This window comes from Electrona antarctica (genome assembly GCF_951216825.1).
Source record: "Electrona antarctica genome assembly, chromosome: 6".
NCBI classification, from domain to species: Eukaryota; Metazoa; Chordata; class Actinopteri; order Myctophiformes; family Myctophidae; genus Electrona; species Electrona antarctica.
Genome location: NC_136811.1, coordinates 15,316,236 through 15,388,324, shown reverse-complemented (window position 1 = coordinate 15,388,324; position 72,089 = coordinate 15,316,236). Strand labels below are relative to the sequence as shown.

The 72,089-nt window shown below is 43.7% G+C and overlaps 3 protein-coding genes across 4 annotated transcripts; 1 reads left to right on the top strand and 2 right to left on the bottom strand.

Annotated features, from left to right (window-relative positions):
- Positions 1-3,207: 3,207 nt before the first annotated feature.
- dedd1 (death effector domain-containing 1) lies at positions 3,208-18,165 on the bottom strand. Its single transcript, XM_079504576.1, has 7 exons — positions 18,126-18,165; positions 17,517-17,628; positions 15,237-15,771; positions 14,827-14,943; positions 7,475-7,583; positions 6,670-6,957; positions 3,208-4,687 (listed from the first exon to the last, which is right to left on the bottom strand). Exons 3-6 carry the CDS (start codon positions 15,703-15,705, stop codon positions 6,672-6,674), a joined length of 981 nt encoding a protein of 326 aa, XP_079360702.1. The 5' UTR covers positions 15,706-15,771; positions 17,517-17,628; positions 18,126-18,165; the 3' UTR covers positions 3,208-4,687; positions 6,670-6,671.
- An 896-nt stretch (positions 18,166-19,061) lies between these two features.
- rabac1 (Rab acceptor 1 (prenylated)) lies at positions 19,062-25,006 on the top strand. The gene is made up of 6 exons (XM_079504577.1): positions 19,062-19,122; positions 20,685-20,840; positions 21,282-21,491; positions 22,433-22,530; positions 23,157-23,258; positions 24,061-25,006. Exons 2-6 carry the CDS (start codon positions 20,707-20,709, stop codon positions 24,150-24,152), a joined length of 636 nt encoding a protein of 211 aa, XP_079360703.1. The 5' UTR covers positions 19,062-19,122; positions 20,685-20,706; the 3' UTR covers positions 24,153-25,006.
- A 3,315-nt stretch (positions 25,007-28,321) lies between these two features.
- atp1a3b (ATPase Na+/K+ transporting subunit alpha 3b) lies at positions 28,322-63,750 on the bottom strand. 2 transcript variants are annotated; one of them, XM_079504574.1, is made up of 23 exons: positions 63,526-63,750; positions 63,317-63,412; positions 47,172-47,246; positions 46,063-46,122; positions 44,349-44,552; positions 43,409-43,522; positions 42,603-42,737; positions 42,346-42,463; positions 41,258-41,526; positions 40,360-40,558; positions 39,889-40,133; positions 37,875-38,067; positions 37,073-37,248; positions 36,775-36,911; positions 36,496-36,646; positions 35,916-36,084; positions 35,375-35,529; positions 34,758-34,881; positions 33,944-34,089; positions 32,596-32,726; positions 31,444-31,545; positions 30,874-30,965; positions 28,322-30,440 (listed from the first exon to the last, which is right to left on the bottom strand). In XM_079504574.1, exons 2-23 carry the CDS (start codon positions 63,320-63,322, stop codon positions 30,412-30,414), a joined length of 3,030 nt encoding a protein of 1,009 aa, XP_079360700.1. In that variant the 5' UTR covers positions 63,323-63,412; positions 63,526-63,750; the 3' UTR covers positions 28,322-30,411. The 2 variants fall into 2 exon arrangements, with proteins under 2 accessions (XP_079360700.1, XP_079360699.1); XM_079504573.1 differs by having other exon boundaries at positions 47,172-47,285; positions 63,317-63,750.
- Between the last annotated feature and the right edge of the window lie 8,339 nt (positions 63,751-72,089).

Here is a 72,089-nt window from a genome sequence, read left to right as displayed (position 1 = left end):
ACTCAAGTGACCAGCAGACAATGGAAGTCACACTGTCCCCGGTGAGCTGGTAAAGGACACGCCCTGAGGCCAGTGAATAATTCAACGAGAAACATGTTAAAATTACACACTCTATCATGTGTTCCAAGAAATAATTGCAATTCCCGGCTATACACACTGTAGCAAAGTGATATTTGTCCTTCTCTTTTCCCCTCAGCATTAAAATACGACTGTTATTAGACTCTAGGCCAGGGGTGGGCAACTTTGACGATGGCGAGGGCCAATATATTTCCACACTCACTCCAGAGGGGCCACAGTGCATGTTACTGTCGTAGAAAAAATAGCCGATCTACAAGCTCAAAACGCGTCGCAGCGCGACGCGTTTTGAGCTTGTAGATCGGCTATTTTATATTTGAATTGAAATCCTGAATAATCTTTTGCTATTTTTTAAATGGAATCCTGAAAAGTAACATTTTTCTTTAATTTCAAATGCATTTAGTTATAGTTATATTAACTTTATGGACTAAATACAAATATTCATTGGACATAAAAAAGACCCTAACATTTTAATATACTATAGTAATTAGCTGAAATCAATAATATGTCAATGTTTAATCTGAGGGCCACATTACATGATGGTGGGGGCCGCCAGTTGCCCATGTATGCTCTAGGCCTATCGTTGGAACCATTCATTTACAAGGCATTTCTGGTCTCTATACTATATTCGTATGCCGCAGAAAACACCCTGCACTTTTACCCATTTATGTTTCGAATCAGCTTGAGATTATTTTACTCTTGCCCTTACTTAATTGCTCCAGATAGCCTCCACTGCAGTATGCGTCAGCTTGTACGTGCCTAAAATGCAAAATCATTGTGTTTCTGATGTATCTTTATAGACACAATAGATAATTTGACAACCGTGGTCTCATTCACATTATGATCATTCATAAATTCAAATGCACTACATGTAGGTGTAAAGCAAATTGAGAATTTCCCAAACAAATGAGAAAAATAGGGGGATGGCGGTACCTTTGTTGTAATATTACTGTAGTCTCTCAAGACAGGCGCCGTTTCTCCTTTATTTGCCGACGGGTTCTCAGATTGATATTACTGTAACTGTAACTATAGAGGTCCACGTGTTCTATCCCTATTACAGTGATGGGTCCTTTATCATGACAATAAACCCAGAGTACCAGTACTGTAAAATGCTGAGTGTTATATGCATTAAAGGTGTTGTAATATAATTGTTTTGTGGGTGAAAAAAACAACAAAACAGTGGTTTCTCCACTCCTCCAGCTCTTTAGTAAACAGAAAAGACATTTTCAGGTCTGTATACCAATTATATCCAAACAGGAGAAACAACCCCACAAAAAAAATCATTTATCAGCTTCAATTTGATTGTGTTCCAGTTCCAATTTTGTCTGCTCATTTCTTTGTTTCATCAGTTCCAATTTCACTTGTTTATCCCGTATCCTGTGTGAGTTCTCTCTCTTGATTGGATAATATTGGTATCCCGACCAGAACATTTATCTTCCGTTTATGTACGTGTGGAGTCCCCTGTTACTGAACACTCATTGCCACCAAAATATAGCTATTTCACACTTATTACAACAAAGGAATATCTCATACACACCCTTTAATTAAATTAACTTTGTGTTGTGATTCATGCTTGGTTATTTGTCATTGGACACATAAGGTGTATATTGGATGCTGTTTTTTGCACACATATTAGGTTTAGTTGGAATATTTACACGTTATCACTACTGAGAACATTGTATGATGTATTATGTTAACACTGTTAGCGTCTGGTGGAGTGTGCAACGCCAACATTTAACTGCATGTACATGGAAGGGCAATTAATAAAATCTTTGAACGTTGACAGTCACATGGCTGATGCTGTGACTAGAACACAGAAGGGGCACAACATTGGCTGTGGTCTCATATACATGGTTTTGATCAGGCGTCCAAGAGTGTGTGTGTGTGTGTGTGTGTGTGAGAGATTTATGTACATCCCATTTAAATAAATACTTCCTCTTTAAGTCTTTGAATGAAACTGAAAGCAAACGTTAAATGTTTTTGCCATGCTTTTAATCTTTGTAGCACTTTGAGATTTGCAAGAATGTAAAGCGCTTTATAAATAAAATGCATTATTATTATTATTAACGTTAAATGTTGGAATGAACAGCAATGGACCGTTTAAAACCAGTTTTTTCACCTTCAGAATGACAAGTTTTTTTCATCACACTGACAGCTCAGAGTATGGTGGAACTATTTGGGATGTGATCCAGTCTGACCTACATCTGACAGATCTCTTCAGGCCACTCCGGGGCAGAGAACACAGTCCCAGTAAACAGAAACAGAGGTTGGAGGACAAATAGAAGAGCTGCTATGGGATATAGAGAATTGTTTAAGTCAGCAAGATGAAGAAAGTACAAAAATGGACAGCTACTACAAATTAGAATGAGATTCAACAAAATAATTAGCTCAAGGCAGATATGGTTTCTGCAAAAAAATAAAAATAAGTATACTGATAAATTGGAAGTCTCCAACTTCTCCATGTTTCAAGAGATGGCTCAACGAGATGATCTCCATTACTAAGCTGGAACAAATCCATCATGACGGACGGAATACACAAGCTAAGTTCCAAATATTGTGGATGCCATTCCTGGCAATGCTTGACAATAGTTCACTATATGTTCTGTCTGGCTGCTATGATGCATAATTATCCCCGCTTTCCCACTCCTATAGACAGTAATGTGTGTCCCTGGGTCTGAGCACGGAAATAGCATATTTTCTTCACCACCAAGTGTCACTGTTGTGCATCCTAACACACAGACACACACAGAGGCGAGGGAGGAGAGCTTGTGCAGTACAGTACAGTACAGTACAGTACAGTGTGTCCCCTTGTTTTTTCTTTGTGTGTCTCTTATATGTAGTGTTAAACTTACTTTTCTGTCATTTGATGTATGATGTATTGTCTTGCCTGCTTGTCAAAGTGTCCCTGAGCAAGACACTTTCTGTGCGATAAGCACTTTGATATCGTCGACATTACGGTTGATGTACTACTGTATTCAATCACTTGTATGATGATACAGTTTGTTTTATTCATACAATATTAACATTATTCAGTATGAATAGGAATCTCTTTAAGTGCAGCTTTACGTTTGGTCCAAATAATTCATTCATACGGATTTGCCCATTAAAAAAAAGAAACACCCAAACCTTGAATACAGAATAATTATTTTTTTAATCAGAAAGTATTCCTAAGGTATTAAAATTAACACAACAAAAAGACATGCCATGCAAAAGAAAATTAAATGTCCAGCTTTTTAAACTTAAGTCTACCCCCTACACACGGCAATGACATTTCCACAGCTTTTTTCCCCCCTATGAACAGTACAGATATAATTGTCATTAATGGACATACAGAAAGGTAAATGCAGTACAGAGATATATTAATAATTTCATTAATGCACATACAGAAAGGTAATAATTGCAACAAGTCCCCCCCCCCCCCCCCTCTCTTCCTGTGCTCGTCTCTTGCCTTGGTCCCATGGATGGAGCACATGTCTCTCTTCAGTCGGTGCAGCGAGCAGTCTGTCTTAAGTCGCGCTTGTATGAGGGGACTTAGAGCGAGAGGGCCGTTATTGATCGTCCTCTATGAGTGAAGTCCAGGCATTAGTTCCAGCAGGGTGGCTAGACAGCTGTCCGTGAGCCACTCCAACGGCCCTTACACGGCAGGGCTGAGTGGAGCCAGGGATGTGCACTTTTGATTCAGATCTACCCTCACTAGCGCCGTCCTCCCCCCCACGCAACATCGCTTCTATTGACCGACGGCCATCCTGTGCTTTCACTTTACTAAGGGAAGCTCTCGCCGAGTGCCGGGACCTAAGCTGGGAGCCTCGGAAGCGAACCCCACCCCCCTCCCCATCCCACCCCTCCTTGCGTTATATCCCTTCTCGTGTGTTGACAAGCTCGCGATGATGAATCTTCCATGGTCGGCTGAAGACCGCTCCTAATCACTGCTGTCATCTGCTGGCACCTGCCATGTTCACTGACCACAGCAATCACAGCCAAGTTGGGTTATCGCAGCCCCGCAGTGATGGAGAGCACCAGTGTTTTGTTATCAGAGTGGAAACTACTGTAGGCACACCAGCACCAAAGCTAGTGCAAATTCTAGACAAACAATCCATTACTCCCTCGCCATCAATGTATGGTAAAACGAAAATTCCCTCATAGATAAAGAAAAAACGATGCTCACGTTTGTACTTTTAATGCGATGATTTTCCTCTGAGAGGACTAAGAGCTTTTGTCAAAACCTGGTTCCTTCCATCTTAGTCCTACATTTTCCAGTCTCAAGTCGAAGCTTGCCTTGCAAGGTTGCAGTTCACATGGCTGGTCAAAGGGTATTCATGACAGTCTTTGGTTGGCATGTGGATACACATCGAAACTACACAACAGTCTCCAAGCTTGAATAAATTATGGACATGGCACTTGACAAGTGTGTGTGTGTATGTGTGCTTCAGAAGCTAGTGCAACCTGTATGTCTCAAAAGAACAGAGTGGTTTGTGACGTCGAACAGTCAGACAGAGTGTCTGTCCTTTTATTCAAGCTTGGCACTGTCTGCAGGGGCTTTCCTGTGGTAGGGCTGGTGCAGGCTTGCTCGTTTCCTGTTCTTCGACTGACACCGTTTCCTATGGAGCAGCACCTGTATAACAAACCACAAAAGGAAAGCAGTTTTTCCCCCCTCCTCCAATACCAGTGGTGTCATGGTGTTTTTTTTTACTGGTACCACAGCGTCTTAAAGACGTCACGTGCATGTGCTCATCGCGGCATGCACACAGAACAGCTGATATTGCCTAAGCCTATTAAATAGTGTATGAGAGTTTTAGACACAAACACAAAAGTAGACTTAAAATAGTCAGACAAACATCTTTACTGCACACTAGCGAAACTAAAAAGTTTGCTTTGGACGAATTAATCCGTTCTTTGATGGAGGAGGAGGCATTCTTGTGTGCAGAACACCTCACAGCAGCAGTAGTAGCCTACTGGGGCCATAGCCTACTACTGTAAGTGTGCATGCTTACCATATAGGCTACATGCACTCAGGTATAAAGTAAACCTAGACCACTGGGTAGTCTTGGAAAGTCTGGTGACGCGAGGTCGATTAGGTGCGTCTTCTCTTGAATAGGGGGGACGCGTTCTAGCGTGCACGCACATGCGCCGTTCCGTCCCTGTGCGTGCACGTCAAAAATAATCACTGGTACCACGGTTTGGTACTGCGTTCTACAAGCATGACACCGCTGTCTAATACCTCTATGCTTCACTTTCATTTGCAAACAATGAGAACGATAAAACCTAAAAGCCTAGATTTCAGTCTTGTGAGGTTTGCTGTGCTCAATAACAAGCCATGGCAGGGTCTGCCATCTAGTGGCCATTAAATATATTACATGACTAGAAATAAAATGGGGAAGGGGGGTGCTTAAAAATAATTACCCAAAAAGAAAAGAAAGACCTGAAACCAATTGTCAGAGCCTAATTTGACCATATCAGCAACATTTACAATTATCAATATTTTGTTCCAAGTTAAATGTGACTTAAATTGTTATTCAATAAATCCATCATTCATTTTTCAAAGTAATCAATATAATATTTGTCTGGCAAAATGTTTTAAAAATAGATCAAATAACTGTGAGCTTGTAGATCAGCTATTTTTGTGAGACACTATAGTAAGAGGTCTTTTTCTATATTAGGGAAATTGCTTTTTACGTCAATTCATTGATGCAAATGCAACTCGATTCTCGATTACTGGAATTGCGTTAGTGTAATCCCTTTCCCTATTTCAATATATATATATATATATATATATCTTATATATTATCTTAATTTCACACTCGGCCAGTTTGGACTGGACCAATAACGAGCTATATCTACAAATCATCCTGTGTAGTGGTAATGGTTTTTGTTGATGTGCCATTACACAAAATGTACTTTGTTACAACCAACTACTTTGGATGACTGTTTTACTTACCAATATATCTATTGAATGGTTTTAGAACACCACAACCAGGTTGTAACCTGTATATACTGTATATCCATACCATATCCTATATCGCATACTATCACATGACCTCCACACCCAAGACTCAGATAACTCTTATCTAGTACAATAAATATGGCCTCACATAGCCAGGCTTAATCTTGTGAGCAGAGTTTTCACTTCAAGATATTAGTCTGGAAAAACATCCACTGAGAAATCAGCTCAGATAATGAGCAGCTCTAAATGTGTTTTATAAAAAGGTTATATCTTTATTTGATAGTGGAGAGTCAGGAAAGGAGTGAGAGGGGAAGATATGCAGTGAAAAGCCTTGGGATGGATACAAACCCAGGCCAGCAACAGTAATGACCATAGCCATACCAGGTGAGTGACTGGGCACCCCGCAGTTCAGAAGTTCAATAAGAATAATTGTGGAACTTTAAGAGGTCAGACGAGAGTTGGCTCTACTGGTTCGACATCATGCCTATTTGTGAACCTGACTGGCAGATCCAACTATTGGCAATATTTCTTTCACTGACTATGCCAAAAAGTTAAACCCAAGCAAATGCTGAAGCCAAGTTTGTCGGCTTGACCATTGACAACACGAGCTGAAATACATACAACACAGTACGTGTGTGTGTGTTGGTTTTTACCATTAACAGGTGTTTGGCATCGTCCTGTTGTTATTTTGACATCTTCCTGCCATTAGCACCAGGCGTCCCTCCTCATAATCATCCTGGTCCACACTGATGAGCAGGCGCACGCCGTCGGGCCCCGCCTCCGACCTCATCCAGTCGGTGATGAAGACTCCCTTGAGGGCCTCCAGCAGGGCGCCACGAAGGTAGTCGCTCCAGAAGGCCTCCAGGTTATCCAGCTCTGTGAACTTGATGTCGCACACCACAGAGCCCACCTCCAGCTCCCGCAGCAGTGAGCTGGCACGGCTGAGACAGGGAAGCAGTCACAATCAATTAGATTTAACATACTTTTTAGGTTTCTCTCAATAAATCATATATATCCTGACCTATAATATATATATATATACACACACACACACACACACACACATACATACATACCTATAGATACATATACATATATATTCTATTTGATATAACAAATTAAGCCAATCTATAAGTAAAATCATGCCAAAATAAAAATAAATAAAACTAGACTAATGGACTAAGAGTTTGGTAGTCGACTAAACTCGACTAATCGAGGTCAGGCCTAATGTGCACCGAGATTCAATCAAGGTGATTATTAAATTTAATTGTGATTTCCATGTAAAATTATGCTTAGTTCAAGTTAGTTTAGTTAATTTGAACAGCCTAACAAATACTGCAAGAGCACGTTTAAAAACAATGAAGACAGACGTACACAGACGCTGTGTAAATTATACTACTGTACACTCAAACAAAGCATGCATATATATATAGCATATGTCCAAAAGGTTAGCAGTACCTGAACAACTCAAACTGGCGCTCCAGAGGCTGCTGCTTGTCTGAAATGACTCCGTTGCGAAGCGCTGACTCCTGCTGCAGGTACTCAGCCCGCACGCGCAGGCGCACATCTGAGGGTTGGTGGTGGTTGGGTGGAGTGGTATAGGAAAAAGAGGGGGTGAGGGGGAGGCGGGAGTGGGAGATAATGGTACAGATGAGAGGTAGAAGAGAGAAAACAAATTATATGAGCACGCAGGGAAGGCACAGGAATGGGGGTTGCGTACATAAATGAAACGAGTCAAGGTGAAGAGGATGGTCACATGAACGTTAAAAGGGGAGAGGCGAGGAGAGGTCACATTGGGGCCACAGACAAAACGACAGGGGAGATAAAAATGGTCGTGAAGCCAGACAAGATGGGGACAGAACAGGAAGGGGGGGGGGGGGGGGGGGGGACCAGGGAGGGGGGGGGGGTCATGGGGTCCAAATAAGGGAAAGAAACATGGGACACATATGACATCATTAAAGTCAGTTGGTTTAAGCTCATCTACATTTGGTGCAACAGACCAAGGATTATGGACTTTGGAGTAGCAGATGGGGGACTTTGACAAGAATAAAAAAGGTACCGACTTGACTAGAGGTACAGTTGTTCACTGGCATAACATGTAACAAAATTAAGGATGCAATTCCATTTCATATTCTTAAAGCAGTGTATAGCGGTGCAGTGGGGCAGAGCAAAACAGCCAAAAGTACGGGAGTGGAGCTGTACCAATCACATTCTTTTAAACAGGCTACTACTGGCATGACTCACAAATGGACTGGTGATGTTGAGAATTAAGATGTTCTTATACACAGTAACCAGCAGTGTGTCCTGTAGATTAGGCCCCACCTCGTAGCTTATCCCCAAATTTCTGTGGTCTCATATTTAACCTCAACTAATAAATGTAATCTTTGAGGGCAGCTGAACAGCTGTGGACTGAACATCATCAGAACAGATCAATGGAATGGAAAATTGATATGTGGCATCCTGTTCGTCGTCTACTTCCAGTTTCTTTGTCAAATCACCATTCAATTAGGGAGGCGAAGGATTGCAGTTGGGTGTATATTTTTAAAAACCTGACAGCGCCACAGGAAAATATACAAATAGCATGTCGTGGACTATACAAAGGCGCAAGTTTCTAAAGTTGGCATTTCATTGTTGGCAAGTCTGCTGAAGTCTTTTTCAATTATCTTTGTTTGTTTCAAGCACCATATTCTAACTGATTAACTCAATCCATGATGGGATCCACTGTGGAAAAGGATTTGCGATCATGCAGCACAGCGAGAAGGTTCAGAATGATACATACTGTACTGAGCAAGAGCACCGTTGTGATCGTCCTCTCATGTCATTCATGTCAGAGCTCGGAAGAGTGGAAATCATTGGCGGACGACTTTCGCTGAAACAAAAATCCAGCCCTCCCCTCACTCCCACCCACCATCAACCCCCACCACCCCAAATTCTTCCTGCAATGATAGTTAGCATTTTCTAACAACATTGTCAATTCAAAATTATATAGCAGCTTTTCTAGATTTTCCTCTTCGATGCCCAGCCTGACTCTCCCCTACTGAGACTTCTAAAATACAGTCCATATATAGATATCAAAAACTAAAGCAGAAATGAAGATATGGCTTTGGTTCATTTAAAAAGGTTCAACTACATCAGCAGCAAAGGTTGAGGATTAAACAAGAATACACTCTTTTTACATTAGGGGCACTGAATGAATACCTATGTTAACTAATCGGGATGTCAAAGCCATATGAACGTATATTGAATACATATACCCGTGAAGGTTGGTGAAGACAACGAACCAGGTTTCAGTTTAGACACAGGAGGTGACTTATCTTCAAACGAGAGCACAAAGAGGATGGACCAATAGTAAATTATCATACGATCAAGAGCTTTAAAGTCAGCTGGACAGCTGTGTGATCCCACTGGCCGTGTTCAATGGAATTGGCTCATTCCATTTCCCCTACGGGAAAGTGGAATGAGAGTCAGAAGAGGCCCAGCTTTGGAGGCCACCATCGGAAATGCAAATGTTGAGTTAGGGCATCGATTATGCATGTCTTGACATTTTGAAGGAGAGTGAAAACCAAACACTGGTTCCCTGTTGAACTTCACAGGGCTCTAATGAGGATGCTTTTCATATAGACAGGACTGGATCAAAGGGGGAGATTAAAAACAAAGTTATCCCCAGGGTTTGACAACAGGCTTACAAGTATTTAAAAAAGGTTGGAAGTGAACTAGATTCAATCAATATTTCACTTGTGGAAGAATAGCATTAAATTCAAGTTATTTACAGTCGCACACACAAGAAAACTCACACTAGGAGAATTGATTGAATAGGTTCTTTTGTGGTTCATGACAGCAAAGTTACAGTACAATAACTCAAAATATGTTGTTTGCATTGACACAGAACTCTACTCTTATGGCAAAATGACATGAGTGAGATCCTATGTTGACATAATGTTATTTAAGCCCTTCTGTTACAACATCTAACAGATTGCATTGAATCTAGAGATGCATTTCTGCAAGTAAACTCCATGGACAAAAAGAGATACAGCATTTTGACATGTTTAGAGGCACCTCATCATAACACACATCATGGCTGCTCTTGAAGGCTATAGTTATCCATTCCTGCCAGCTCTGTGTCAAATCGACAAATGACAGAATGTGCTTAGTGAGCACATTCTCTGCTCAGGGGAGGGGGGTTAACTGAATGCCAAACAGGAGTGACTATTGAACACGGCAGCAAAACTTTCTTTTAACAGACATTTCTTTTTAACAGTGGGACTGTTACGGCATCTAAGGTTGGGCACGTGGCTGTGATAACCACCTGCAATCATGCAATTACTATATTTAGAGATTATAGATTGCCTTTTATTCCCGGCTACTGCCCCATTTCCGAATGGGCAAGATGGAATTTGAGACAGTGGTGAAGTGGAGAGGGCCGTAAAAAAAAAAAAGAGCCATTTTGTTAGGGTTACAAAGAGCTTCATGCTTCATCAGACACAGAGGGATCCACTTAGACAGGACATTAGGAGACACAGCTTTCATTTTCTCACTTGAAAAACACACTGTACAGAACCCGTTTGGCTTCTTCAATCTCACCCCGACCCAAACGAGAAAAAAAAAAAAAAAAAGTTTAAGTACCCATTTACGAGGAGTCACTTGGTTGCGGAGAGCTTCAACTCTTTATCGATCCGTTTTTCTGCTGAACGACTGACCGAGTGGAGTTAGGGGAGGTATCAAGAGACAGTCCACACAGACCCCTCTCTCTTAAGACAGAAAAACTAATCGCTCTCTGTACCAGTTTGCATGGTTTGAGCGATTACAGTCCGTTCTCTCCCCCTCATTGTGAATGAGGAGGGTTTTCCTGACACTCTCAGGCTGGCCTGTTTAGAACTGTGAACATAGAGAAAAAAAAGGAGAGAAGAGACAAGCACAGGTGGGTTGGATTCAGGACATCTGTCGAATGGGTGGTTTTCTTAAGAACAAACATGGCATGGCACAGCACTCATTTCTATTAGTTGTAATGAGGTCTAAATTCAGCGATATAGTGGTTAGCTCAGACGTGCTTCATCTCCATGGTAGTATGCATGTAAACAGGATGCTTGGGAGTAACCTCGACTGACCTAGCCATTAATGTAAACCCTGAACTTAATGACGAGGACGACATTTAATTTCACATCCTTAGGGCTAATTTATCCTTTGCCCAAGTGTTACTTGGCTAGACAAAATTACATTTGTAATAATCTTTTTTCAAGCAAAGTGGTTACAAATCTACCTTTAGAATGAAGGAGCAGGTAGAGATTAGTCTTTCTCAAGGACAATTCAGTAGGATGCACGATGGGTTTGAATCCATGGCCTTCCAACTACAACACGGCCTAATCATGTGGACTCACTAGACGGTCTTGTGATGTTAAAATCACCCTACTGTACCTTCAGTGAGGTTCATTGACCTTGGCCTTCACAAGCATCCCATTTAGATTGCATGAAAGAGGTTCCTCTTAGCTGCCAGTTACAACACTTTGTGGGCACTTGTAAGAGCAGCTTTCAACTGGCACGGTGTAAATGAGACACTTCACAGAAAATGCTCTGAGAGATGAGTTGCAACAGTGAGTACACAGAGTGGTAGCAGAGGTAGGGCCTGAATGCTGTAAGCCAACATCGGACTGACGGGCCCTATCTATCTCTGTACCCTGTGACCATACACACACACTCACACATACACTCATAGGGCACAGAGATTAGATCAAGCAAGGGGTTTCTCTCAGCAAAGCACCACTTTGCAGATTTTTCTTCAGAACTGTGCGAGTAACGCGATTGTACAGGTTTGGGCCCGAGAAAACAGCAACCATGACACACGTTTAGCATTGTTGATCAACAGAGACCACATAGGTGGTAGAGTTGACAGTGGAGGTGAATGTGCATAATGAATTGTATATCCTTTAGCAGACTACTTGAAATACATTGAAGATGATTTATCTCATCATATATAGTGTGCCGGTTTCATTTGGGTTCGTTCAAGTCGTATGATTGACATTTTTGACAAGAGGAGCTGATATTTGTATGAATGAACCAATGGCCTCAACACATTTGCCATAGAAGAAACAGTTGACTCCAAAGTCCCAGTTAAAAGTACTTTTGGGTTCAATATTAATGATATTCTCTAAACTTTGTGCAATACATGTATAGGCATATCGAGATTTGATGAATTGATAATAAAAAAAGAAATTTGATGATGGACCAATATCAATGAACTATGTTCTTCATCAATCAAATGTAGTAGTAGTACGAGTTACATTTATTTCAATTCACACTAGCATCGAGATAAATAATTATTTTTAAATGTTTCGAAGTGAGCACTTCATCGGTTCTGTGAAACAGTGAGAGATCAAAAGCCCTCATCAAAAAAGCAAAAACAAATTACGTATAAAGAACTTAAAATAAAAAAGTAACAAAGGCCATCTCAGCCACAGCGTATGACACTAAATGTTGCAAGGACGGTTTGTTGAGAGCAAACTTGCTTTGTTTTGTTTTTCTGAAGGGCATAAGGAAGGAGGACAGCTATAATGTAATACACAGGCATTGAATACAGATCATAGAGACAGCCTCAAATCCCCATTGTGAGGAGGGAGGCCTCTTTTACCTTAGGCATCGGACCAGACTTGTGAGACAGCGAACCACTGAGCTGATCATCACACACACTGCTGAACGTATGGACAGTGGTGCAACAAACTTGTTTTTTGTTTTGTTCCCCAGCCTCACTGTCTTTCTCTTTCTCCATGTTCCTAGGGTTACTCGTCAAGTCCTGAGCCAACCTGGTGGAATTAAATGCGGAGTCAAGACAGCAACATGGTCACAGTTCACAGGCAACGTTACATCACTCTTACAGCAGCTTAGCTTGGAGGGGCTGTCTTCATTTGAAGATGGCTTGGTTATGTCTATCTGAATCAACAGGCCTTTGTTCGGGGGGGGAAAAAATGATGTTTTGATCAACACACGATGGAAGGCATTCGCAAGGTGTCGCTTTTGAGAGGGGCAGCATGAATGGCCAAATAATTTCAAACAGAGGGGCAGATCCATGTATGGAGAGTGTAAGTTCAAGCTTTTTGCGGTAACAGGAACTAGCATCGGTCATGAATAAAAAGGCAGAAATAACAGAACATTGAGGATTTCGCTATACAGCTTTCCAATGTCAAGTGGGAAACTTCAGCTAGATGAATGGTTTCAAATATTATTATTTTTCTGGCATTGTTAGGGAATGTGAGCTGTGATGGTTGGCACTTTAGTGTGACTTGGACTCAAGCTAAAAGAACGGAGAACAAATGCCTGAATCTAGTGGTGGGCAAGTCTTATCACAGCAAATGAGAACAGATCACCTACCAGAATGAGCTCGTAACAGCAGCTGAAAACAATTTGTTGTTTGAGAGGTAGAAAATGTGATGAGGGAAGAGAAAGGGCTACTGAATTGCCAAAGAGAAATGGAAGTAAAAGGTAGAATCTCCCAGCAGTTGCATTATGGTTTATGGAGATGCTAGAACAATGAGATGAGTAACATGGACGGGAAAGTAGGAGTCAGTCTAGTTTCTTCACATCATTTCAGCTGGAACTTAACTACCTAGGAAAATAACAGGGCTTTTAATGTAAGAATTGTGTTTTCATTCATGCATGCCAAAATGATTAAGAAACAGGGCGAATGTAGAAGCCTCCTCCCCACATTTTCTTGCCAATATTTTTCCCAAAACAATAGCACAGTAAAGCACACCAGTGGTGTTCTGTTACAATTCTGTGGAGTTCAATGGGCTTTTATATGAAAAAGGGACTTTTGGCAGCACAAGCATGCAGACATTCTGCAGGCCATTCCTCATCATGGTTGTATGTCCATGTCATGACACAAAGGGCATGGTGTATAATTTCAACCCCCGCCCCCCACCCTGCAACAGGAATTGCAGAAATTATAATTGGTCTGTTAATTTGAGACATGTTTGTTTTATAAAGACTACGTAGACAAAGGCCACAAATCACATAATCTTATCTGGCACACAAGGAATCCTCAGAATGTTTAAGTAATACTTAAAACTAGGTAAGCACTCAGTTAGTCGTGCCATGAGTTCTGTCATGATCCAAGAAATCCAAGGATTTTTTTTTAAATTTAATTGTACGACCAAGTTTCACAAGTGAACCCTGAGGCCGACTCTACAAATGCCTTCAAAATCCTAATGGTTTTCTGAACCAACGCCCTGGTATTGTTCCACCATGAGGCCAATTTGGGGTGGAGTGTCTTCCATGGCCTCCTGGGAGTGTGCAATGCTGTGCATGCAAAGTTTCACATCGTTAGGTCTAATGGTGTCTGAGATTAGCTGCTCACAGGCACAAGGATGGATGGACATAGACAGGGGTGAGAACATACAGTAGTCTTTGCCTGCCGGCCTGTCTAAGACGATTAAGGACAGTGGAGCCACATAGCCATTATATAGTCAGACAGAGCATAGCAGGATTCCTTCCAGGTCTAACATTAGTTGAGGGTTGAACAAAGCAAAGCATAAGGAAGAGAACAGGGAACAATCAAAAGTGCACAGATAATGTACAATTCCTCTATTCAAATCCTCAACTTAATGCCCAAATGAGTGAAACTATCGGTTGATAGTACACTAGGTTAAAAAGCCATGTTCCATGTGGGGGTCTGGTGGAAATTACTGGAATTAAGTCAAGACTGAGAGGAGGTTGGATGAATGAAGACGGGTATGAGTGAGAGCAACACAAAGAGGAGTGTTGATGCGATGTTGGAAAGCTAATGAAGAGAAAGGATGACAAGATATGGAGGCAGATCTTACCGCAGGAGGCTTTCTCTGGTGGTGGCGGAGCAGTTTTGTGGCCCTTGATACTTGTCCAGGGGAGACGTTTCCGCTTCCTCTTCTTCTTAGCAGGTTCAGGCGTGGGAGGGGAGAAGTCTGGAAGACATTTACTATTTGTGTAAGATCACAGACCCAGATATCAGAACCAGAGGAGAAGATAAATAAACAGTCTACCACTCGTCCAGGAGGCATCAGATCACTATGGCTTTTAATGTTGCCGTTAAATTTCAATGCACCAAATTCTGTCTTACACTGCTGGTAGTTTCCAGTTATTCAGTGTTATACTGTTGGAAAGGGCATGTCTTTACATTATATACAGCCCTCACTTCCATAGTCTCTCCAAAAGACACTGGGCATGTGATGATATACAGTACATTACGTGTCCTCACCTGTTCTCCTTTTCTTCCGTGACACCAAGTGTAGCAGGTCGTGTCGCGTGAGAACTCTCAGCAGCTGCAGTAGTGGCTCCACACTCTCCTCGCTGAGGTAGCCTCTCTTCTCCAGCTCCAGAAGTAGCTCCGTGCCAGTCTTTGGCCTGTGTCTTGCTGCAATGGGGCAGACAGAGCCTCTGGGCTCGATCCGCCTCCAGGCATTCAGCAGGGCAGGAGCAGGACCTGGTGGATCACCCGCATTGGCGTCCTCCGGGCCGAGCTCGGCCTGCCATCCTGCCGGGTCGAGCGGATGTCGCCCGGGAAAGGTTTCATCCAGGAGGAAAGACAGGACGTCGATATCTGTCTCCGTCAACTGAGAACCAACAATTTCAAAGATTTCATGGAGAGAGAGCATGCCATAGTAATTGAGGCATTCGGTCTCGTCCCAGTAGAGCGAGTGTCTGAGCCTGTTGTACTGTCGAAACATTTTGGCCAGTGGTCTGAAAAACAGCCTCTTCTCTCCAGCCTCTCCAACCTGGTCAACACTGGTTAGCTATAAAGACATTTAATGGACACACACGGACACACACACACACACACACACACACACACACACACACACACACACACACACACACACACACACACACACACAAATACACACGTCAGGCGGTGAGAGACAACAGTTCATGTGGATTAATGCTGTCATGGATGGATGTAATATTGTTCTCTCCTAAAGCAGGTGTTTAACGAGTGACCTTGTTAACTGCCGAATCTATCTTGTCGCAGTTATGACAGCTGGAAGAGAATATGTAAAGTAGCTGACTAGCTGTCATCATGAATGCTTCTTCACATACCTATATGATTTGTCTTTGGAGTGTTGGAATGGAATGGAATGTTGACAACAGTGTGTCTAAGTCAAATACATTTTCTAACATAATTGATCTACATCAATTAAACTTTGAATCTCATAGAACTACTACTACTTAGTCTTTGACTCATTTTTATACATAAAAACGAAAAGATTACAAAACATTTTTTTTTTTACGAGATTCAAACTCATACCATAGTGGGAAACATAAATGAAAGCCAGACTATTCCAGTGCTTCATTATCACCACATTATGCTGCAGGCTTATAACTTTTGATCACGGTCCATGCACTTGGGACCATTTTGGTGGTAACCAAGTAATTTTACTAATTTCATACTAATAAAGTATTCAATAAATAGGGGATGTAACAAGTAGCCAGGCTATGTCAGAGCCATAGAGTAAGACAGAGTTACGACAACTCTGTTCACTTCATGGGGCCAGTCCAATCACCAATGGCAGCTCTTCTACATAGACTTCTATTGGTGAATGGTGACAAAGGCCTGAACCGGACGTTTACGGAATGCAGTCTATAGGCGTTACAGTGACAAACGAGTTACATGAACCCTTTGACCGGGCTGTTTTCTGCCCCTGTCTTACTCTATGGCTCTGGGCTATGTTATAGGATACTTAATTAATGTCTCTTTTAGAGAGATGGTTCGCTGTACTGTACTCTAAGCTGTATATGAGTTGTTTTATTCTATACATCTGTTGATAATGGAGCACTTGATGGAATAGACCTGGTCGTTGCTAGCCTAGGGAGCTTGCATGGGTGGGTCCAAGTTTATTCCTGTCAGCAGATATACAGAGAACACAAGCACAGCAACAGGAAGTAAACTTCTATCTAGTTACAACGTTTATGTTGTGTGAAAAATGGTCTTAAGTGCTGATATGTTTATGTGCTTATGTTTGTTGTGGGGGAAAAAGGTCCCTACTTTCAAAGACTACATACATACGCAATCTTTTATAGTTGTACAATGTGAGACATTCACAGGAAGAAGGTAACATGACAATAGTTGACAATAGTAGTTGGCAAGTGTCAATTACGTGACATTTCGTCAAACAAAACTAATCAAATATTTTATTTTTAATACATTGTGATGGAAAAGATATAAAAAAAAATTAAAAAAAGAGAACCAGTCGAGAAAGAAAGATGACATCTGTTCTGTGTTCTGTCGTAACTATACAACAACCAGACCACCACCGATGCATTTAACCAATATATAAAAGCCCTGGGCAGTAAGCAGTTAGGTTGTAGGACGAACTAGCGGAAACAGCCGATCTACATCTACAAGCTCACCACTCGTTGCCTGGCAATACGTGGTGGGCTTTTATATGTGCTATTTTCACAGCTTAAACCGAAACACCTGCGGTGCAGTGGGTTTGGCGTCAAGTCGACGGCAAGTTTTTTACTAAACAAGGACACATACCTGTGTGTCTGCTGCTTAGAGTCTGCTGTCGGAGGCTCGTTGTGTGTCAGCTGGTGAGCTGGACGTGGTGTAAAGGGCGTTGTGTTGTTGTGTGGTGTCGTGCTTTTCTGTCCTGTACACGCACACATACACACGACACAAACAGCGAGCTGTTAAGATACGACACGCCTAGTACACGTGACGATTACGTAACCTCACGTTTCACTGGAAAAAAACAAAACAGCCGAGAATCCGTCAGTTCTCGTACTTTCCATCATCAATATCACAAGAAATGGCTAACATTTATTCCACGTTTCTAACAAATAATTATAAACAGCCGAGTCGGTCGCTCTTTCTATTAATAATTCAAATTAAATTGGAATACAAATGTATAGAGTGCCTTAAATTAACATAAACAGCTGATGTCAACACTGCAGAAATAATGGTCATAACGTTAAAGACCAAACTGACTTTTATAATTCGACGGTCATTTCGTAACGCTTACGTTAAGGCCCACGCCCGACTGTGTTGCTCAACGGGGGACAATAGTTGGTTTGTAAAATCAGTGTAAAACGTTGTATTTCTTGTTATTGGAGTTTTAATGTAAGCAGAGAATCCGATGAGACTCACCCGTGTTCGCAGCTGACCTGTCAACAACAAGCTGTGTGTGCCTAGGGTAGTTATTGCCTTCATTATCTGTATGAGCCATTTGTGGCTTGTCTAACACATGAAATAATTTGACATATTTAATTTACGCTATTATGTACTTACGATACACGAATAATAACGGTTTTTTAAATATTTTAGAAAGATCTTACAGTAATGATCACAAGTGGATGTTAAATTGAATTAAGGTTACATTCAATTGAAGGCAAATATTTACCTTTTGCGCTTTTGCATACATGTGACGTGGACAGGGACGTGGTGCATTAGAACCAGAGTAATCTACTAGGAGAGTGGCGACACTAGCGTTGATTCCCATTGCAACAATGGAATGCGGAAGTGCTCATTCTATCTCAATGGGATAGTTCCAATGTTTGGAACTATATACCATAGAAGCACCCCGCTTTGCGGCGAGATCAATGCGTGTCGCCACTCTTTTACTAGATTACTCTGATTAGAATTTAATATATACTCTAAGGATTAGAACCATAGATTAGAACCCCCAGATTAGAACGCATGATACCAGTGTGGCACACATGTTATAATTTATATACGTCTGCAACCTTACGTCCAGAGCTATCTGCAAACATTTATGAACCACTTTTAATTTGACTAGCCTATACTTGTTTTCACGAGAATATTTTCATGAGAAAATGAGATACGTGCTAAATACAATATTGTCTTATTATTGTTTTAAGACTCTCTCTCTCTCTCTCTCTCTCTCTCTCAGTCTTGACGATGGGTTCTCAGATTGCTCTCTCTACACTACTGTTACTGTATGCCTATGGTTATGTTATGTATCTACTACAGTATAATAACTGGTTATTACTACCAGTAGGTGGCGCTATTCCCCCCATGTTTATGACAACAGGAAGTTTAGTAGAACATAATCTTCCAGTGGCTCTCCACATCATCACATCCGCCGCTAGCGAAGAACAGAGGGAGAACAGAGCAACTTTCTGCTGTGAGTGTTTACATTTATACATGTCTGTCTCTGATTTTATTTTTGCTCTCTGGTGTATACGAAACAACCCGAAGCGAAGCGACGTCCTTGGATATAACTGAAAAAATAATATACTCTATATTGGATTAGTGCGGCTAGGTATTCGTATCAGTGATGCTAGTTATGCTGCCGCTGATCAACAACAAACGAGTAACAAAGGTGTTTTATTACTGCGATATAATATGTGTGGTGGATAGTCATATCCACACCCTGTTCTGAGTTACTGTAACGTTATAAGAAGTGTACTGTCTTGAGCTGATGTGGCAGACTGGCAGTGACTTCACTAAACCCATGCAGTGGTGACCAACATTTTCCATTGCCATTTTCTACTGCCTGTATGTAATTAACAGAACACACTGCAGTCTAAATCCTATAACTGGACTCAGGCTCTGAGTCCAGTTAGTATGTTGTAACATAGCCTATCAATTACAAAACTTACTTAGAAACAATACAAAAACAAAGAGTGTTGTATTGTTACAATTAACATAGGATGAAGCATTAGTGTTTTTCTGTTCTTTTTTTTTTTTACAAGAAAGATAGTGTTGTAGTTGTCTACCTCGCTCAACCAATGAAACTGGAATTACAAGAATTGCCGCTGTCTTGACCAAAAGGCACTGGCCTTAGAGCTGAAGCTGGTCTCCAAGCACCATATAATGGCTGCCCTAAACTATATGATACGTAGCTTGCAGAGTTAGTTCAGTCAGATATACTGGAGCAGGTTCATGCTATGCTCAAGGGACATAAATGTATTCGAGCGGTTAATATGCTGCATTACTATATGGGTGTATACATACATACTGCCACATACGCTGATGTGGCAGTCAGCTGACCAATTGGGCGGGCTCACCTAGAATGCAGTCTAGGTGAGCCCGCCCAATTGCTTCTTCCTGCCTTCCTTATGGTTCCTGGTTGTTATGTGATGTTTGCTACTTTGCTCCCACCGCCACCCCAGCACCACCGGTGGGCTCTGTTATTTCTGTTCCCCATGGGGGGTTGTTATTGTATATCCATCTCCCTGCTTTTTATGTTTAATGATGGTGTTTAATTGTGCCGAGCAGGGAGAAAACTGCAGCAGAGCCGAATGCCAAGATAACATATTATATGCACACTTGTATTCTGATTCTATAATAAATATATTGGTTAAATCTATTTGTGACTTAAATATACTATGACTGAAATATACTTAATTGACTGGGATCTATATTAGGTTGGCTTTTGTCTCACACGCCAATAATCTGAGGTTAGCCAATAGTAATAGCCAATCTTGAAGTTGTAGTCTCAACAAAATAATAAGCATTATCCATGTCTACAGGCTTCTAAATCTGCTGAATATTTGCACCAGAGTAGGGATCAACAGTAGGGATCTAGCAGAAGACAAATTCTGTGTATGTGTAAATCTGCTTTCTAGCCATAAATATACTTAACATGTTTGACCACCAACTTTGTTTGGCCTCAATAATATTGAATTGTATAATTATACATATATTTCTTTGTTTTTCTGAATTTCATATTGCACAACACAGGAGTACATCGAGGTTTCTGTAGATGACTGCTGGAGTTCCGAAAGGAGAGAACTGCCTTGTAGACATGGGCAGCAAGGCACCATTTACCGGGGACGTGTTCACCGCTGATGAGGCTATTCCTACTGGTGTAGGGGGAGCAGGAGGAGTACTGGCAAAGTAAGCTTCCATTTTGTTTATTTCCTGTCTATTACATCTAGGTGGTAAATGGTGCATTTATATAGCACCTTTATCCAAGGCGATTTACATAGATTGTGCATTACATTCACCCATTCAAACAACACATTCATACACCAATGGTGGCGGAAACCATGCAAGGCACCAACCAGCACATCAGGAGCAATTAGGGGTTCAGTGTCTTGCTCAAGGAAACGTCAACACTCACTCTGGGGGAGCCCGGGATCGAACTGGCAACCTTGTGGTTACCATCCGTTACCCCTGAGCCATGCACTGCCGCTCTATGTGCATTATTGTAAATGTTGACTAACACAGACAGAATATATCAGTGAACATGAATACAGTATACCTGTACATTAAGTCAAGTCAAGTGTGATCACAGGCAGCACAAGTTTACCATGGCTTCTGTGTGTCACCTCACAGGCTCCTGCCCAAAGGCTTCACAGCAGCCATGGCTAAGGAGTGGGTGGACAAACGGCGGAAGTCCATCCGTCCATGGGCCGGCTTCGTGGACCAGCGCAAGTTCTCCAAACCCCGCAACTTCGGAGAGCTTTGTCAGAGGGTGGTGAGGAATGTGGACACCTACAACAGCAATTACACCTTCATCTTCCTGGGTCTCATCCTCTATTGCATGTAAGAGCAACATGGAGCTGAGTATTGGTTGAATACTGATTTGACAAGGTGGAAGATAAATGCACCAGTGCACAGTAGAATGCATGTTGTGTACAAAGCAAACACTGCTTTGTAGGAAGGAGAAATGCACACTGAGGACATGTGTATGGCAGCAGGAACATGAATCTTTTAAATAGTACAAACCTTCACACCTAGCTCTGAATGCAAGTTATTATCTGACTTATCTGATTATTAAAAAAGACAATAGAGGGTATGCGCATGCTTAAAGTGAATGGCACATCGAGTGGCAAAGCAACATGCAAAGTGAGTTTAACATTGTTTAATGTCGTTTAATGCAATCAGATAGAACTTTTCTGTTTGGATGCATGGATTGTCAAGGCCAGAAAGTAGTTTTTGCCACTCAGTAGGCATTCCTGCATAACTTCCGGGTTTGATGATGTCACGCGCATACCCTCTATAATTGTCAACACCCATAATCACTCTCAGCAACAAAAAAAAAAAAGTGCAGACATCAAATAACAGTACATTGAAATATTGCATTTTCACCATGCTGTTGCTATAGTTCATGTAGTCATAGTTTTTCATTTCCTACAAAGTGTGTTTACTCTCATCATATCTTTGGTTTTCCTTTTCCCCCTCCTCAGCTCTTATAAATAGAATGGAATATAATTCCTTTATTTGTCATTGTACACTGTACAATGAAACTTTGTGCAACTCCTCAGTGGTAAATATAATGTAGACACAATCTGAGAACTGACTTTTACCATGGCCGTTTTTGCGCCACTGTAAAAATATAATAAAAAAGAAATCTCAAAAAGTATTTGCTTACTAGACCTAACAAACGACTAACCAAAAACTGAAATGATTCAGAAAGATCTCTCAACTTTGAAATTGTTGCCATAGTAAAGATTAAACTGAACCTTGTCTATTGTCTCCCACAGCATCAGCTCTCCTATGCTGCTCATTGCCTTGGCTGTGTATGTTGGTGCCTTCTACATTATCCACCTCAAGTCCCTGGAGTCCAAGCTGGTTATTCTTGGTGAGTGAAGCTGCCATGGATGACGGATAACATTATTTATTTTGTGTTAGAGTTGGGTATCATTGGGATTTGATCTGATACAGTGCTAAAGTAGTAAAAGTGGTAAACGATGCCTGAACTGATACTAATAAAGGCACTAGACGATGGTATAAATGCAATATTTGCAATCAACGGTACATTACATTGAGAACTGAATTTTCCCATTGCATCCCTCTGTTCTCCAAGTGTATCCTGTTTCGCAAATGTTACATGTTCCATACACGGTGGAATCCTTTGGAGTGAAATGCAGCCACACAGTCTAGAGTAGACCATTTAGCATTAGGACTTTAAAAAACAAACTGTAGCTCAAATGCTACCAGAACAAGTTAATCTTTGATGTTGAGCATGCTGCCAACAAACACTCAAGCACAGGAGTGGAAGTCCAGGAAGTGATGTCACTTTTATACTGATCACATGATTGACAGATTACCATGTTTGGTACCTGGGTTACATAGTACTTCAGTCCATTAAATCATTAAAACTGGTTTCGGGCTATGTTATGGGCTGAAGTGTCTTCATAAGAGGATTATTCAACATGACGAGATGCTGTGCCACATTCTCAGTGATATGGTTTATGTTTGCATCAGGTAAGGAGATGACACTGCCTCATCAAATGAGTTTGGCCGGGGGTATTTCTCTCCCTGTCTTCTGGTTGGCTGGAGCTGGAGCTGCTCTCTTTTGGATTCTAGGTAAGAGGTGCAACTGTTAATCGACCTTATGCATTTATTCAACTATTATTATTTTAAAATAAAATAAAAATAATTCCCCCAAAAAATAGAATATCTAGGAGCTCACGACATCTTCCATTCCTACGCGTTGTGAGCTTGTAGATGAACTATTTTCGCTATTTACGTGCATCAAATTATGACCGATATCCAATTAATTGCAGGGTCAAATCGACCGATACAGATATATTACACTATTACATTATATTTATATTGAACTCATAACTGAATTTTATTTATTATTTTTTTGTTTTGCTGGTGAAAGTAGATGGTAAGCCCTCACCATCAACAGCTAACGCTGTTAAAGAGACAGACATACATGATTTAAAAGATGAATATCAACTGTTGCCCTCCATGGGGCGGTTTAGAGTCCCTAAATTTAAGAATAACAGACTAAACAAAATCGTTAAACCGGAGGATATGTTCATGTTCTTGTCTGTTATTGTGATTTTTGTCCTGTAATGTCTATCGTTTTGCAATGTATTGTGTCTATTTCTTGTCTGTATCTTGAACGGTCACGTCATGGACGCAAAACAAATGTCAGTGCAAGCTGACAATAAAGTTGTATCGTAGAGACAGGCAGACTGGGCAGCTTTGTACTCGGTCACATTATTATTTTGAGACCGGTTCGATACAGATTTATGGCCGATTTCCATCCATACGCTACCGATTATATAGTGCATCTCCAGTTACTACTGTTATTATCAGGGTACTGTGGCTCTGACTCCATGATTTAGTCATTCAATCAAATCCTTTCCTTTCTCAGGAGCAACGTTGTTTGTGATCGGTTCTCACGCTGCGTTCCGCGAGCTGGAGAACTCGTCCGACATGGATGAGCTTCTAATGGAGCCCGTGTAGAAACCCGGGGTGAGCTCTGACCTTGCTGGAGGATGACCTCGTAAGCACTGGTCTAAGATCTGGTCTCATGTCAGACCCTGCGATAGCTCTAATACTGACGGGAGAAGTGGGGGAAACTGATCCCAGTTCTGCAAGTATGGTAAACGTGTACCCGTATGTGTTCCTCCTCCTACCGTAATTTACGATGCACCTGGTTGTCTTTTATGATAGGTACAGTATGTCTATATTGCACTACATTATATTAAATTAGATCGCTCCTTAACCTGCAGGCGGTGATTCAGGCATTATACCTAGACTGCACTGAAATGGTTGTTACAGACTGCATAGCCCATTTAGAACTATATTAGAACTCTTATTCATTACATATTAATGCCAGTACCCACCAACGCAGAAATTGTGTAGTACATATTTCAGCAAATTGCAATGCAGCTTATGCCTTCTCCTTGTAAATGTCTCACCTTGGATGCCTCATTATTTGTGTCAAAATGTGCCCATGTTCCCTGTAGTAACTTCTGGGCTGTTACATTTATTATTATTATTATTTTTTACATTCAGTTCATGTATAAAAAATGATGGTGAATATGCATACTAATCCTAATTGAAAACACCTAAGGATAACCATTTTTACACTTTATATATTTTTGCAATGATTGGTGCACAAATAAGAACGGATATATGTATGAGACATCCTGCAAGCTTTCTTCTATCAAGTAGACTTGGGTATAATGCTGACTTTGCATATTAATCTGATAATCTTTTTACATCTCATTGTCTTTATATTTTGCAATCTATTATTTGTTTTCTTCTACCTTGCAGTTAAACATTTTGTATGTTAATAAAAAACGGGAAGTGCAATAAAACTCCTGACATGTCATTATTTTGTCACTGCAGTAACCTGGCCCAGCCAGGCTGTGTTTGACCTCAGAGAAGGTACTTTGTGTTTTGTGGACGAAAACAACGCTTTTACTTTTGCTTGTGCATGCAAGGCAGGCTACACAGAGTGAACTCGTAGGCCCTTAGCTTTTCTTTTTCTCCTCATTCTTCTGCCACAGTCTTGGAAGTAACACAGTGGAATAGGTCAGTTCCAACCCCTTGTGGCTCCTTCCCCTCTCCCTGTCTCCGTCACACCAAACGCCGCAGTGCTCCACCATCTCCCTCTTGTCCCCCTCTCGCCACCCCCCCCCCCCCCCCCCCCCAACCTCTTCGTGTGACCCCCCGTGACCTCTGCTCTGTGACAGCACAGCTTGAGGACCCCATGCTCAGGTTGCCGTGGAGATGACCTTGGAGGGGCCCCCTTCACATACAATCATGCACACGACACACAAACACTCACACATGCGGACACACTCGCGTACACACTGCGGCAAAGGCTAGCGATCGATATTCTATTATACGGAGGGTGGCGGAGAGAGAGAGAGAGAGAGAGAGAGGAGAGTCTCACTGCACTGCAGTGAGCTCGCTGTAGACACACAGGGGAAATTAGAGAGAGGGTGGGAGAGTAAGGTGTGTGTGTGTCAGTATGAGTGACAAAGACGGAATCGGTGCACATGTATATGAAACTGAGTGTACCCAGAAGACTAACTGTGTGTGTGTGTGTGTGCGTGTGCGTGTGTGTGTGTGTGTGTGTGTGTGTGTGTGTGTGTGTGAGAGAGAGAGAGCGAGGGGGGTTGGGAGGGGGAGAATGCATGCATTTTAAGATTTTACAGGTATGGCTGTGCTGTGCCAGAAAAAGTTGGTCTTACTCAAAAGGGACATACATGCATTTTCTCACAGGCCACTACACGGCGTGAGGGACCACCCTCTCTCTCACGCACACAGCGTGTCTTTGATCTGCGCGCCGCATCTATTTATACTGTGCCCAAAATAGCCGAGATGTAAGCTCACGACGCACTGTGGACGATCACGAGTTGTGATTGGCTATTCCTGGCACACGGCACCATTGTAAGATCATAAGCTTTAGGCACTAGAGTTTAATTTAAAATAGATGACCCTTGAGGGACAGTGAAGCGGTGCAATTCAGTGTAGTCCCATGAGATGAAAATAAATATACGAGGGGTTGTAGTACCTTAATTGTCAGCCTTGCAATTGTAGGATTTCCTATTTTTGGATACATGATTGTCATTCATTTCCAAATGGGGCAGTGTTTCAGATTTGAGGGCCAATAACCTTATTTCTAATTGTACAGTGGTGTTTTTCATGAATTATATAACCTTATTAAATAAATTAATACAGTATTTTGACGATATTGCATAAGGTCTTGTTTCATATGGCAGCTTCTGTCTGTGTCTCTCTCTCTCTGTGTGTGTGTGTGTGTGTGTGTGTGTGTGTGTGTGTGTGTGTGTGTGTGTGTGTGTGTGTGTGTGTGTGTGTGTGTGTGTGTGATTCATTCAATAATTTCATTGCTGCATATAATCATAAAGTCTCTAATGGTAATAATAACTATTAATGTATCATCGCGTAGAATAGAATTACGTGAGCATTACTCCAAGTACATCCGTCTAAAAACTGCCACAGTTTAAGCTTAGAACGGTCCTACAGATTGGTCCTAGACTAGTGTGGTTTATATCTGTGTATAATCTCCAAATATGAGCTCTGCAGAAAAAAACATGAAATAAAAATGACCAAATTCCATGCAGGCCTACTATAGTTTATAGATTCATGCGACTGTCCTTGCTTGTGTGTCCCCTTGCTAAAAGTTTGTATGTGTTAATGTCAGATGAGACACATTTTCTACTCGGCTGTTTTGGTGCATTATGCTGGGCTGTTGCCAACTCTTTCTCCACACTTTGAACACTGCTGCTGCTGCATCTGCTGCAGTGGACGTTCATATTTTTTCACGAACACTAGGTGGCGTCCAATCCTCAGATTTGAATTTAGGTGTCGTTTTGTGATGTACATTCTGTTTTTGAGGGGCGCTAGCCCCTCCTATATACAGGTTTAATGTTTGTTTTTCGTTAAATAAACATTAAAAATACCATTGACAATGGACAGAGTTTGTTTGATTAAATGCCATTAACAAAAAGATGTTTTGTCTGTGTTTGTTTTACATCACCTAATCATAGCAACATGAGTTAGACTTTAATATATTAGCGCCCCTCACTTCACACGGGTGTGATTTTTTTAGATTCAAGTTTGGTTCATAAAACAGTTTATAGATATGTTATTGTTTATATAGTCACCCAAAAGTGTACCGTAATTGTGATGTATTATTATTAAACAATATATTTGAATACATTTTAACTGGGATGAAGCTGATGTTGGTATCTGTGGTATACCCTATGCTGTATGCCTGGTATATCATTCAAGGTTAAGTTATGTTCAGGGGTGTAGTGGGGGGACGGGGACGCGGGGGAGCGCCATCCCCCAACTTCTCTCAAGTCTAAAATATATGTTTTTTGCCAAAAATATGTTTTTGACTTTTATGGATACGATCAAGCATTGTAAACCCTGTTTCAATGTTTTAATAGTGTGTCTGTGCACGTTGCACACGTGCACGCAAATGAGCGTCCCCCCACTTCTAAAAGTAGCACTGGTTATGTTGTACTGTCATACCAGGCCTGATGGTTCATCATTTTAGGGGCAAGGCCACTTGGCCTTTGGCGTTTTGAGGACACAAAGGCCAAATGCCAGAGAAAGAAGGTGGCCATCAAATAAAACAATGATTTTAAGTCGATAATTTTGAGATGGGATTATTTTACATGCACACACTCCCTGCAGTAGGTATTTGTGTGAGGAAAAGGGTTACAGCCCCCATACCGGCAGGGAATACAACCTGACAGGATGCTCTCCATGGTGCGCTGAACAACCACCTGAGGATGCCCACTCTGAATCATTTCTGACTACGGAGACCAGGCCAGTGAGGCCACTATGGCCTCAGAGCATAGCATTCTTTTAGGGGCAAAAGGGGACGGCCATGAAATTATGCCGGCCCTGTGTCATGCGATTGAAAATCAGTTATTCCCTGCAACTGACACCTCTGTGCAACTAACGTGTAAATAAATACCGTACAAAGACAAATATAAGCAGACATAGAGATATGTAAACAGGAATAACAAGAGGAATAGCAAGCGAGATCATGAGAAATTCATAAAAGAAGAACGGTGACACATGAGTTTTGAGTAATGTTCTCAGAGACAGCAGCAGAGATAAAGACACACAGACAGATCTGGTTTGTATTAAATGTTCTAGATGTTTTTATTGGTGTTGGTTTCGTTTTTCTTTCACACACACATGTTCTACTAGTTGTCGTGTAACTGGAGGTTGTTGTTTATTGTATTTTTTTTTTTCACTTTATTATTATTTCTTTTAATCTCTTCACTCTCAGCCCCTAACTGCCATCTGAGTTGAAGTGACCCAGCCCAAGACTGCCGGCCCTTCACTGGTCTCCCCAACACACACATATACACGGAATGCAACACCTGGACTGGAACCCTGGACACATCAGACCTGGACCCAAAATAAAAGGGTCCGGATCCGGACCAGTATCCAGAGACTCCATGCAGGAACATCATCATCATTCTCATCATTCTCATCCTCATGGTCACACGCCACCACAGCACAGCAGGCTGACTGTAATCCTGTCACACCAACACGCAGTGAGTAGGTAGGAGCCTAAGAGCCTTGGTTTGCCGTCTCACGATCTCATGTTATAAACACAAGCTTAAAACCTGCTTTTGCGTCTACATATATATAGTGTATCTATATATATACATTGGCCTTGTTTCCTCTGAAAAATTCAGTGAAAAGAAGAATTGAAACCAAACAAAACAAAAAACAAAAAAACAAAGAGGGAGAGAGAGAGAGAGGGAGAGGGAGCGAGAGGCCGATCCCTCTGCTGTCTTACTGATGTGATTTGGATGTTTATCTTTGTTGTATATCACACAAAAAGCCTCTCTTTCTCTTTCTCTCTCTTTCACTCTCTCTCTCTCTATCTCGTTTTTTGACACGTCTCTTTTTTTTTTTTAGAATCATTTATTTATTGTTTCATTTAAATTCGGTATAGAATTATATAGTATTCCTAGAACACATGGACTGAGAGTCATAATGTTTTTTTTTTGTTTTTTTTTTCCAACTTGGAGGAGGGGGCGAGGGTGGGGGTGGGGGGGTGTACCGTAATATTTTGTAACAAGGACAATGGTTCACACAGTGCACACAAACGAGACAAACGGGAGGGGGGTGGGGGGGGGGAGGAGGGATGCGAGAGGAGAGGGAAGAGCTGGAGGCAGGGGGAGGAGGGGGGGGGGGGGGGGCAGGATGGGACACCATGGGGTGTGCTTTGTTTTAATGCCTAAATGAGGAGGGGGGGGGCAGGAAGCAGCTCTCACAAACCCCCCTCCCACCAGAGAGTAAATAAAAAAACAATTGCATACAGAACAAAAGAAAGACAAGTAAACCCATTCAAACAGCCCCCTCCCACCCGACCCCTATATATATATATATATATAAAAACAAAACAAAAAAACAACGTAGTCGCTGGAGAAAGAAATGTACAGTAAGGTGTGAGAGAGAGAGAGAGAGAGAGAAAAATAAGGTGAGGAAGGGAGATGACCGCCCCTCCTCTGCCCTCCCACGGAGAGGCGGCGAGCCCAGAGCAGGAGAGGAGGCTGGCGGTGGCTGGAGTGACGGTGAGTGTGATAGGATCCCTTTTTCATGAATTTGTATCTGTATGTGTGCGTGCGTGTGCGTGTGTGTGTGTGTGTGTGTGTGTGTGTGTGTGTGTGTGTGTGTGTGTGTGTGTGTGGTTGAAGGACAAGCCAAGGGTCGCCGGAAGGAAGGAAGAAAGGAAGGGGAACAGGGGGAGGGGGAGAGATAAGGGGGGGAGCTAGGATGGCCCTTTTTTGCAGAGCGTTGACACTCCCTTTGCACCATAGCTCATTCAAATCTACATACAAGAATATGCAGCTGCCGTTTGGTAAAGATATATCGTTTTTATGTACACAGCAGTGAGAGGACACATGCAAAGAGTATCATAGAGGGGGTGGGTGGGGGGGTGGAGTTGGCGGGGGGTGGGGGGGGGTGGGAGACGAGTCGATGTACGAAAGTGGTAAAGGTGCTTTTGCTGTTTTGTTTTATTAATCTTTGGGGCAGTCATGATGAAAATTGCTTGGAAGCAGTTGTCGTCTTTGGGAAGGGGGCGGGGTATCTGGAGGCGTGTCCTGTCGGGGACGGGGCGTTGAGGGCATTGGAGGTGGGTGGGGCTTAGGGCAGGGTGAAATAAGTGGAAGATGTAAGGGGTTTGAGTAAAGAAGCTCTCCTTCGATCAATAGTATGTCTCCCTTTCCACCCAACCTGTGGCAGGAGAGAGAGAGAGAGGGGGGGGGGGGGGGGGGGGAGAGAGACAGAGAGAGATAATGGTGAATTAATCTGGAATTCAAGGTTAGCTTTAGTTGTGCTGTTTAAGATTGAGACTGCTTTTCAAAAATGTCTGTATTGACAAAGAACAATTCTGTAATTTTGTTTTGACAAATTTGAACTGAAAACATTGCCATTCTAAAATGTTCTACTTTGATGAAGTATGTCTAATATCATATGTCTGAAATGTATGTCATCATCCCGGCCTATGATGTAATTAACCTTCACTAACCGACAAAGCATCCAAATGTGTGAAATTGTGTGCAGGAGACAAATTGAAGCTACCCTTGCAAAACCACTTGAACAAAATGTTGTGATGGTATTGCATGCAAGAGAGAGAGCGAGAGAGAGAGAGAGAAGTCATACATACCTCCAGGGTTCCGGCGGATGAGCAGTTTTCGAATTTCATCATAAACAAAGATCAATAAACTGTACGGCAATGCACATAACCACCAGGTAGGCCTGCAGACACGAGGAGAGACAAAGGCACCATTAGACACCGTTGCACTCAATGCACTGTGCAATTTGTGCATGACATTAATTGTTTATTTGAAATTTGTATTATTAGGAGAAATTAGGGAGACTCCTGCTAGAATTAGAAGTGTTCATTTCCCTGATGAAGGCTTAACCGCCTAAACATTAGATTCATATGTCTTAACCTGCTGCGTCCTAATAAAGTATTGGCCCTCTGGCTATTGGCGTGTGCGGCCACAGAGTCCACAGAGTCTTGTTTTTTCAAGTTCTCTCCTGTGGGCTGGCACCGCTAAAATAGGACTTTGGTGTGCCTTGCGCACAGAATTAGAAGTGTTGGCAGGCAGGTGTGATGTGATGATCCCATTCAGATATAGGCTACTAGTGTTAATCACCTGCCGATTGGACTGCTGTGATCACAGAGGCTTAGGTTATGATCTAAAAGTGCATTCAAATAGTTAGAACTCACTTTAGTGGGAACATCCTGAGCGCTATATCCATGCCTGGAGTGTAGGACAGGAAGGCAGCCAGAGCTGTCTCTTCAAACAGGCCAAAGATCAAGATCTTGTTCCTGGTGGATACAGAAGAAAACAAGCAGTCAGACACACTGTGCACAGATATACACTAGGTGGTGCTAGAGCACCTGCCCTTTGCCCTCTGGACAGCAATGTGCCCTTTAAAAAATAATGGTACAGTGTACACTGTACAGTATGTGGACCATGGTGACATTGACCAATTCCTGATTAAAAAGCTCCTAATATATTGCAGAAGGAGGAGAGGACATTGGAGAAGCACGGATATTTAAAGCCTTTTATTAGGTGCTAGTATACAGAACGATCTATGCGGTCTTCATCAGAGTCATGTCTCTGATGAAGTTCTGTATACTAGCACTACAATCTGAACGTAATAAAATACTATTTTAACCATTCTGCATGGTAGATTAGGTTAGATTACAATAAAACATTGTTATAATATAACTAGCACATCTGGAGTGATTGGAGGTGGTCCCCCTACTCTTACACTGAGAAATGTATAGACCCTGGTATCGGGTAGGCCACCTAAAGGCCTATTCATACCGAAATGGTTGTCATATTGTAGTTTTCGGTGGTCACCTTATCACTTAAAACTGGACTATGAATAGACCTTAATGGTTTACAAGTAGTACAAGTAGTAGACTAGGGCAGGGGTTCTCAACGTTTTTGGCCGGGGACCCCCGGAAATGCTTTGGCAACGTCTCGGGACCCCCGCCCCGCCCCCTCCCGACCCCCAATATAAATTGACTGCTACAATAACCTTAAACCATTTTGGGCGGGAACCCCTTTTGGTGTTTTAAGCATTGTTATAATTTAGCTATTGAAAAATAGCAGATCTACAAGCTCATAGCGCGCCACCGAGTGGCGCGCTATGAACTTGTAGATCTGCTATTTTTTTTAAATCGTGAAAATAAATATATATAAATTAAAACCCCCCCAAAATAATTTGGCGACCCCCCGAAGGGTCGCGACCCACGGGTTGAGAACCCCTGGACTAGGGTTTGAAATCCTGGGCAGGACATGAAAGTTACAGATTGCGGCATTGGATGTAAAAGCCAACAAGGTACAACAGGCGTGCTCTGACTCACTTCATGCCCTGCTGGAACACAGAGTTACGCCTGGTCTTACAGACGATCAGATCGGCCCACTGGACCACCACGATGCTGACGAAGAACGCTGTGTGGCAGGTGAACTCCACGATCTTTCTCTGTTCATATGTCTGGAGGCCAGGGGGGAGGGAGGGAGGGAGGGAGGGGGGGGGGGGGAGGGAACAAAGGATGAATAACAATGCAAACATACAGCATAGTAGTATACTGTATAGATGTCTGTGCGCTTCAACAGCAAAAAACACCAGAGGGGACCATGTAACTCTGAGAGTGTGAAAATGCAACGGTGATTCTACTGTGTAGCCTATTGACTATAGTGATTCACACAGCGGGCATTTTGGTCTCACATAATACTTGTGTGTTGGGAAAAGTGGGGTGGCATTTCATTAACTTAATAGCAAAATGCCCGCTGTGTGATTAATGGTGAATGCCTGCTATGCACAAAGACAAATGGTATGGTACGGTTCAGCAGGGCTTCTCAAACGTTTATATATCACAACTCCATTTTATGGGGGTAGTTTCACTGTTCAAGGATCAACCAGGTAGTTTTGGTGTCTTCACTATTGATTTATAATGACATTTCAAAGTTGTAGCACACATTGGTAGTCTTGAATAAGAATATTTAATAGAAAATGCATTTACAATATTCCTGATGATATTGTGTCGCTTCATCATTGTCTAAAAGCTATGGAAAAGTGTTTCTGTATACATTTGTAAATGGATTGCATGGATTTCATCATAAATGGAGGCATATAGAGTATACGCGGTCATCCCTATGTTCCCCAGGTTCTATGTTCCCCACTTACCTTAGAGTTTAGGGTTAAGTACAGAACAAATAATGTTTGTTTTTGCCATCTTTGTTGAAGAGTCTGAGCAGTTTATCTTATGCCAGTGTTAATTTTTAGTTGGCTAAGACTAGATAGTTTAAGTAGCCTAGGCAGGCCTAAAGTTTAATGGATTGTTCAAAGACTGAGCTTAAATCAGAATTTGCTACTAAAAGTAACACTAAGACTAAGTTGCTAAAATACTTTTACTCTTACTAGAATTACTCAAATTACTAGGTTAGGTTTCTGGTTTAGGTTTATTCTAAGTGGGGAACAAAGAACCTTTTTTGCATGGGGACATAGAACCTGGGGAACATGGGTACTCAGCCTTGTAATGCATCAGAACAGGATATATGCTTTCAAAAAACAATTAAAACAGACTTAATGGGAAGAATACATTTGTCTTTTGTTTTTGACTTCTGCGGTACGGTACGCTATGGTATGGTGTGGTATGGTATGGTGCGCTATGGTATGGTGTAGTATGGTATGGTACACAATACACATACCCATTGCTGTCCATAGCTGTCTTCTAGGTCGTTGCAGGTGCGGTCGTCCCAGTTCAGCCTGATGCCTACTAGAATAGATGGCAGGAAGCCATTTTCTGCCAAGATCACAAAGTACGCAAAAAAGCCTCCCAGAGCCTGGATCATACCTGGACACACACAAAGGTTGACATTGTACATGAACCAGTTTAACAATGTAAATTGCCTATAGCTTTTTGTTTTTCCCCAGACTCTTTGCGACACATTTCTCATTGATTGCTAATGCTATTCCTCATGATATATTACATGTGTAATGTCTATGTTTCTTTTTCATATAACATCTATACACTCCACTACTGCACTATATAATTGTACACTGCGTGTATTGTTGTTATGTACTTCCCAACCTTTTTATACTGTACCACCTCAGAAAATATTTGGCTCTCCAAGTACCATAATAATTAATAACTGATGTTAAAATACAGGAGCGTACGTATACCTTTTTGTCCCATTTCTAAGCCAACAAAGCTGCTGCTCTGACAAAACTCTGTCTCATCACTAATCAGCACAACTGATGATTTTTCTAATGGGATTAATCCGTTCTCAAATCTTCTATTAACGGCTAGGTGTGCTGTGCTGTCATGCTCATTTCAGCACGGCTGGATAGCCTATTTCAACCAATTGCTTGGTCAGAAGAACTACCTGTAGTAATATAAATATTTCATTCCACTTTTGTCTTTTTTCTCCTTTTTTGGGCGACTCCTCTGTGTACCACCAGAGGGGGCTCAAGTACCACCAGCGGTACTAGAAACAGTGGTTGGGGAACCTCTGCACTTACCAATCTGTCCATAGGCAATGCTGATCAGCCTCTCGTTCACCAGCTTGTCCCTGGCTGGGTTCCTGGGCTGACGCTTCATGATGTCACTCTCAGCTGCCTCATAGGCCAGAGAGATGGCTGGGACCTGGAGAAGGCAGGAAGAATTAACATCTTATTCTAGTCTTGTATGACGTGTGTGACAAATTGACAATGACATGATAGAAGGGCAATGTAGAGGAATAGGATCATTTATACTATGAAGTCTGAGATGCCATGGGTCTGGAAACAGCATGAAGTAAAAACAGTATTTTTTAGATGTTTTGAGCTGATCCTTTTCTGTTATTATTTCCCCCCCTTTTAAATTGATTATCCATGCATGAAACACTGAGTGTCATTATGTTCGATAGACATTTTCTGAATATTTCAGTATTCTGTGAACTTCAATAAAAAGACTAAACTGAGTTAATTGTCTGTGTTTGATGCATAAAACATGTTGTACTACTATATATTGTATTGTTTACTATGTAAACGTGGGCCTGTAAAGCCCCCTGGGACTGTATAGCAGTGATTAGGGGCTGTACAAGTAAAGTACAATGTGACATGCAGGTACTGTATGAGTGTGTGAGCGGTTGTCTCACCATGTCCGTTCCCAGGTCGATACAGAGGATGGTGATGGTGCCCAGGGGCAGGGGGATGTTGATCATGATGAAGAACAGGAAGGGGGTGATCTCTGGGATGTTGCTGGTCAGGGTGTAGGCGATGGACTTCTTCAGGTTGTCAAAGATCAGACGACCTGCAGACAGGAGAGAGCACCAATCAGATCCTCGACTCTGTTATTCCACTTATTCTGAAGCCTCATCTTGCCTCATGTCCACCTTCTATTCTTTGGCCTACTGTCTTCACCTGGCCTGTGGAGGATTGTCGGAACCTTGCACTTGCCAATATTGATTGCTGATTATTACGACTAATAGTGATCTACGAACAAGTGATTCTTCCGTCTCACAGAATCTTCACATACATCTCTCCATGTAGAAAACAAAATGCCTACCTCTTTTCTCATCAATCCATTTATTTCTTTGCCTGTGCCTCTCTCTCTCTCTCTCTCTCTCTCTCTCTCTCTCTCTCTCTCTCTCTCTCTCTCTCTGTGTGTGTGTGTCTCTGTGTTTTTCTGTTGCTCACCCTCTTCCACTCCTGTGACAATAGAGGCAAAGTTGTCATCGAGCAGGATCATGTCAGCAGCCTGTTTGGACACATCGGAGCCAGAGATTCCCATGGCTACACCGATGTCAGCCTTCTTCAGGGCAGGGGAGTCATTCACACCATCACCTGTCACAGCCACGATAGCACCCTGAGTGACAGAGAGAGAGAGAGAGAGAAGGGAGAGGAGTCAGTGAGACAATGAGCATGTCTGTCACTGCCTTGCTCTTATCAGTGGGAGGCAGCCGGGAGACACCCTTTCACTTTTAATTTAGCTTGTGTAAAATTATAAGTAATTAAAAAGCAAAGCACACAATCCACTACACTTTTTTTGTTTTGTTTACAAAGCTTTGCATGATTGCAAGATGAAGACAATAAGGCAAGAGAATTCAACGTGAAAATATGTGTAGCTTGGAGGCAGAGGCCCAGACTAGTATTGATGTGCGCGACAACAAGTGAAAGATTATTCCAAGTGTGATTTACTCGATACGTTTACCTAAACATAGGTAAAATATAGATGTTGCTTATACTGTGAGATGCATTCCATTAAAACGGTGCGTACCATTCGCTGGCAGCCCTCTACGATGATGAGCTTCTGCTGTGGGGAAGTCCTGGCGAACACGATCTCTGTGTGGTTCCTCAGGATGTCATCCATCTGGTCCTGGGACAGCTCCTTCAGGTCGGTACCGTGGATCACACATGCCTTGGCATCCCTGCACACACAAACAATTCCGGTTTGACATTAGTAGTGAACACTGACTGTCCCATAATGCCATATGCGCACGTGCGTGCATGCGTGCGTACGTGCATGCGTGCGCATGTGTGAGTGAGTGCCTCTAACCTGGGGTTGACCTGGCTGACAGGAATGTTGAGACGGGCAGCGATGTCCTCCACTGTCTCATTGCCCTCGGAGATGATGCCCACCCCTTTGGCAATGGCCTTGGCTGTGATTGGATGATCACCAGTGACCATGATTACCTAAAACATGGGTTATAAATGTCAAAGAACATGGCTAGGATTTGGGTTTCTTAACAGAGTAACCAACCTCTGTCATAGCAATGCATTTGCAGCCATTTAATGGACAACAGCCGTTACCGCTCTTGTCAATTACTAACACAATCAAATCAAATCATCCTAACCTTGATACCAGCAGATCGGCATTTGCCCACAGCGTCTGGAACGGCAGCACGGGGAGGGTCGATCATGGACATGAGGCCGATGAAGCACAAGTTGTCTGTCTGGAAGTTCACGTCGTCCGTGTCGAAGGCAAAGCCCTTGGGGTATTGGTCCTCTGGCATCATCAGGTGGCACATGCCTGCAGGGAAACAGGGGTGGAGAGAGGTCTGAGTTACAGCCTCGCTCTGATTCAAGATGCCCACGTGACATGTGTTAGTTGCACACACAAGTGTCGTGCACTGGGAATAGCAGTATCTCCTGAGCGGTGTTGCATTGCTGATTTTATCTTTTAATGCACACAGGTGTGGCAGTCGGCAGCCTTCATAAATGTTTTTGAGGTACGAAATGGACGGTTGTTTGTAATCGATGCAACCGAGCCGAGAGCATGGAAACAAATCCAGAACTCGTGAAATATCTTTCACCGCACACCATGGTTCGCTTAGTTCTTGTAGTCAAAAAGAGCCACATATGCCACTCTCTCTCTCTCTCACCACCGCCCCCCCCCCCCCCCCCCCCTCCACTACTGATTCATTGCTCTGCCCTCACCCCCCACCACCACCACCACCAACATCACTGATTCATTGCTTTTTATGTATTTGATGCTTTCTTTTATGTATTTGATGTATTACCATGACTTTTGTTCCTGCTTACTGTACATTGCTCTGGATTAAGAGCGTCTGCTAAATGCCTAAATTGTAAATGGCTCTGCCCTCACCCAGGACTCTGTCCCCACCCACCACCACCGATTCATGGCTCTGCCCTCACCCAGCACTCGCTCTCCCAGTCCTCCCAGCTCCATGTATGCACTCTGGAAGGCCTCCTTCAGTTCCTCGTCCATGGGCTGCTCTTTGCCCTGCAGCAGGATGGTGCTGCAGCGGTCCAGGATCCTCTCTGGCGCCCCCTTCATCACCAGCAGGTAGCGGTTGTCGTTGAGGTCCTCGGTCTCGTGCACTGAGAGCTGTGGGCGGAGGGAAGTGACCAGGGAAAGCAAAAGTTAGAGTTACATGGTAGAGGGACACGAGGCATTGATTCATTGATTGACTGAACATGTTATTAACAGTTTGTAGAATGGGTACAGTTCAACGAAAGTACAGGTCAATACAAAATCTGCTAAGATACATCAGGGTCCTCCATTTTCAATTCAGAACATTTAAAGACATACAGATAGATAACTCTTCATGTGACCACCGCGACAAAACGTTTGTCTCCTGTCCAAAATGCAAGAATAAATGACTGAAATGTCTTGGTGTGTGCGACCCATTACCGTTATTTATATGATAAGACATACAGATATACACTTCTATGCAAAAATAGAAAATAAGGGAAAACATGTACAGTATAGAAAAATGGGGGGGGGGGGGGGGGGCCTTTGGTTGCTTTTCTCAAGAGTACCTCATTGATTGATTAATCGATTGATTAATTGATTGATTGATTGATTGATTGATAGTTTTAATACTTTGTTAACACGATTAATTACAGTGCAGGCAGTTCAGTCAAAGCCTCAAAGGTTATGCTAAAAGAATAAAACAAAAGGCCCCAAAGGCTTATTGTTTGGATAGTGGTCCATTGTACTCACCCCCATATTCCTTATATAACTTATTGTTTGGATAGTGGTCCATTGTACTCACCCCCATATTCCTTATATAACTTATTGTTTGGATAGTGGTCCATTGTACTCACCCCATATTCCTTATATAACTTATTGTTTGGATAGTGGTCCATTGTACTCACCCCCATATTCCTTATATAACTTATTGTTTGGATAGTGGTCCATTGTACTCACCCCCATATTCCTTATATAACTTATTGTTTGGATAGTGGTCCATTGTACTCACCCCCATATTCCTTATATAACTTATTGTTTGGATAGTGGTCCATTGTACTCACCCCCATATTCCTTATATAACTTATTGTTTGGATAGTGGTCCATTGTACTCACCCCCATATTCCTTATATAACTTATTGTTTGGATAGTGGTCCATTGTACTCACCCCCATATTCCTTATATAACTTATTGTTTGGATAGTGGTCCATTGTACTCACCCCCATATTCCTTATATAACTTATTGTTTGGATAGTGGTCCATTGTACTCACCCCCATATTCCTTATATAACTTATAGTTTGGATAGTGGTCCATTGTACTCACCCCCATATTCCTTATATAACTTATTGTTTGGATAGTGGTCCATTGTACTCACCCCCATATTCCTTATATAACTTATTGTTTGGATAGTGGTCCATTGTACTCACCCCCATATTCCTTATATAACTTATTGTTTGGATAGTGGTCCATTGTACTCACCCCCATATTCCTTATATAACTTATTGTTTGGATAGTGGTCCATTGTACTCACCCCCATATTCCTTATATAACTTATTGTTTGGATAGTGGTCCATTGTACTCACCCCCATATTCCTTATATAACTTATTGTTTGGATAGTGGTCCATTGTACTCACCCCCATATTCCGGGGGTCTATATTGGTACCCTCCTGATTTCCCTCCACATTAAATATCTTTGCCGAAAACAGTCGATTTACAAGTGTGTGTGTGTTCAAGGTTCAAGGTTACTTTATTTTGTCTCCCGGGGGAGAAATTTGTCTTGGACAAATCTGTGTGTGCTTGTGTGTGTGTGTGTGTGTGTGTGTGTGTGTGTGTGTGTGTGTGTGTGTGTGTGTGTGTGTGTGTGTGTGTGTGTGCGTGTGTGTGTGCGTGTGCGTGTGCGTGTGGGCGTGCGCGTGCGACCGTGCGTGTGTGTGTGACTGTGTATGACACTGACCTGATATTTATTGGTGGAGTTGAAGGGGATCTCAGCGACCTTCTTGTTCCTGTCCCTCATGGCTCTGACGGAGCCGCAGCACAATTCACAGCACTTGAGCAGGGCAGTCTCTGAGGCGTCGCCGGCCACGTCTCTCTTCAGCACGGGCAGGCCGTCCTGGCCGCCCTTGAACTGGGCGCGGTTACACAGGCCAGCGACGCGGGCCAGAGCCACCCATGTGGCAGAGGTCTTGTCGAAGGAGGCGCCTGGACACAGAAGAGGACATGTGTTTAATTTATTTATTTATGTTAGTGTTTCTAAACACTTCCCCCCCAGAGAAGTATATTTCTTTAATGGGGACGCTGAGATGCTCTTGGGGTTGAGGGGGGGGAGGGTAGCAGATCTATAAGCAGATCTAGCTCACAATGTGTCTGCATGTTTTGCACAGCAGGGGAGAAGCTCTGTCCCCAGGCTATACGGGCCTCCACTCACCAGACTGGTCCTCGGTGGTGTCAGCCTCATGGATCTGGTTGTCGAACCACATGTGGGCCACGGTCATCCTGTTCTGGGTCAGGGTGCCTGTCTTGTCGGAGCAGATGGTGGAGGTGGAACCCAGAGTCTCGACGGCCTCCAGATTCTTTACCAGGCAGTTCTTCTTGGCCATGCGCTTGGCGGTCAGGGTCAGACACACCTGGAGCACAGGAGAACACACTCGTTTAGATTGCATTAAAATACACAGCGCAGAACGGAATCCCTTTGCTTGCACACATGGACGCATAATTAGACACTAAAGAATGTCTTACGCAAATATGCAGGGACTGTAGGACGGTGGCTCTGAGATTAAGAATTTACAAAATGTGAGGGTAGTAGGTTCCGTAGCCTATAGTGCATGTCGAACTGGGGGTCTTTGAAATTAAAATGGTGGAGAATCACTGCTAGAGGGGTAAAAACCTTCTCTTATGCGTGTCCTCTTTTCAAATGTGGGTCTGCGGGCTAATAAGTATCAATTTGGGAGTCCTTGACATGAAGAAGTTTGAGAACCATGCACAGTTTAAGTTCTCAGAGCGTGCAAGTACTGCGACCGGCTGGGTATGTCAGTGTTGTCCACCGGCCAATAAGGGACCACCTGGGGTATGTCGGGTAAGAATGGTGGTCCCTTATTGGCTGTTGATGGTGATGTAACTAAGGTATGTTTCAAGGTTGGTATGAGGTCAATAACAGGTCTAAACGATTTTGAACAGTAGTTGTAATACATTAGTTAGTAGCAGTATACTTGCGCACTCTGCTTGTGCACAAGCAGGCCATGCATGGCCTACTTGTGTGCAAGGCGCAAGTTGGCATCTGGAGAGAGTGCATTTCTAGTTCTCTCCTATATAATACATATACTCACAGTGACAGTAGCCAGCAGCCCCTCGGGCACGTTGGCCACAATGATACCGATGAGGAAGATGCAGGCCTCCAGCCAGGTGTAGCCCAGGAACAGGGCCAGGACGAAGAAGGTCATGCCCAGGAAGATGGCCACAGCCGTGATGATGTGGATGAAGTGCTCGATCTCCTTGGCGATGGGGGTCTTGCCGGACTCCAGGCTGGTGGTCAGGGTGGCGATGCGGCCCATCACGGTGCGGTCTCCGGTGCAGATGACGATGCCACGCGCCGTGCCTGAGGGGCGTTGGAATGAGATAGGCAGGGGGCGTGAGGACTCTAAAAATGTCTTCTACATTCTGACAGTTTTCTGAAAAAGCTATGTTTCTATGTCAGTCGTTCTTCAATTTTTCAAAAATAGCAGACCTACAAGCTCGTACCTATGAGCTTGTAGATCTGCTACTTTTCAATAGCTAAAGCATAACATAATGCTAACACCAAAAGGGGTTCCCGCCCAAAATGGGTTAATGTGTGCTCTTTGGTTTTTTTGAGGGGTTCTATCCCCTCCAACGTCTGACTTTCGGAAATATATATGACAGTCAGTCATATGGCAGCCAAGTCTATGGACTTTTAATGACGTAAAAAAGAAAAAAATAACCCCATGTGACGTCATGTGGCGGCCAAGTCTATGGACTTTCTATTGTTTGCTTAGAGCACTTTAAACTAAACATAGAGTACACATAGATGCGCTCCTCACTTCACAAAAGTGTGATTTTTTTATTTCAGTGATTGACCGTTATTGTGTTTATTGACCAAATTCGCATTGGTGACCATTTTGTTCTTACTTCATACTCGTACTCCATAGTATTCACCATATTCACACGGCGGCCATTTTGCTATTAAATTAATGACATTTCTTCTCAACCCGCACATATGACGTGAGAGCAAAATGGCCGCTGTGTGAATATGGAGTCAGAACTTCATACATACATACATCATAGCATGAAGTAGGAACAAAATGGCCAGCAGTGTGTTGCCACGCACGAGTGACCTAACATTTTAAACCATACTTATTTGAGTACTTTACACCACTGCACACTTTAGTGGTCACCATACCTTCCACACAGTTGGTAGAGAAGAAAGCCACGTTGCGGGTCTCCAGAGGGTTGTCATGGGTACAGTCAGGTGACCTATTCTGGGGTTCTGATTCGCCTGTCAATGAGGAGTTATCCACCTATTGGGATGAGGCAAAAACAATGTGCGTGAGAGTCAGGGTATAAACGTCAGTGTGTCTACGTTTGTGTGCATATCTCACGTGTGCGTATGCGTGTGCGTGTGTGTGTGTGTGTGTGTGTGTGTGTGTGTAGGCCCACCTTGCAGCCGTGAGCAGACACCACCCTGATGTCAGCAGGGATCCTGTCTCCTCCCTTCACCTCTATCAGGTCTCCGCCCACAACCTCCTCGGCGTTAATCTGTACCTTCTCCCCCTCACGGATCACCAACGCTTGCTGCAGTAACACAGGGAGCAGTGGTTAAAAGTGCACCCACACATACACACGCAGATCTATTGAGTCAGCTTCCGTTTCTGTGAATCAATAGGACACGTTATAGTCATAACTCACTACGGGTCCATTTGGACGACACTATCTTGTGCTGCGCTGCCTTATGGCTAATCCTTTTAGGATTTTACTGTGTCGTAAAGTCTTGTGGTTTTGGAGAATAACACTTTGGACCACTCTGGCAGACGATATACAGAAGGATTAAATGCACTTGTCAAATTCAATTATCGAAACGATGAATTGCCAGAAACAGGATTTCTAGTAAAAAGTGTGTAATACAAAATTCGATTGTGATGTGGATAATGGCTGATTTAAGCAGTCACATCTGGTCAGATACATGGTACGAACACGTTTATTGTGGAGAGGGCAAGATGCGGTACAAGCCAGAGCACATATAACTGTGTTGTCATGACAGATGCTCTCTCTTGAGAGTGTATGTGGAAGGCTAAAGCCCGATTTATACTTTGCTGAAAATAGAAGACCTACAAGCTCATACCGCGCCAATGCACATCCGCAACGTGTTGTGAGGTCTTCTATGTTCGGCACGCAACGGAGCACAAGTTAGCCTTAGTTTGAAGGCACAGTTACACACGCATGGGTTCAGAATAAGAAGTATGTACCTGAGGCACCATGTTCTTGAAAGACTCCATGATTTTGGAGCTCTTGGCCTCCTGGAAGTATGAGAAGCACCCGGTGATGACGACGACAGCTGTGAGCACAATACCTAGATACAACTGCAGAGAGAGAGAGAGAGAGAGAGAGAGAGAGAGAGAGAGAGAGAGAGAGAGAGAGAGAGAGAGATACACCCAAAGTGAGTTTGAAAACATGAACAAAGCAACGACAAATAACTCCCATACCTAGTGGGAGAAATACAACAATGAAAACAGGGAACAACCCTAAGGACTACTAACAATTGGGTTTCCTGCACTATCTGTACTGAGTGGACCTCTGACATAGACCAGAGCCCTAGAAGAGAGTGGCGACACGCTTTGATCTCGCCACAAAGCGGGGCGCTATGGGCTATAGTTCCAAACATTGTAACTATCCCACTGAGATAGAATGAGCACTTCCGCATTCCATTGTTACAACAGGAGTCAACGCTAGTGTCGTCACTCTCATACTAGATCCCGCTGACATAGACTCACTACAAATATAAACAGAGCTGCTACTGTACTATTTTTGTAATCTTTTAAAGATTTGTTTTTGGCTTTTCTGCCTTTATTGATAGTTATTGATAGAAGAGAAGATTGACAGGAAAGAGGGAGAGAGAAGGGGAGAGACATGCAGCAAAGGTCGTCATGAACGGGACTCGAACACGTCAGAGCCTATATGTGGCATGCGCCTGGACCACTAGGCCACCGGGCGCCCGCTACTGTACCTTTTAACCACATTTTAAATCTGAGGCTTTTTTCTATACTTTTCTATAGTTTCGGGGGAAAATGCTAAATTGTTCCAAAAGTGACTGCACAATCAAATCAGTGTAAAAACAATAAATGATATGTCTACGTATAGTGTATGCGTGCGTGCGTGCGTGCGTGCGTGTTTAACATGCGCGCTCACATTGTCTCCTGCAGGTTCATCTTCAGTAGCAGCCTGGATGGCGTAAGCCAGGAAGCAGAGGATGGCGCCGGTCCACAGCAGCATGGAGAAGCCACCAAACAGCTGGCGACAGAACTTGACCCACTCGGGGGTTGTGGGGGCTGGGGTGAGAGCGTTGGGGCCGTCCCTGATCAAGAACTCTGCTGCCTTGGCCGCGGTCAGACCCTGGAACCAGGAATGGAGGGAGACTTTGTAGTTCATATTTACTTACATCAGTGGTTCCCAAACTTTTTCATGTCAAGGACCCCCAAATTGACACTAATTAGCTTGCGGACCCCCATTTGAAAAGATATGCCAGGGACTCCCATAAGAGAAGATTCTCAACCCGTTTAATTTCAAGGACCCCCAGTTTGACATGCATATTAGTCTACAGACTTTTATTTCTATCTCTGGGACCCCAATGTATATTGTAAAATCAATGTTAATTTAACTCTGAGAGTGTACAAATGGAACCAAATGGACCCGTTAGGGTCCATTTGGTTCCATGTGTACACTCTCAGAGTTACAGACCCATAAGGGTCCATTTGAACCCAAACTATCATTTAGCTGGGGACCCCCTGGAACTCCCTCAGGTTAGGTACCCCTGGGGGTCCCCGGACCCCACTTTGGGGACCACTGAATTACATTATATATGTAAGTTATTTTTAAGGGCTTTTCCAGCCTTTATTCGATAGTACTGCGGAGAGAGACGTGAAACGGGGAGACAGTCTGGGAGTGGCATGCACCACATATGCCTCCAGCCTTGGGAATTTGAACCCTGGACAAGCTATCCATTTGCAGAGGGTGTGTTTAATTAAAGTGTTACTGTGCACCAGCATGGACAGCTGCTGTACAGTTACCTTCATGATGATGGCACACAGAAACGCCTATGAAACATTTACACTCACAATATTGATGTTAATTGAGTTTACCAGTCAAGGGGCAGTATTATGCGTGTCTTAAGTACCAGGTCTTATTACTTAACTTAAGACCTGGAGGCGTGGTCAATGCTGTTTGGCCACTCAGAATAGCCAAATGGCATTGATCACGCCTCCAGGTCTTAAGTTAAGTAATAAGACCTGGTACTTAGACACGCATAATACTAGATGTCTGGCAAAAGTGTCCATTGCTATTGTACTGTGTAAGAAGTGTGCCTGTGGGCAAGTGTAATATCATCCATTGAAGGTGTTATACTACCATCTAGTGGCCAGTTACTGGAACAGTACATACATTATGTACTCTAGTGCATGGGTTCCCATTTTTATTTTACTTTTTAGCCTGTGATCCAAAAGAGAAATGTGACGTCTCCCTGGGACCCAAACTAGTGAAAATAGCAGATCTACAAGCTCACAACACAGCGTGATCACGCTGTGTTGTGAGCTTGTAGATCGGCTATTTTCACTAGGCCTACAATTCTACATTTCTTCGATTTTTCTTTGATTTCTTCCTGAAATTACTGAAAGAAATCATTACATTTAGTTTTTAATTCATGTTTTTTTTTGGGTGCTTTTTTGGGAATGTTTTTTGAAAATGTTTTGAAATAATAATGAATAAGAAAAAAAACTATAGAAATGTGTCCGCGGCCCACAAATGGGTCCCGACCCACTGTTTTGGAACCAGTGCTCTCTAGTACATTACATGAAGGACACACGTGAACAGAACACCACCATGACGTAACGATTCTAACGAAACTCACCTGGACAATGTCGGTGTTGAATTTCCTGCACACTTCTTCTATAGACATCTTGTGTTCCGTCTAAAGCAGGACGGAGACAGAGACATTTAGTGCGGCGCCATTTTAAACGGCATACGTTGTTACGGTATACACACACACAAAGGAAATGGTACAAAAAAACATAATCAAGACTAGCTTAATTTGAGGGTTAACATTTTGAGTTAATTTAAGTAATGTACAGCATATATATTCGTGGACTATAGAGTTGAATTACACACCACGGTGTAATTCTAAATTGATGACATGCATGCATATCACCTGAGGGGACACTTCGGCAGGAATGTGGGATCGAACTCACGACCCTCCGATTACAGGTCGCCCCTGTTACCACCTACAGTCATTCCTTTGTCCTGTATCGGGGAAGATTTTCCCTCTCTCTCTCTCTCCACCACATTTTGGTGCCTATTCACTTTCAACTGATATTGTGGATTGGGTTGTTTCTCATGCAAAATATCATTTATTATTATCATTTGTTATTGAGAACATAATGTGAATGGGCACTTGGTCACTTCTGATTCATGATCAATTAAGAGTCATTACAGTACTCATTGCAGTAGTACTACAAATAAAAGTACTCATTATACAGAATGTCCCATTTTCAAATGTATAAAAATCTATTGAAAATAGCAGATCTACACAAGCTCACAATGCGTCACATCGTGACACATTACATTGTGAGCTTGTACTGTAGATCGGCTGTTTTCAAATAGCCTCAATGTATATGGGGCTGAAGTGGTTAAAGTATTTTTTGTAATAATAATCAAAATCTACAAAGTAACTTTGTTTTCTTGTGTAGATGTTTTCTTGTGTAGATGTTTTCTTGTGTAGTGTAGATGTAGTGGAGTAGAAGTAAAAGTACATAACGTTTGATGTACTCCTACCTCAAAGTTGTACTTAAGTACATTGAGTAAAGTAACAAATGTATTTGTTACTTTACTTTACACCACTGATCGGTAGTATAATAGCTGCAGTATGCATACAGCAGATTGAATTGAAAGTGAATCGGCACCAAAACCCATCTTTCGGCACCACTCTGAGGAACAGAAAAAGACAAACTTGCTTGTACTCACAATGGGCACTTCCTTCTTCAGCTCGTCCATGTCCTTCTTTTCCCCCTTCTTCTTCTTTGGGGAGCGGTCTTTGTCCTGTGTGGTGGCAACGCGGTAACTGTCTGACCGCCCATACTATAGACATACACACATGTTTGACAAATGCCTGGCGGGGACTAGGCCCAGGGGACTAGGGATCCTCACTGAGCTGCCACGTCACGGGGGACTAGGCCGAGGGGACTAGGGATCCTCACTGTGCTCATCACGGGACATGAAAAGCTAAGCACTTCGTTCCAAAAATCTTGTGTTCCTCAATGGGAAACGTCTGCTAAAGACGTCAGTGTGGCGGTTCAAAACCTCCATGTTGAGAGGCAATGTTCTACATTCAAAATGCATAACAAATTGGTTGTTTTAAAATATGCATCATAGCACTGGCCTAACATTTTGGCTTTACATTCTTACCAGCTATGAGTATGCATATGCATAAGAAAATATATATAGCTATTGCTATTTTGGAACGAAACGCTTAACATGTCTGCTCTTTGGACGGCTTCATTGTCTTCACTGCTATTTATCCTTTTTTTACCACAATGGAGAAGAAGCCTTTGAACTTTATACAAACTGTCCTCGACAGATTAATCTCTCAATGTACAGTAAATAATCGTGTTCCCGTCTGAAGAGGCCTGCTGGGAGTGACTTAGAAGAAGAGTTAAAGAAAGGCATTGCATTTAATGCACAGGTGCAAATAAATGCTACACAATCATTGATGAGCAATGCATAATGGGAAATCAATTTAGCCCCGGTCTCATAATGACTCGACCATCTGTGCTCTGTCTGTGCTGTCTGTATAAACTCTATTTGATCTACAGTTATATCAAATGATTCTCGCTCTGATGTTCACAACACACAGGCCGACGGTGGACACATCAAAACCTAATCAAAACCTGTCACAACTTATCATATCCTTGTCTTTCACATCACTCAGCCGTATGCTGCTAACATAAAGGACCAGAGAGAGAGAGAGAGAGAGAGAGACACGCTGAGAGTATTATTGAGTCATCAAAGACTTGTAATTAGATTCTAGTCCGTTCTATTCCACTAAAAGCAGATCCATCGGTGATACTTTGATGTAGAGAGAGTATATTTATGCACCTTATGTGTGTAACAATTAAGGGCTTAAGACAGATTCATAGCGCACATACACATAATAATAATAATAATAATAATATACGGCATACGCACTTCTACTGTATGAATGCACTCAGCATTCAGATAGAGGTGCCAATAGCCGAGTGTTTAAGGCTAACAATGAATTCCAGGTTCAAGAAAGACACCCTGGCAGACCTCTGCTGCCTGTCTCCTTTTCTCCCGAAAACTATCAATAAAGGCAAGACAAAGCTCAAACAATATCTTTAGTGTGTCTATAAATACGCCCCGAGATTCTCCAGCACTGCACATTCTAACTTCTCCGCCTCTCTATGGCATGTAACTCTATCTCTGTGTCCGGAAAGAACGCAGCCTGTGCTCCTGTGCTTCCGATCAATACAAACGTCCTCTGATCAGAGGTCAAAGGAGTTGACAAAGGAGAGGAGCCACAATGTCTCCCGGGGAGACCTCTGCAGTGTGACGGCGGTCCCAGTGGACGCGGGCCGGTCGTCGAGGAAATTGGCCCATTGTGCTGGATCAATGCGCTTGATAGATATATAATGAAGGTTTGGGGAGCAGAGGGTTAAGGGTGCACTGGAGCCGTAATTGATGACAGCGATGCTGTGGCATGGTGCACGTGACTCAGAAGACACGTATTAGTCACCAGAACAGACATAAATGTCGATGACCGCACAAGTGATTATCAATAACCACCGTATGTGTGTTAATTTAGGGATTAGTGGGGGGGCAGCAGCATGTGACAGGGTGTCAGGGGTCCGGGGGAAAGGTTAACATTGCATTGAGGATTGTAAGAATGTATACCTCTGCAGCAGAAAACACCTGTTCTGACAACACCACCCTCTAGTGGTGAAATCAAGTCATAGTATTTTGACATGACCGACATGTTATTTTGTCCTGAACTTTGTTTGCTTTTCTCATTCATTTTCTCACTAATGATAATTAATATGAGCCGTAACGGAACCCTATTTTTCCTTCTGTTGTTGATTCAATTCCTGTTTAACTCGACTCGGCTGAGTGCAGTGATAAAGTGATCTAACGGTGGCCGCTTTTGTTCCTAAAAAGTCCCAACCCCACTAATCTACTGTATGTATCCAGATGGTAGGCAGTTGATAGGATTACTCAGGCTGTTAGCATTACGCACCAACACACCAAAACACACACTCCAACCTTGGCACACATACTTCCTGCGGTTGACAATCAACGTGTCGCTGCTTATACCACTGAAAGGTATAGCTGCGAGTCTGCACAAATCACAAAATTGCGATATATGACTGACTCTGGAATTTGGCAGCCAATAAAAAAGACTGGTCTTACAGGCTGATCTTCAGGTGCAGACATGTGGACTGGCTGACGAGTAATTAACCGAAGCCGTCAATGAAAGACAAACACCTTCTCCACACACGTTGTGATCCAGTACGTGGGTGATAGTAAATTAGGACCTGATGCAGTGTATGCAGTATAAAAGGGTGCACACTGCAGCAAGACCAGACAGGCAAGGCAGAACAGAGGTGCAAATAAACCATACAATGGAAAAGTACTGCTGCTTAGCAGGCCCTGGCTGTGTGTGTGTGTGTGTGTGTGTGCGTGCGTGCGTGCGTGCGTGCGTGCGTGCGTGCGTGTGCACCTTTCTCCCCGAGTCAGTGTGTCTTTCTGCATGTTATATCCCCACCTATTATAGAGTTATTTTTTCTTTTTTTAAGTTCTTTTGTGGCTTTCGCCTTTATTTTATATTTTTTTATAGAGGGACAGACAGTAGGCTGACAGGAAATGGGGAGAGAGATGGGGACATGTAGTAAAGGCCGTCGGGATCGGGAGTCGAACCCGCGGCACACTGCCAGGCTTGGACTACGGACCAATGTGCCTGGACCGCTGAACCACGGCCCAGGCCTATTATAGTTTGATTGAGTGAGTCAGTGAGTGACGTCTCTATATCTCTGTCTAGCTGGGGGGGAATACACAATGCGGGTACATAATCAGATCCTAATCGCGGGCTAATCAAACACTGTATTCTAACAGAGGGCAGAGTGAGCAGGTAGGCTGGTGGTGTAGGGTTACTGCGGGAGTGCGGGGGTCAATATGCAATCTAGACAGGCATTGTTAGCCCAACAATACACCTGCGTACATATGGATGTACACACAGAGACACGCAACAATGTTTTTGGGGGGATTTATTATTAGTACACCACCACCGTATGATGTTTTAATCACTAAAACCCTATACTTAGTTGACCAGATTCCCAAGAGTTCTATATTTGGGCTCCTCGCCATTTTCACACTACACTGAATTTCTTTACCATGGAGAGAGAGACACAGACATAGGCAGGATGAGACAGATGGAAAGAGAGCGCACAGTGGGAGGTGAGAGGGATTGATGGATGGATGGATGTATGGAGGGAGAGGGAGAGGCAGATGGGGAGAAAGAGAGAGAGAGAGACGGAGAGGTGGAGATAAAGACAGGTGTTGTCACTCCTCTTGTCACACTTCTAATTAGATATTGACCATCTCTCTTCATCTGTTGGCTGTGTGTCGCTGTTTGACCCACTGTGACCCACTCTAATAGATTGCACAACCACATTTAGGATGGGTGTCCGTGTCCGTGGCGTGTCCGTGTCCATGTGTGTGTGTGTGTGTGTGTGTGTGTGAGTTTCATGTGTCTGTTCTCTGTTTCCTCTTACACTGACAGATATTACTCTTTGAGAGCCCTGTCAGTCCTTGTGTGTGTGAGTGAGTGCACGTTAGTGATCAAGTAAGCTCCTCCCACCGAGAAAGTAGTAGGCGGTATACTCACTGTTTATATTGTCTACACTACAGTATGCAAAGAGTGCATGTGCTTTGTGTAAGAGAGAGAGAGAGAGAGAGAGAGAGAGTGCGTTTGTTTGTGTGCGCGATACTGGCACTCAATCATTAATGACGGGGTAGCGTCTCCTTTCCCGCCTACACGTGCGTGTACACACACACACACACACACACACACACACACACACACACACACACACACACACACACACACACACACACACACACACACACACACACACACACACACACACACACACACACACACACACACACACACACACACACACACACACACACACACACACACACACACACACACACACACACCCAACAAGACATGTCTTGATGGCAGTTGTCTTGGTTACAAGGCAAAACACAGTCTTTCTGTCTGTCTGTCTGTCTGTCTGTCTGTCTGTCTGTCTGTCTGTATTTAGGTCTGTCCGTCTATGTGTTTATGTTGTCTCCACAACCCTTGTTTAACAAATATCTCTATCGAGATACTGTATAGTAAAACTGTAGTATATGTACAGTTTGGGCTGCATGCTTCTACAGTACATCACAAGTGTGTGTATGTGTGTGTGTGTGTGTGTGTGTGTGTGTGTGTGTGTGTGTGTGTGTGTGTGTGTGTGTGTTGCACAACAGTGTGCCTGCCTGCCTGCCTGCATCCTTCCTGCTGTGTATGCGCAACATTTCTTTGTAGGCCTGAAATAACAGATGTGCAAGCTCACAAGGACGCAATCGCACCCCAACCTATTGTGAGATTGTAGATCTGCTATTTTTGGCATGAATTAAACACACGGCCATGTGCCCCTCTGCGCTCCAAGTCGAAGGAAACACCTGTGTCTGGAATTACATACGCTATGTCCGTCACACCCACACACACCCAAACCCACACCCACACACACACACACACTGACTGACAGACAAACAGACTGACTTGACACTGCCTTCCTCTCAGTGATTGACACGCCAAGAACCTGGAGACATTTGAATCTCCAGCAGATGTAAGGGTCTGCTGGAGGGGTCCATTTGGTCCATTTGGGGGATGTGACCACTTCAACCCTATACTGTAGATGTAAGGGTCTGTGTGGGTCCATTTGGTTGACCACTTCAACCCTATACTTGGGTGACCGAAGTCCCTCAGGGCTCTGTTGTCGCTCTACACTAAATATCTTCGCTGAAATTAGCCGCTCGACAAGCTCGCATAACGGCTCGCGCAGTGAGCTTGTCGATCCGCTATTTTTTCTAACGTTTTCGCCAGAATACGGGCGATGGAATTTAAGTGGTTGATGTTTATGAATAACATAATGCCATCACTCATATACCCACGGACGGACGTAGAGACTATACTAACTCAATTTCCCTGCAAGGCTAAATAAAATATATCTTATCTTGATCGTAAAGCCGTCGATGAAAACGACGTGAAAGTGAACACACAGTCCCTACAGATTATGTCAGTCTGTCTGGATTGGTCCAAGTAACTCTGAGCAATTTGTCCCCTGACGGCTGATAAGTGTGTTTGGAGGTCAGGTAACCATGGCGACTGGTATTCCCATCTGCATGGAGACGGATGCTCACAGTGTGGTGCTGCCGGAGTCTATGTCCCCCTGATCTGATCTGATCTGATCTGGGAACAGCAATAATTAATGTATGTGTAAGGAGACACTGTAGTCACTGCTGTGTGAAGCACACACAGAGAGAGAGAGAGAGAGAGAGAGAGAGAGAGAGAGAGAGAGAGAGAGAGAGAGAGAGAGAGAGAACTACTGTATCAGTAGTTCAGTTCCTCATCGGGGCCACATAAGGCTTCGGTTGAGCAGAGGTGAGTCATTGTGTTGGCTTCAGTCTGTCTGCGCAACATCTACACGCAGTGCGACAGGGAGAGATAGGGCGTGCGAGAGAGGGGGGGGGGGGGGGGGGGGATTGCAGGGAGACAGAGACAGATAAAGTATGCAGGTGGACAAGGAGAGAGACGTCCGTCTCTCTCTTTGTCCACTGGTGGAACTGGTGCAACAGAGCAGTGGTGCAAAAAGTACTAATTAGATGTTTTACTTAAGTAAAAAGTATCAATACTGCAATATTGAAGCACTCAAGTAAAAGTCCGGAATAAAAAATGTACTTAGTAGAAGTACAAAAGTATTGGTTATCAAAATGTGCTTAAATTACCAAAGTAAAAGTGCTCATTATGCAGAATGTGCACAAGTTTTCAAATGTATAAAAATCTTTTGAAAATAGCAGATCTGCACTTGTAGATCGGCTATTTTCAAATGGCCGACGTATATATAGGGCTGAAGTGGTTTATGTATGATTTTTAATCATAATCAAAATCTACAAAGTAATTACAAAAGTAATTACAAATAAATGTAGTGGAGTAAAAGTACAATATTTGCCTCTGAGATGTAGTGGAGTAGACGTGAATGTATTGTAAATTGGAATTACTCGAGTAAAGTACAAATAACTCAATATTGTACTTAAATACAGTACTTAAGTAAATGTACTTAATGTAAGTGTTACTTTGCACCACTGGATGAGAGACCGCTGAAGTTTGGTAACAGAGAGAGACAAGAATATCAGTGAGAGACAGAGACAAAGTGAGACAAAGGGAGACAAAGTGAGACAAAGGGAGACAGGATAGTAAAAGATAACAAATTAAAGAACCGTGCTCAGATTCCCAGAGTATAGAAGATCTAAATGAATTCCTCCTCTAATGTATCAGACAGGTACAGTAGTACACTTTTTGCTTATCGATTATGCTATCGAGTACTTCATGGATTAATCAAAAATGTTATGTCGACGAAATTGTTTAGTCCATCGTTTAACCGCCAAATTATATACTTTGTATGTCATTCAAAAATAACGAAAATAGCTAAGATGGACTAAAAATGTAGATCTGTTATTTTTGCTCATTTTGATTTATTCATTTTAAATCTCCCAAAATCTATCATTTTACAAAAATCTAAAATGAAAAGAGTAAACTAAACTCTCCATCAGGTATGTAACTTCACTTCACTAATGTGTGAGTGAAATTAAGTCTGGTTGACTTTAGCATATTATTCTCCTTTCTTCTTAATGCTGAAATCAACAAAAAAGGAACATCATGTGATTTCAACCTGTATACACTACAGGCAATCGCAAATTCCTATTCCAAGATCAATGTGATTTTAGTTTTATCATAATGCTGAGATTAGCTTCTCAACCGACCAATAGTTGATACTTTGCATTCATGGCAATTAAAATTAGGAGCGGAGGATCTGCGAACGCGTTAGGGACAACAGGCCTGGACTTGCCCAGTGAATGGTGGGCCTATAGAGTACCTGGGCACGAGGTGTGGCAGCTGCCCTGCCTCTCCCCTCTGATTGCACGCACAGGGGAGACACCAATCCTTATGGGGTATGGAAGGATGTAGTCACACACACACACACACACACACACACACACACACACACACACACACACACACACACACACACACACACACACACACACACACACACACACACACACACACACACACAGATGCAGAAAGAGAGAAGTGAGAGCACCGTGGCTTGACTATAATCTGTTTCATCACATATGAAACTGCAACAAGGAAGTGGTTTTGGTCACTACGGAAATGCCACCAACTGCTATACACGTGCTGCTGTAGAGCTGTCTAAAGCACAGAGTGGCATCTACATATGTATGTATCGTATACACACATATGCAGTCAGTGTATGTGAGTCAATACTTCCACATACCTAATGGTCAAACAGAACTTCCTACGAGTCACTGTCATGGTATGTTCATGTGACTAAGTGGACATGTGGTGTCATTCTGAAAGAATTCCACAGTTCCAAGTCTTTTATGGCATTTGACTTGGAAGGATACAGTACATCATTGTACTATGTGGTAATTTCATGTTCCATTCAGTGCCGTGTGACCCCTACTAAGAGTTCATTAAACCCACGTCTGTGATCTGTAACTTGTTACAGCAAAGACATGTTGCAACAATGTAGAGCGAGGTATACTGGACGCATTAGCGTTACCGAGCGATCAGTGGGCAAGTGGGGCTGCTTGCTTCTCTATGTGTGTCTGTGTAATGTCTAGTCTGTCAATGCACGGGAGGGATTTACTTTGATTGAATTCAGGTGGTTATGCCTGATTTGCACGCCGGGCAGGCAGGCACAGAAAGTATCTTCAACTCAATGCAATGCGCTATTATGAGTTTATAGATCAGCTGTTTTTGATGCGCGAAACGATGCGCAGCTATAGCTAAGTATGAATCAGGATTCAATGTTTTCACTTTGCAGCATAAGTGGATGCACCAGCTGTTAATGTCTTCCTATATATGCATGTTTACGTGTGTGTGTGTGTGTGTGTGTGTGTGTGTGTGTGTGTGTGTGTGTGTGTGTGTGTGTGTGTGTGTGTGTGTGTGTGTGTGTGTGTGTGTGTGTGTGTTCGTTCGCGTGCGAGAGTCTGTGACCTTGGAAGGACATTGGGCCATCTGCTGTGTCCTGCAGCATTCTGCACCAGGGGCTCTGCGGGTCCCAGAGGGGTCAGCCTGACCACCGGGGGACACGGGAAGGGTGCTGGGATTAGCTAGTCTGATTACTGGTCTGGATTAGCTCACCACACCTGTCTCTCTCTCTCTCTCTCTCTCATTCATTCTCTCTCTTTCTATCTCTCTCTTTCTCTGTCCTTCTTTTACTTCCCGTTATGAGATATATTAGCCAATATATTAGCTATATTGGGCAACATGCTTATTGCCCAATGATACGAGATGCAACTGTTGAAGGACAACTAATCTACCTTGTAGAACATCATGTTTTATTTTGTACGTTGATATCATACTCAATTCCATTTGGTTCCTCTCTATATCTGTTACAATTCATATCATCTCGGCAGTCGGCACGTAATGTGAACCATATTATATAGTATACTCTATGTACTTAATAACCTCCAGAAACTTGTAGTGTGATGCTTCCTATGTGTGACCTTGTTCTCTGAGTTTGACACTCAACTGAATCAACACTCACCACCCGTAGTCAGAGGAGAACTCTTAGGACTGTCACCACATCGAGGGTCTACTAAATTCCTTCCTCTTTGTCTCTGCCTTTATTGCCAGTTGTCTGTCTTTGTCTAGACCTGTCTCTCTTGACTTTGACACTCTCAATGGTTCTCACTGTGCTGCTCTTGTCTGTCTCTTTTACTTCCTGTGTCTCTTTCTGCATCTGTTCTCTTTGTCTGTCTCCATCTTTCTCCCATCGTACTCACTCGCTCTGTCTTTCTCACTCCCTCTTTCTTTACACACTATTCTTCAGTCAAAAGTGTAACACTGGTTAACTCAACATTCGTCACATTATGGAATGGTGAGCTAACCCCAGCCTAGGTGAATGCACTGACTGGATGATGGTAGGCAGTAGGCAGGGTTCCAAACACACATTTTCAGGTGTGATTTTGGTTTGAAATTTATTTTTGTGCAAAGCCCCGTTGTCTAACTTGCTTGGGGGATTGAGGGGAAATCTGTGCTTCTGATTGTGATATAACCCCTCCTCTGTTCATTCATTTTTTGTATCGCCACTGGGGATATGTTTTGCCCTGCTTCTGAATTAAATAAATGCATTTCCTCTTAACAGCTGATGAAGAATTAGATTGTGTTATTACAGAGGGGAGTAAAGGCAGGATTAATTTCATCTGCTCTAACCAGCCTTGAAATCAGACCTGTAAATAAACACTGAACAGTATCAATGGATCAATGGATGACCAGAAAAACAGATTACAAAGAGAGGATTGACCAACAATCTCTGACTCTCTCTCTCTCACGCACGTGCACAGAAACAGATATTGACAGATTATGTCTATGACTGTACTTTCATCCTGCAAAGAGCGAGTTACATTCCCTCCAAATGAAACAAAGAAACAGTTAAATAAATACAATGAAATGAAATGAACAGAAAATCTATTAGAGTATTACCTGCCACCCCTCCCCCACCTCTCTCACTCTCTCTCTCTCTCTCTCTCTCCCCTGCAATACCTCCAGTCTCCTGTTCTGTTCATCTAACAGAGCTAAAATGAAGACTGAATGGCCGTGTGGTTGATGGCATGTAACAGTGTATGCCAGCTGTTTCTGTGACTATGTGTGTGTGTGTGTGTGTGTGTGTGTGTGTGTGTGTGTGTGTGTGTGTGTGTGTGTGTGTGTGTGTGTGTGTGTGTGTGTGTGTGTGTGTGTTTGTGTGTGTGCGTGTGCGTGCGTGTGCTTATCTATGTATGTATGTGAACATGGCATCTTGCTGTGATGTGAGAAGGCTCGAGTGCTTCTCTGCTGAGCACGCAGCCACACACAGTATATGGCTATTTATTTATTTTAAATTTCACTAGAGGATACTCCCTTGAGTTGCAGCAACTCGTTCTCAAGGGGGTCCTCAAAACATCATTTTCTTCAGAGGTATGTATGATGATCTGATCTTTAACAGAGTAGTTCAGGCTTTTTTTTAGGTTATCTTTCTTAGATATCGCACATCTCGAGGTTCTTGTCAAAATAGTTGTACTGTAACTGTATACGGTATATTTGTATATAGGTTAAACCGTTAAAGAATCGGCACTAAGGTCACTGAGAAATGTTCCCTGGAAATGCTAATGGAAACAAATGATTCCATTTAGCCAGTAACTCTTTTTTGTTGGTTTACTTGCTATGTGATTCAATACCGGTAATTGTTTCTATTAGCATTGCTACAACTAAGCTGCAAGTGGGCATTTCTCAGTAACTGTAGTGCAGAGTATACCTTGAGACGTGCAATATCAAATCCGAATATGAAAAACAGAGGCCCACTCCCTTTTTCCACTCTACACCAAATTTCTGCACCGGAAATAGCTATTTTCGCTGAATGTTCGCACCCAGAATAATAGGAACCGTAGGGTTCATGTGGTTAACAAGGTGCGAAACAAAAAAGCTATTCACTATATTTCCATGAATTCGATATGAATCTGCACAATGTCAGCAAACAGAGGACCGTTTCAATAAATGTGAGCCATGTAACAAATCATACAGTTGATGAACTCATTGGCTGAAAGAGACCATTCATTGGACAGAGACATTGCGTGCTACAAATACAGATGTAGGCCTACTGTATACAACAGTGCCTTGTCAAACGAAATATTGCTTTGATTTGAACAAATAGCCTTTGTCTATTGTGACTTCCCCTTGTGGTGCACACTCCCCCCAGATCTCCTTCCCCTTGTGGTGCACACTCCCCCCAGATCTCCTGGGACAACAATGTGAATTAGTCATGTCTTTGTAGTCAGGCAACCTAACCCCTTCTGTGATTCTCTCTCTCTCTCTCTCTCTCTCTCTCTCAACATGGGAGACCATCAGGCTTGCCCTCACAGCGGCTGACAAACTGCCGTCCGTTTCCATGGACTGAGCCTCGGCTAATCTCATTTTACAGTAACGTACAGTATGAAGGAGACGCGAATGACCTTTACATTTTATTACCCACGCACACCAGGAACAAATGCTGCGTTCCCTCAAGCCCACACTAAAGACATGATTGCCCTGTAGACACGTATAGAGCGAAACTCACAGCACAGATAATGTGAGCAGAAGACTGGCCTTTGTACATGACATACAGTATATGATTGGAGGAAGGGGGGAAAATAAGCATCCTGGCCTTGTTGTGTGTGCTAGCTAGCTAGAACACGACATTGTCCTCTGCAGTTAGCATATGCATGCTAACTGCAGTGCTTTCTGCTGAGCCAGTGTAGCAGCTAGCAGGGCCTAGCTGTGTCCTTCAGCAGCAGAGCTTTGAGGACACCATCCCCATCTTTTGATTCGAGGTGCCCCCTGCTATCCTCCAAGACGGCACAATGTGTCTATTCAGTGGTGGAAAGTGACTAAGTGCATTTACTTCAGTACTGTACAATTTTGAGGTATTTGTACTTGAGACTACTTGAGTATATTTCCAATTTCCAGTGCTTTTACTTCTACTTCTACAGCTCAGAGGCAAACATTATACATTTACTCCACCACATTTATTTGAAAAATATAGTTATATAGTATAGTTTGATTATTATTAGGGTCTACAAAAACATACATTAAACACTTCAGCCATTTGAAAATAGCCGATCTACAAGCTCACAATGTGAGGTTGTAGATCTGCCATTTTCTTGAAATGGGACATTCTGCATAGTGAGTACTTTCTACTTTTGGTGCTTTAATTACATTTTGATGCTGATACCTTTGTACTTTTACTCAAGTACATATTGAAATGCAGAGTAGTTCTACATTGCAGTATTGATACTTTTACTTAAGTAAAACATGTCAGTACTTTTTCCACCACTGAACGTATTGTCAGATCATTGAGATCAATTTTCCTTTTTTTTCCGCCCTGTGGACTGGAAGCGTCACTGTGGGCCCGCATGGTCAGTCAAGGGGCTCCCAGTCGGTGCCCGGTTGGTTGGGTATACCGGCAAACACTGCATTCCTATTGGTTCCGGCCTGGAGTGTGTGCGGGATAGATTAGTCACGGGGCGGTGCAGCGTACCAGCTGTGTGTGTGTGTGTGTGTGTGTCTGTGTGTGTGTGTGTGTGTGTGCAGAACTCTGCACCAAAGGCAGAGGGATGGGCACTCTGCAGAGCCCAGACAATATTGGTCCCACAGCTCTTAAACACTGTCAGCACTGATACAGCCAGACAAACCTACACAGCAAAATCACCAGTGTTCAACACAGTATATTGTTCACCGGAGTTCCCCGCCTGGGGGTCTATACAGTAAGCCCCCTCCTCCCCCCCCTCTATACCACATATCTTTACCAAAAATAGCCTCGCAAATGCAACCCATTGTGAGCTTGTAGATCGGCTATTTTTGCTGAATGTGGTCTTGCAAAAGACCTTCACGGGTCACTCACAGAAACAACTAGACTGCTGTTTCACAAACACACACCTGGACTCCAACCTTCCTACAGCTGATGTGAGTGTTAGTAGTTAGGAACACTGTCCTGTAGGCCTACACAGAAGGTTGCAGCTTACAGCTTTGCAAAGAGCCAAAAAGTGTGCCATTGTCCTTGAGCTAAAATCCTGCAGTGTGCCCAAACAACACCTACGCACCAGTCCCATCAACACCTGGTTTTAATCATGTTTCTCAACATGGTTTGGTGTAATGACACGGCCCAGTCACACAGTACTCACTGCCTATTGGCAGAGAGAGGTTATGCCCTCTACCACATACCGCTGTGCCAGATTAACCACACCCTCTTTAGCCTTCACTACCGTAGCCACCTTCATCCATCTCCCCATAGTGACGCCTGCCTCCTCCTTAACCTTGCTGCCCCCTCCCACAAATCCTTCCACAACAATACCCCCACCTCCTCTCTGACTAATTAACCCCAGCTGCTCAGAAGTGAAGGATTGTGACCCTGCCCTTCCCCCACGTCCTATACAACCACAGAGATGCCAACCCCATACCCCCCCCCCCCCCCATGGCCTCATCTTCCCTCTCGCCTATACCCACCCCATCTGGCTCCAGTATCCGTGGTAACCAATCCCAGGAAGCGCAGCGGGAGGGGGGAGGGGGTATATGGCGGTAACAAGAGCCATGGTAAAGTGAGCCGCCTCAGGTCATTATTCTGTAACAGGATATAGAGGCAGGCCACTCCACCCCTCCTCCTCTTTTACATTCCACCTTTCCTTCCAATGTCTCTCTCTCTCTCTCTCTCTCTCTACACCTGCAGTCTATTCACTGCCTATACCCCCTCCCTGTTTCTCTGTTTCTCTCGTGATCGACAATGCTCCCCCCATCTCTGTCACGTGTCTGAAGGTGAAACACAGCGGTCGTCCTGTGCTTGTGCGACTCTCCATCATCGACCTGCGTTCTCTACCTCTCTCTTTCCTCCATTTGCATGTCCTCCCCCCTGTCTTCCCCCAGAGTGTACTGGGCTATACTGCACCAGCACAAGTTGTCCAAGTGCAGCACACTCACACACAGAGAGAGAGAGAGAGAGACAGAGAGAGAGCACTATGGCCTAGCTTATGGTTGCATTTCTCACTTGCATCCCAAGTCTGTGGCACCGTCCTCTACTGCTCTTTTGCCCCCGGTTCATTAGTTGCGTGGCTCTACGCTGCCAGCCTATCACCACCCTTCGCAGGGAATTTCCACATGAGATGCCCCGCCTCCCTTTTGACGCAGAAGCCGCGTGCGATGCATCCTGCGGCCTCTGTGAGAAGGAACAGCTGGTTCTGCATGCCGCGCACATGCATGGAGGACGCACATGCGTCGTGGCGTCATGCTTATAGTGTGTGGCCACTGGCCAGTGTGTGTGGGGATGCAATGCATTAATAGAAGAAGAAGTGATGTTCTTATAACTGTCTGATCATATAGGAATGTTCAAAACCACCCCTCTCTCTCTCCCTGCATGGCTGGCTCACTCTCACGTTCTCTGCTTGACCTGACTCCTCCACAGCAGCAGCACATGCGTAAGCACTTTTTCTGCATCCTAGTTTGACGCAGTGCCTGCATGCCTGCTGCTGATGCTGCCTGGCTGGCTGGCTGATGCTGCCTGCTGGATTCTCCCATCCAGAAGGATGAGCAGACTCTCACTGTCTGATTTATTTTTCTTTGCCCAGAATTAGGCTCGATAAAAACCACAGGCGATAAATGTTCCTCGCTTTATCAATGTCTGACACCGTCTCGAAGGACTCCAGTTGAGTTCAGTCAGCACCATAGGGAATCTGCAGCGTCATGCAATCACATCATTTCATCCCGCAGTCAGAACACCGTCGCAGACCAGACGGAGGTTAAAGAACTACAGTCAGAACACCGTCGCAGACCAGACGGAGGTTAAAGAACTACAACTCCCGTGCGCAACACGGTGATGGGGCGAAACATTGCGCAATAGCCCACTCTGCTGCAGCTGCCAGCAGCAACATCTGCATCTCGGAATTTTCCAGTAAGCTAGTACAGACAGTGCCAGCAAACACTGGGTGGGGGACGTTCGTTCATTTACAAGGGAAATGTGATGTAACGTCGCGGTCTCTCCACTGCGCGCCAAATATAGCCTATATATATGGCAGCTTTTATCGGATCGATTTGTTTGGCCAAATTTCAGGTACGCACCTCGGTATATAAAAGTAGCCTATTATATACTTTTCTTTAATATGCCGGCTCGTGTGTGTTCACTGCCGGCGATTACTGAGCCTCCTGTTATGTCACAAATTAAAGGGGAAATAAGCTGGTGAAGCGCTTATTCCTGGTAACCGCATTATGACGCATGGGTCATCATGGCCGTTGCGTGCTGACACCCCCCTTCCCCCCCCTACCCCTCCCCCTCCTGCCGCCGCTACCATACAGACTCCGTGAGCTCAACATCTCACCGGCTCACCGCCCGGCATCCTCATCATCCTCATCCTCATCATCATCATCATCATTTGCCAACAGCTCCCCCAACTCCCAGTCCCAGGTGCATATTGTATAACTGTAATGGTGGAACCTTCGTCCTTGAGCCCCAATAAAGTTAATTCATACGCAGGAAATAACACCGGCACAAACACGGATCGATGAAGATCTCTCTCTCTCTCTCTCTCTCTCTCGCTCTCTCTCTCTCTCTACAGAGCTTTCTAGAATAAACCGATTAGGCCTGCCACGCTGTGCCGCTAGATAACGAGCCCATAATGCAGGAAAGACACATCTTTATCGCCAACACCCCCTGGTGCTTGAACCACACACTCTAAAACGGTTACTTTTCTACCCCAGCTATTCTGAGAAAGAATCAGGAGATGACTGCCCTTGGCTGACATCCGCGAGGACGGAGCATCATATCCAGACAGAGGACACGGACAGTCCCATATAATACTAATAATAATAACCTTCGGTTCAACACAATTAAGTTTATAGTGGTTTATAATAAATGTGTCGCGCGCACACACACACGGATGTGTGTGTCTGCAGCACTATGACAGACAGCAGAGTTTCGTCACACATGCAGTTTGTCGCAGACCGCATAGACCGGGGCTAAAACAGAATTCCGCATTAGACTCAATGTCACTCCTTCATCAGCAGGGCTCTTCTCTCCGGGCGGGAAGACATGAGACAGCTAGCGGACACGATCAGCCAATTGTTCTTCATTCAGTTGATTAATGGTTATATTCTGCCGTTATCTATGTATAGGCCACTTCAGCTGGGTTTATCATCAATGCAGTTTAAACCAAAAGAAAGTTGGAATCGTCAGGCTTACCCCCATCTTGGCGACGTGTGTGTTCTCCTCGCAGGTGATGCAAAGCTTGAGAAGTGTGTCAGCCCCTCAGGTTGAATTATAGCAAAACGGTCTCCCCTTTCAAAAAACGGCACAAAACAGATTATGTTCTTTTTGTGTGTGTTGCCTAGTAACGTAAGTCATGTAAAAAAAACGAGCTGGTACAAGACGCAAGGCAACGTGTGTCCTACCTCTAAAAGGCGAAGACAAAATGAGGGTTTCTTTTCTTCCTTCCTTCCTTTCTTCCTTTTGGGAGAAAATAAAGCTGATTGTCTCTCAAACCATGAAAAAAGGTCAGGCTAACAATCTTTAACAGAAATGTTGCGGTCTCAAGCGGAGCATCACGCCAGGATGCGGGTCCTTCTCGTGCTCCTCTCTGATAGTTTGGGGGAGAGAGACGGGCCGAACTAATGAGCCGCACTCCTACCTTTTTTATTAGGATTTGATGCCCCTCCGCGCCTCTGCCGGCTGCCGCAGTACTCCCTTCTCTTTGCCCACGTACCACTCCGCCCGTGGTGGAAAGGAGATCCGGCCCGGCAGCAGCAGCAGCAGCGCGTCGTGAGTGGCGAGATGGCCCCGCCCCGTTCGGGCCGAGCGGACACGGACATTTCGACTAGCCAATTACAAGGCCGAGCGTCTCGTCGGCGGTGAACTCACCGACCAACCCGCGGCGGTTAATCCCTATAGCGGGCCAATAGAAAGGCAACGCTGCCCCTCCTGTCATACTGCAGAATTCCAAGGCTTGCGGGCCAGCGGCAGCACGCGCGCCTCTAGGCTGAAATGTTTGTGTAGAAATGGACGCACAAGGTTAGATTCTAGCTGTCGTGATTGTGTTGTTTCTTTGATGTGGTGCATCTGTGTTCAACGGTGTGTTTTTTGTGTGTTGCATGATGTGATAAATATGAAGCACTCGGTCGTGATAGTCCTCCTGTGTCATCATCAGCATGTTAACGGTGCACTTCCTCCATATTATCACCTGATTCACCTCAATGCAAGGGGCATTTGGCTGCGTGCGTGGTGTGTGTGTGTGTGTGTGTGTGTGTGTGTGTGTGTGTGTGTGTGTGTGTGTTCACACGCACATGGTTATAGCAGACAAAGTATGACTGAGACACAGACAGGAGACACAAATTGATTGAATGCTGTGTCACATCTAGGCTATAGCCTATTCATTTTATTTTCCCTGCACTAAACAGTCAGTCACACCTGTGTATTTGTGTCATTGTAGATATACATTATTGTTGTGTCCATACAGTTGGTACATACTTAGCCTGGCTAATAAGCCAGACCGAATCAGCCGTTGGCAAAAAGTGTGATTTGAGTCTGGCTTATTAGCCAGGCTAGTACATACTAGGCTTTTGACAATGGAGACTAACCTGCCTGCTCATATACGCTTAGCTTAGCTTAGCTTGCATACAGTAGTACTGGTATCTAGGCTAAATGAGGGGTGGTAGAAAATGTGATTGAAAAGGGTGGATGCACTGCAAGTAGATAAACAGGGTTATCAAAGATATCTCTTTGCAGCACAGAAAGTTGTGAACAGTGTACACAAATTAGTTGTATTTCTCTCAATACGCAGCGTTCTTTTCTTTAATTATAATACAGACACATTTGGAATCTGGTGCAAGGTAACAGTATTTCACCCAAATTGGTTGCAGATTGTTTTGCGACAGTCCTATGTACATTGTATTCATCTGTCCTCTGCATTTAACTCATCCTATTTGGAGCAGACTTGTGTTGCCAGACAGTCGAAGACGTCTGGTATAGTGCCAATACGTCCCAGTTTATGAAGGGCAGTCCTAAAGTCTGTGCATTGGGTTTTCAATGATTACTTATATTTACTGCCTTTCCATGCCAGCTGGCATGGGCAGTAACAAATGATCTCCACTCTGCTGTTCGAGGTTTTTCCAATGCAGTTTGTTTTTAAAATCTCTGAATTGTTTCCACACAGTTTTATAAACGACATTGAATTTACATGCAGCTTCACGCTTCAGTCCCAAGGGCCCTGGCAGATGTACAGACAGTACTGTATGTCCCTACTGTATATGCATGACTTTTTGGTGTGGGAGGAAATCAGAGCACCCGGAAGAAACCATGAACATGTGGAGAACATGCAAACGAAAACCCCTCACAGAAAGGCCCCAGTTCAATGGGGTCAAGCACAGGACAATCTTGGCGGAAGGTAACAGTGTTAACCACTGAGCCACAAATACATTATGTCATACTATACTGTTTAGCCACACTATATTATTGATCTAACATCAGAAGGATGGGATTTAGGTTGATGAATGCATGCATTTAGCATGCATTTAGCGTTTGCGTTTATATTTTAGGCTGAATTCATGCTTGACATTTATCTGTTTGTACCGATTCACTCTCATCTGCGTATGTACAATACAATACATAGTTGTATTGTGTTCTTATTCATTTCATAAAACAAAGATTGATAGTGGCTTTGACAGTCACAGAAGGCGAGAGAGGAAGACAAAGGTAGAGAGAAGCCATTGTCTCCAAGTAACTACTGCCAAAAGTGCCTAATGGGAAGTATAGAATGATCAAGGTTACATCCAGCCGACTAGAATGTAGGACTAGACTAGAATGTAGGCACCCCTGCCAGCCGACTATAGAATGTAGGCAGCCCTGCCAGTCGACTAGAATGTAGGCACCCCTGCCAGCCGACTATAGAATGTAGGCAGCCCTGCCAGCCGACTATAGAATGTAGGCAGCCCTGCCAGTCGACTAGAATGTAGGCAGGGCTAGAATGTAGCCCTGGCTACATTCATGTACTTAGCAGCGGTTCTTGTCCAGCCTACATACAGTAGACAGACAGATGGATTGGATGAAAGAATGAGTTGAAATTTATAAACTCACTGTTCAATTATGAGTGCCAGCCAGCAGTGACCTAAAGTTTAAAGCAGTAGGCAGTAGGCAACAGGCGTCGTGTGGGCCAGAACTATAGCCTGCCATCGATAATATCTGGCCTGACAAATTATTTTGTAATAGCTGACAGTCTAGGTAGGATATGGACAGCAACAGCGTTGAATTGAAGAAACCGCGTATAACAAATAGTTGTATGTTTTCACTGTCAACTATACTTTTGGATGAAAAAACTCTCTCAAGCCGTGTTTTACATGCCTTAAATGATACATTGTTTCTCTCCGTTTTCATGGACTTTGAACCATGAAAGAACTGCAAGAGGAGCATGACTTTTTGATAAGACTACATTAAATATCCTCTATTAGTGCCACAGTCAAGGTTGAGGCCTGTACCTGTAACATTTTATTTCCACATGGTTTTCTATCTATTGTTATACCACACACATGTATTAACTTTTATAACAATATACTTAGTTAACTATGGAATCGAGCATTTACCGTCAGTTAGTGTGTCCGGCACCATATATATGGTGCCGAGGTCTCGTGACATCAGGGATGGAGATGTGGAGACCCTGATGTCATAGTAAATGCGACCTGCTGTCGCAGTTAAGCCCACATATGGAGATCCCTGATGTCATCACTATTGGCCAGCAACTCTACATCTGACCTCAAACCCTTAGATCTCTATATATGGACATATTTCAGAACCTGTTCTGACATTCCATATGTTGATCCTTCCCCATCCATCCTTCGTCTTCGATGTCGCTCTTTTGACTTATACCTGTCCATTCAAATTTCAAACTCTAGACGGGCCTGCACCAAAGTTATTAGTGCAGCCGCGCCCGGCAGCTGGCGAAAACTAGAGTTCTCAACAGGCCCACCTGTCCATTCAAACTGTAGACAGGCCTGTCACAAAGTTATTAGTGCAGCCGGCGAAAACTAGAGTTCTCAACAGGCCCACCTGTCCATTCAAACTGTAGACAGGCCTGCCCCAAAGTTATTAGTGCAGCCGCGCCCGGCAGCCAGCGAAAACTAGAGTTCTCAACAGGCCCGATAATTAAGGCCTGGCCCTACCTGGACCCTGTAAACTCAAGAGAATGTCCCCGCTACCACCCTTAGATCTCCATATACTGTATGGAGCTGACCTGTTCTGACATTTCAAATGTTGATCTGACCTCATCAAACCCTGTACACTCAAGACATGCTCCTTATATGGCCAGTACAGAATTCATTCCATGTTGATCTGACCCCACATGCCAAAGCGCCAGCGCTCAACCAGCAGTCTGCCGTCAATGAGGTGGATACGTGCACTCGACCTCACCCTAAAGGGCAAGGTCGCTTCTCGCCCTAAAGGGCGAGGTCGCCTCTCGCCCTCAGGCGTCTTACTGGTTGTATATACTGTAAGGTTCCAGGTAGTGTTGTAGTCGTGTCCAAGTCAAGACCAAGTCCGAGGGGGGGCAAGTCAGAGTCAAGACCGAGTGTGGGAGGGGGTTGAGTCCGAGTCGAGAACCGAGACCAACGGGAGGCGAGACCTTTGAAAGAGTTTGGCCCGAGGTCAAACTTACTTGCCAACACCTGGCTTAGAGTTTTTGTTACCGGATGGTTTGAGCCCCTTAATCGGCATGCCGGAAGAATCTGGCTGAGGAAGTGAACACTTACCCCTCCCTCAACCGTTGAAGTGCCCTTGAGCAAAGACACAGAACCCCCAACTGCTCCAGTGGAGGCTGCTCAGTGACCAACAGTGAGAGTAAAGACTGTGGTTGTACTGGGCAGCTCCCAGGTGTGAATGTGTGTAACTCAGTATGAGTGACGCAGGGTGTTGCTTAAAATGAACATTCATACTCGCACCTACCCTGAATAAATAAAGGATTAACCACTTGAACCCACTTGATTTCATAAGAGATTAACAGTCAAAAGGGATCCGCTCGTAATTCCGACGGCGCATTAGTCGCGTGCGGTTAGGGACAGGGTGAGTGATGGGGCAAGTTGGACCAACGTGCCGTCGGAAACATAATGACACTGACCCCAAGTAAAATGGGCAAGCATTCTGCAAAAATAGCAGATGCACAAGCTCACAACGCCTCACTATCTGCTATTTTCACCGAAGAGATTTGGTGTAGAGGCTAGTTAAGAAAGACAGTACATTGGCAAAGAGAGAGAGAGAGAGAAGTAGGCTATAGGAGGACATAGGAGTGGATAGCAGGAGACAGATGGCCTACATACTGTACAGCACCAGAGAATGGCCTTCTATGAAGCTTTACACGCTGAGTAAAAACCCTCAATTTACAGATGAATACACACACACACACACACACACACACACACACACACACACACACACACACACACACACACACACACACACACACACACACACACACACACACACACACACACACACACACACACACACACACACACACACAAAGCCATTCATATATTTAGCCACATATGCACATACCGTAGTGGGCACACACTCACTCACGCCACACATGCAGCATGCCTCCATGTGCTTATTATATTTGCAAGGGAAATGTCAGAATGGTGCATGCTGGCCTGGCCCTCTGGGAGATTTCCGTTCAGCTCTGATGCCTCCTGCGCTGCACGAGTGCCAGGACCGCGCAGCATCGCAGCAGGGCAGTCAGAGCACAGGACCACACCACACATCCTGTGCTGTGTCAGATGTTTTATCAAAGTGACAGTGAGAACAGTAGGATCGATCATGTCGAGTCCAACAGAAACAGCTGTCCAGTGTCCACACAGGCGTTTTCCACGGCCACAGACTAAAATAACATAGGAAATCAGCTATACCACAAAGGAAACAAGGGCAGCGACATGTATTTCCAATTTGTAGAACACAATGTATACTAGTGCAGCAGTAAATGTACAGAATGACTCACTGTGTAAGACCATGCAGCATCAGGGCTGAACGGATGTAGGCTATTCTCTGCTTTCTGCTATTCTGGTCTTGTCACAGAACCACTGTAATATACAGGAAGTAATTACTACAATAAAGAGAAGAGTGACTCACTTACTGTTGATGTGGAAACCGAACTTGCCCCAATTTAGGAGACCTTATTTTAGCATGTATCTATCTATTCATGTAATAGCCAGTGTTTAGTGGTTTACCCCACACAGCAAGGATCATTCAGAGTTCACTACAGTTGTGGGTAATTGAAAACGACTGACATGGGAAATACTGTTATGGGATTGTCTGAAAACGCTCTGGAATTTATTGCGTCACCCCAAGTGGCAGACCCCACCCATGTGTTAGACTTAGAACATGCAGTTTTGAGCTAGCTAGCTATAGCTAGTAGTAGTAGCTAGCAACACAGTATGTAATTTAATTGTTGATGTGAATGAATGAAGGACTGACTGGGCTATATATGCAAAGATCTACTTTGACATCAGAGGGTAGTCTGCTGTGTAGTCTACTCTTGTCTGTGGCAGTCTGTGTACCCCTGGGTTTCTGCCAGTGGTGGAAGAAGAACTCAGATGAACTCTGCAGTAAAAGTATGTTTTAAAAAAAATGGAATTGAATACCTCAATTGACTGGAGTATGTGAAATGTGTGTACATTGTAACATACTGGGTCAGGAGTGAGGATACAGTGTGATGCTGCTCTATCTGTCTCATCCCATAACTGTCATTGTTGTTTTAGTATAAATGGATATAACTTCTATATGAATTGTATTGTGCTACAGTGTGCGCTACTCTATCTATGTGTCAATATGATGCAGGCAACATTTATGCCTGCAGTACGGATAAAGATCCGGAGGCAACTTGATTCCGAGGTGGGAACACAGTATGCTGCTGCTACCCGTGAGGGTGCCTTTGTCACAGCTCATATGCTGCGAATAAAGTTTTTCAATCTGGCTCCAAACAAAATGGCCGCCAGCTGTACCCTTCCTTAACCTCTGCCATACATCCATGTTTCTCACTCTGTTCACCTTCTCTCTTTTGCTCTCTGTCTATTTCATATCTTCTCATCCCCCCCCCCCCCCCCCCTCTCTCTCTCTCTCTCCCCCCCCATCGCCTTCTCATTCTCTGCCCTGCAGTGGAAGAAGAAAGAAAGGGGAGGGGGGAAAGTCCCCCCTTTCTCGGTCTCCATAGCAACAACAGTCAGGTGACCTTGTCTGTTACTGCTGAGTCAGAGAAGTTGAGGGATGGGCGAGAGAGAGGGCGAGGTGAGGGGGAGAATAAAAGAGGAGACAGAGAGAGAGAGAGATGGAGACAGAGAGAGGCATTGAGAGAGTGACACTTTGAGACAGAGGAGAATGTGAGAGAGAGATTAAGGGACAGAGTCAGAGACACACAGGTAGACAGATAGATAGAGAGATAGACAGAGAGATACACTGGTGCAAAGATAGAGGGAGGAGAGGCTTTGATGTAGACAATGCTGTGTCATCCTATTTTTCCCATGGAGCCAATTTGTAGGCCTTGAAGTGTGTCAGCGACAGGATTGGATATAGAGCACAACATTCAGCCAAGACCAAGAGTGACTGAGGGCGTGCGTGCGTGCGTGCGTGCTTGCGTGCATGCGTGCGTGCGTGCGTGCGTGCGTGTGTGTGTGTGCATGCGTGCGTGCATGCGTGTGTGTGCTGTGACATGTGAAGACTGTTGAGTCGAAGCATTCGGACATTGCTCTGTAGCATTATGTTGACGATTCACTGTGTCATGCAGTATGCGTGCTAGAGTCAAGACACTGGTTGTGTGTGTGCGTATGTGTAATGGGTGACACATGCGTGTGTGTGTGTGTGTGTGTGTGTGTGTGTGTGTGTGTGTGTGTGTGCGCGCGCGCGTGCATATGTGTAATGGGTGACACATGCGTGTGTGTGTGTGTGTGTGTGTGTGTGTGTGTGTTTGTGTGTGTGCGCGCGCATGTGTGCCCATTACCCATGTGTCCGTGGCATATCTGTGTCTATCCTGATGTGTCATTGTGTATTTATTGGTCACTGTACACACTGTGCATGTGTGTGAAGGTGATCCTAGCTAATCCGGTTTTAGAAATGCCTGACATAATCTGTGTTCCACTCACAGCACCCAGAACAGGAGAGAGAGAGAGAGAGAGAGGGAGAGAGAGAGAGAGAGTGAGTGAGAGTGAGAGAGAGTGAGAGTGAGAGTGAGAGTGAGAGTGAGAGTGAGTGAGAGAGAGTGAGAGTGTGAGAGAGAGGGAGTGAAAGAGACAGACAGACAGACAGACAGACAGACAGACAGACAGACAGACAGACAGACAGACAGACAGACAGACAGACAGACAGACAGACAGACAGACAGACAGACAGACAGACAGAGACTAGAGAGAGGGAGACAGAAAGAGATGGAGAGAGAGAGAGAAAGAGAGAGAGCGAGAGAGAGAGAGAGAGAGTGTGTGTGTGAGTGAGAGAACTATGTATTGAGAGAAAATGCAGAAAGTGACCAACAAAAAAAGGGAAATCTGAAATCAGTACGAGAGGCTTTGTCATGTGTGACTCTGTCACCGTTGATGATGGGAAAGGATGTTGATGAAGGACTTGGCAAACGAGGGAGGAAGATTGAGAGAACGGGCACAAAGAAGGAGAGAGAGAGAGAGAGAGAGAGAGAGAGAGAGAGAGAGATGTAGCCATGCCGCAGTCAATACATGGTTGCCCAAATATGTATCTTGTATCATTTTTAAATATCAATGGATATTGGTCATAATTAGCTAACCTTACCAGGCCTCCTTCCTAAGCCCACACTTCAGCGAACCCCCTTCCTGCCTTCTAGCTGACTTTACAATGACCCTCTTTGCCCAAGCAAGGCCCCTATCAATCAGGGTAAAAGAGACAGAAGTCTAGATAAGACACCTCACTGGAACCCTGGACATTCTGTGGAATGCGCATCGCGTAACAGTATTGCCTCTGA

Bases quoted from the DNA above. Each gene is read 5' to 3' on its own strand.
- dedd1 (XM_079504576.1), bottom strand. From the start codon at position 15,705: ATGTTTCGACAGTACAACAGGCTCAGACACTCGCTCTACTGGGACGAG. The intron at 7,584-14,826 runs GTAAGATCTGCC...ACCAACCCTCAG, and splicing joins ACCAGAGAAAGCCTCCTGCG to ATGTGCGCCTGCGCGTGCGG. The intron at 6,958-7,474 runs GTACTGCTAACC...TCCCTGTCTCAG, and splicing joins CGCCAGTTTGAGTTGTTCAG to CCGTGCCAGCTCACTGCTGC.
- rabac1 (XM_079504577.1), top strand. From the start codon at position 20,707: ATGACTGCTGGAGTTCCGAAAGGAGAGAACTGCCTTGTAGACATGGGC. The intron at 21,492-22,432 runs GTAAGAGCAACA...TGTCTCCCACAG, and splicing joins GGTCTCATCCTCTATTGCAT to CATCAGCTCTCCTATGCTGC. The intron at 22,531-23,156 runs GTGAGTGAAGCT...TGTTTGCATCAG, and splicing joins GTCCAAGCTGGTTATTCTTG to GTAAGGAGATGACACTGCCT.
- atp1a3b (XM_079504573.1), bottom strand. The intron at 46,123-47,171 runs GTGAGTACAAGC...GTCCTGCTTTAG, and splicing joins TGAAGAAGGAAGTGCCCATT to ACGGAACACAAGATGTCTAT. The intron at 36,647-36,774 runs GTTAGAGGCACT...TTGTGTGTGCAG, and splicing joins GTCAGCCAGGTCAACCCCAG to GGATGCCAAGGCATGTGTGA.